At 40.6% G+C, this 60,948-nt stretch overlaps 4 protein-coding genes across 6 annotated transcripts; 3 read left to right on the top strand and 1 right to left on the bottom strand.

Annotated features, from left to right (window-relative positions):
* Positions 1-766: 766 nt before the first annotated feature.
* LOC134646182 (RNA polymerase II elongation factor ELL-like) lies at positions 767-10,655 on the top strand. The gene is made up of 12 exons (XM_063499957.1): positions 767-1,025; positions 3,395-3,439; positions 3,549-3,670; positions 4,155-4,315; positions 5,174-5,466; positions 5,698-5,822; positions 7,241-7,715; positions 7,803-7,890; positions 7,978-8,044; positions 8,160-8,331; positions 9,442-9,486; positions 9,582-10,655. Exons 1-12 carry the CDS (start codon positions 891-893, stop codon positions 9,708-9,710), a joined length of 1,857 nt encoding a protein of 618 aa, XP_063356027.1. The 5' UTR covers positions 767-890; the 3' UTR covers positions 9,711-10,655.
* A 511-nt stretch (positions 10,656-11,166) lies between these two features.
* d2hgdh (D-2-hydroxyglutarate dehydrogenase) lies at positions 11,167-14,842 on the top strand. Of its 2 annotated transcripts, XM_063496879.1 has the most exons (11): positions 11,167-11,331; positions 11,597-11,665; positions 11,843-12,209; positions 12,297-12,354; positions 12,433-12,572; positions 12,700-12,893; positions 12,966-13,134; positions 13,264-13,407; positions 13,502-13,644; positions 13,793-13,958; positions 14,047-14,842. In XM_063496879.1, the coding sequence occupies exons 3-11, from the start codon at positions 11,870-11,872 to the stop codon at positions 14,310-14,312; spliced, it is 1,620 nt and encodes a 539-aa protein (XP_063352949.1). In that variant the 5' UTR covers positions 11,167-11,331; positions 11,597-11,665; positions 11,843-11,869; the 3' UTR covers positions 14,313-14,842. The 2 variants fall into 2 exon arrangements, with proteins under 2 accessions (XP_063352949.1, XP_063352948.1); XM_063496878.1 differs by lacking the exon at positions 11,597-11,665 and having other exon boundaries at positions 11,168-11,331.
* A 116-nt stretch (positions 14,843-14,958) lies between these two features.
* Positions 14,959-24,702, bottom strand: acvr1l (activin A receptor, type 1 like). Of its 2 annotated transcripts, none has more exons than XM_063496881.1 (10): positions 24,544-24,702; positions 23,787-23,870; positions 22,859-23,113; positions 22,537-22,748; positions 21,412-21,511; positions 20,454-20,600; positions 19,634-19,909; positions 17,905-18,102; positions 17,544-17,674; positions 14,959-16,312 (listed from the first exon to the last, which is right to left on the bottom strand). In XM_063496881.1, exons 2-10 carry the CDS (start codon positions 23,857-23,859, stop codon positions 16,181-16,183), a joined length of 1,524 nt encoding a protein of 507 aa, XP_063352951.1. In that variant the 5' UTR covers positions 23,860-23,870; positions 24,544-24,702; the 3' UTR covers positions 14,959-16,180. The 2 variants fall into 2 exon arrangements, with proteins under 2 accessions (XP_063352951.1, XP_063352950.1); XM_063496880.1 differs by having other exon boundaries at positions 24,548-24,702.
* A 4,078-nt stretch (positions 24,703-28,780) lies between these two features.
* On the top strand, positions 28,781-34,200 carry otomp (otolith matrix protein). The gene is made up of 9 exons (XM_063499978.1): positions 28,781-28,871; positions 29,057-29,193; positions 29,431-29,533; positions 29,709-29,894; positions 30,824-30,998; positions 31,646-31,713; positions 33,288-33,472; positions 33,796-33,967; positions 34,142-34,200. Exons 1-9 carry the CDS (start codon positions 28,781-28,783, stop codon positions 34,150-34,152), a joined length of 1,128 nt encoding a protein of 375 aa, XP_063356048.1. The 3' UTR covers positions 34,153-34,200.
* Positions 34,201-60,948: the final 26,748 nt, after the last annotated feature.

The following is a 60,948-nucleotide window of genomic DNA, read 5'->3' as shown; positions in this document are numbered from 1 at the left end:
CAGGCAAAGCACACGTTTTGTTAATGGTCGCTATAAACACATGATATTTTTAATGTTGTAATATATTAGTAATATCATGTAATGGCTTGTGACCATTTTGCATCCCATTTTTGTTTAATCTAAGTTGAATGTTGTGATTAGATTTGTTTTAATATACTGGAACTTTAATGTGTAGTCCGCTTTTACAACAGAGTAGTTGTCAGTTAGTCAAATTGTACTCAAATTGTAATGTAGTTTAAAAGAAAAGGTGGTTAGAGAAAACCTACTTCCTCTCTATAGCTGTGCACAAACGTCCTAACCAGACTGGTATAACTTCTAGATCACAAATAATGTTGCATGCACATAACTTCCTCGTTTCTAAACCCACTGTTTATTCTGTATGCATACCAATCATTGCTTAAAATGTTAGGTTTGTCTTGCTCACACCCTTTTATTCTTGACATATAAAAAAAGTACCCAAAAAATCAGCGGAAATTAATAATACTAGTATCTCAGTATTTCGCTCAGACAAATCTCCATCCAGCCGTTTATAAATCGCTGAAAACGAATCGAAACGGAATCACCTGCGTCCTCGCACTCACTGTGCAAAGTACCCTCATCATGCCAAAGAAAGAGAATTAGCATAGTGAGAGGGGAAGTAGAAAAAAAGTAGAGGTGGTTACGTAAAGCCCTACGTAACGGTTTATTTATGTCGGTGGGCCAATAAAATGTGCTCTGACTTCAGCCGTCATGACGTAATGCGATCTACTCCAGAATAGCGCGCGGCGGAGGAGCATCCACACGGTGCCGTTCAGCTCTTTCTCTCTCCGGACCGTCTGGCCAATGTTTGTTTATTTATGTCGGATTCGTGCGGTCCGGAATAAGGCTGGCAGGGCGGGATTTGCGGCGGCATGTCGGCGTTAAAGGAGAACCAGTGTTACGGGCTGTCCAGCGGCAAACTGAGCCGCGGCGGTAACATCTCCGTTTTTCACGTAAAACTCACTGACAGCGCGGCAACAGCCATTAATACCTTCCAAAACGGCAAGGTGGGTCATTTTCTAAAGTATTTTCTCTTCAAATAATTACCCGTTAAGTACACTGGCATTTAAATTTAACGTACCACTTTGTCAAAGGAACAATTTTTGGGTTTTTTAACAAAGGAAAAGACGAAGTGATACTAAACGCGGGTTTGTTTTGTGTGTGTGCTTTAAATTTCGGCCGAAGTTCACCACTACCTTCCCCGGTTGTTGACTCCTACAAGCTCCCCCCTTTTCAAGCTATGAAATGGAAATACATGTTGCATAATACAACGCAGAAACGTTTCCCTGTGTGCTGATGTTTGTAACGAGCTGCTGGCCCACTGCTCACAAGCTGCTGGCAAAGTACTAGGAATGCTAATCAGTGCCGGGGTCGAGGAGAGGAGAAAGGAAAAAGGAGGACAGGCTGTGTGTGTGTAGGGGGGGAGGAAGGGAGGTTAGTTGTGGGAGGATATTCTGAATTGGATTTAAAGACATGGAGTACTTGTGTGATTTTTTTTTTTTCTTTTTTAATTTGCTGAATATCATAAAGATCAGAAGACAGATGGACGAACTCAGGCAAACATTTGACCCAGTTAATCATAAATGAATCAGACGCTGCAGGAAGTGTAAAGCAGAGAACAGTCATGTACACTTCCTCAATGCACTAATTCCTCCTAATACAGATAGGAAACTCCTCAGTGAAGAAATGACAGCTACAAGCTTTTCTGATGAAAGGTGGAAACCACGCTGCTCATGTCATGTCCTCGCTTTCAGCGTAATACAGCTGTGATGAGATTGAGGGGGAAAACACCTGATGAGGAGCAGGCTGTAATATGCATATATCAGTGTTTCTGAGCATGCGTTTAGGTTCTTTATTTAGCTTTAAGCATGTCTATTCAAATCCTACTTGGCTGGATCACAGATACCAAAAAAGAAAAACCCAAAAAACACCTCCACACGTTACTCTGTACTAGCAGCCACCTCACTTTCTCTGCACTCATCAAAGGTGGACTTATGCAAAGGTCAGAATCGAGTCATCACATACTTTCCATCCCTGCTGCAAACGTGTCACTTTGGCTAGTTCGCCCCTGTGAGAGATGATACTGTGTTTCATCATATTTTTATATGAGGAGCTGCTTATTGACCTTAGCCAGTGCAGGGGGATGGAGGAGCAGCAGGACCTGGAGCAGACAATGGTGCATGTACCCATCTGTTTAAATAGGAACTGAGCACTCAAATAATACCTGACATGCTTTGTTAATATCCTGAGTTTATTAATAGGACTGGGTTTGTTCTTGATATGAACGCAATGGGTGCAGGGTTTCTTTTTCTCTTTCGGATTCCTAAGTAGGAGGGGGAAGTAGCTTCTGGGTGGTGAAAGTGAAGCAAGTACAGTGCTTAACAGTGACTTAAACCTGCATTCATTTTAATGGCCAGCAGGAGGTGACTTTTCTAGTTTCAGGAAGAATTCCAGTTGTAGAAGTCTATTGGAAAATGACCCTGCTGCTCACTTGATCTGTACCCTTATTATATGGTTGTCTGATAACTTTATGGTTTCAATTACTAGTTTCACATCTTATTCAATACAGCACGATTCAGTACGTGTCCAGAGGGACAGTAAAGTGGCATATCTCCCTTGTTTTTCCATTATATCCCTCGCTGTTTGCATGCCGTTTCTAGACAGCAAGAGAGCGATGGCAGAAAAACCCTGAGGCTTTATTACTGGGCCTCACTAACCAATGGATGATGTCACAACAGCATTGTCTGTCTTTTATATACAGTTTGTGTGCACTATGCAGGTTAAGAGCTAATTAGGAAAGCTCACATCTTTCTAAATCGATAACCCTGTTCAAAAATAAATAAATAAATGAATACATAAATAATCCTCCAACTGTAGCACTTGAGACCTGTAATCAGACTCTTACTGGGCCGCTGCAAAAGAAGGGATACTACCTTCACTTGCAAGCTGGTGTGGGGTGGTGAGAAAAAAAGATGTTGGAAAATTCTCTGAAATGCTGTTCACAATTACGAAGAAGAACGGTACACAAAACAAAATGAAAATGGGCTACTAGCAGCCAGAAAACCACAGTGAAGGTGGAGCCAGAAGCATTCAGATGAATAGTGCAGACCACAAAACATCCTCTGCTGCCCTGCTCTATATGTATATGTGTGGGCTTGTTTTACTATACTTGTGGCATCTGCTAACCTTGTGCAAACTAATATAACTGGACTCCACAAGTTTAAGGTTAAGCATTTGTTTGACATTGTCAACGTTAGCAAATGAAGCACTCATACAAAGGGGTGTGTGAGAAAATGAGTCAGTATGTTAATGCTTGTGGGGTTTTAAAGATGCACACACATCTAATGTTTTCTCTCTCTTTTTTTCCCCACCACAGGGCTGGTCGGCCCAACCCACCATCTGTTTTAGTGGAAATGAAGGGGTAAGAAGGACGTCTTACTGCTGACACAAAGCGATCCTAACACATTTTAAAGCTGATAAATCTCAATCTTTGCTCTGCTCTTTTTCTTCTTTCCCTATTCATATTACAGAGAATCACCATCCCTTGTTCGGAAAATAGAGATGAAGTCAGGAATTTCACCTTTGGTGTGACTAATGTTGCCCGTGATAATCCCCACGGAAGCTTTGACTGCATCAAACAGCTCAGCACCAGGTAAAGACAGCAAAAAGCATCAGTTTCGATAAAGGAAGGGTTTTCAGATTAAAATAGAGTTGTAAGGCTTTAACTGTATTGTTTTATTTGAGGTGATTATATGATTATATGTTTACTTAGTATTATAGATGTAGAAATAACTGACTGCCTCAATGAGTATTAATCTTTTCAAATGTCTCTGCCCCCTGCTGCTGTGTGAAAGTTACCCTGCTGCTAACGTTTCTCTGCCTTTAAATGCCAGAGAAAACTCAGGGTTCCTGCATAAGCATAGAAATGCACTGAAGTGGATTTAAATGTCATGTATTGGCGAGGCAGACAAGTAGTCCAGCATACATCTAACTGAACACTACCTAAACATAAGCATGAGTCAAGCAACTGCGTCCTGAGAAACAATCTTTTATTTGACACGGATAACCTTTGCAAGGAGTCGTTAAAGCGCTGTCAGGTCGCTGTCTGTACACGCTGTCTTCCCTCCTCCTCTCAGTGCCGCCGAGGAGCTGTCATGTCTCGGGGTGATTCAGAAGAAGATGACAGTCAAAGCCACAGATGAGTCGTACGATAAAGCTCGTCAGAGCATGGCCCAAGCCGAGGAGGAGACGCGCAGCCGAGGGGCCATTGTCATCAAACACGGAGGCCGCTACCAGGGTATGAAGTATAGAAAACACTTGCACGTCCACAGAGCGTACTCGGTTATACAACAGATAACTCCAGCTAAGCGAGAAGATTGGCCTGAAGAAAAATTTGTTCTGTGCTTATAAGCACAGACAGCCATATTGCATTGGTTGCCTTGGCAACGTGTGTAGTAACCAGTGACATAGTAACGGCCTGTCTTGTTTTCTCCTGCATGTTTTGTCCTTTTGTGTAGCTACTTGTAAACTTTCTATATGTGATACAGTGGTTTTAAAGAATACACGGTCTCTATGCACATACAGAAACTGTGTTCTGCGCATGTTCCTCAAACATGAATGTGCATGATGAAACCAATGATTTAGCTTTTTTTTTTTTTTTTTCTTTACAAACCACCAAACCATTTCCGTATGAACTGATATATTATAGCCCGAGTCTCAACTGCTTTCACCGAAAGGGCACATAAATATAGATGTATATATGTAGACAGGTTTTGTTGATTCTGTCATTTCAGAGGAAGCCTTAAAAAGAAAAAAAAAAACTTCCTTACAGCAGGCTTGTGCAACCATGTGGTTACTTCTTAAATTAGACAGCAGGCTTTGCTCACTGAGATGCGTGTGCATGCAGCTTCGTAACCTAAATGTGGGTTTCTGAAAGGTGAAATGAGGTCTTGTCTTTGTGTTTATCCACATCTCTGCTTTTGGAGAAAGTTAAGGAAGAAAGTCCTTTTCCCCCTTAGTATCTGAGTTTGCTTCTCTGTCTGGAAATAGCAATACACGTTAGGAAATGTAGCACAAGGTTATTTTTGATGATTGAAATCTCAGAAAGTGCTTCCCTGATGTTGTTGATGTAAAAAATTTTCCTGTTTCTTTTAAGGCAAGAAGGTAACAGTGCGAGCCCCAGCCCCTGCTCTGGCCAGACTCACCAAGCCAAAACACTCGTCTCTTCTCAGCAACATTAAGAAGGGAGTCGGTGCGTCCAAGCCGAAGAAAGATGCCTGTGCATCAAACAGGAGAAGCAGTTGTGATTTGCAAGAGAAGCCCCTCAGGGAGAGAGTAATGCACCTGCTGGCTCTAAGGCCATACAGGAGGCCCGAGTTGATCCTGAGGCTGCAGAAAGACGGGCTGACAGCAGGAGACAAAAACATGCTGGACTCTGTACTAATGGAGGTATTTCTGTTCCGGTTTTATACAAACATAACATGCAAGCATTAGACTGTGTTAAAACTGCCTTTATGCATGTGATTCTTGGTTTCCTTAATATCAAGATTATGTTTTTGCAACCTTTGACAAGTCTGTAAAGAATATGAACACACATGGATCAGTTTGGGAATCAAACTCTTAAGTCAACTCCTCAAAAACAATTGTCTTAAGTCTTTTCTCCCCTGTTTTTGTGTTCAGGTCGCTCAGCTTAATAGTAGAGACAGCACATATGTTCTGAAGGACAGTCTGTATAAGGAGCTGCAGAAGGACTGGCCTGGCTACAGCTCTGGAGACCAGCAGCTCCTCAAGCGCATCCTTGTCAGGTATCTCAGATAAGGATGTACCTGCTGCTGTTTTCATACTTTATGACTACCGCAGAGCTCTCAGGCCCTACGTTTCTTCATTATAATATGTTAAGCTTAAGGAATGGAAATAACTGGCATTTAGTTCATTTTCATCACTTTGTAAATCACTAAAGTGGCAAAATTTTCAGAGTTCAGTCATTATGTCTAAGTGTTTTTGAGGGTTACAGGTTGCTTTTCTGCAGTGATGTAATTTCTCAAATTTGCGTTTCTGTAAATAGTCAGTTTAAAAAAAAAAAAAAAAAAAAATCTTTTTGCATGTTTATGTAAAACAACCGTTACACTGGCAGCAACAGTTCAGACCTGCATATGTAGGGTTTTTTTTTTTTTCTTTTTTTTAAGCTGCTGCCTACAGTACCAGGGAAAATTTGGACATGTCATAATTCGAGAGTATGAAATGACATATATGGACAGGAGATGCAGCAATTGTGAAATTCTGAACCAAAATGAAAGTTTACAGTAACAGTTTGGCTGATGATAATGATCGACATTTAAAAAAAATAATAAAAAATCAGTTCCCTTTTTTTGTGCCAAGCCATTCATGATCATCCTTGATGCCAGCTTCATATCGTCTTGGTTGAATTGTCCCGAGATGGTGTTAGTATTCAGCAAACATCCCTATCCAACTGTAGTAGTTACTCATAATACAGAAGGAAGCACTCAGGTAACATAAACCAGTCTTAGTTTGAAATTCTCTTCAAATGCAGTTGCACAGTGATCAAAGACTCTGATGAAACTTACTCTCACAGCGAGTGCTCTGGTGCTGCGGATAAATTCAGTTAGCAAGAAGCCACGTCTTAGTTTAATTATCTGATCGGTGTCACCGTCAGCCGTTCAGAGGAGACTGCATGAATTAGGCCTGTATGGTTGAAGCAGAAGGTGAACGGATGGTATTTGCATATGTGGGTCCCACTATGTAGCATGGAGGAGGAGGTGTGATGGTGTTGGCGACTTATTCAGGATTCAGTGCAACATTTAAACAACATATTCGGCAGCAACACGTCATCCCATCTGGTTTGTTTAGTGGGACAGTTATTTATTTAAATAACAGGACAATGAGCCACTGCACACCTCCAGGCTCTGTAAAGGCTATTTAACCAAGAAGGAGAGTCAGGGGAATTATGGGATATGTTTGATCACAGAGTGAAATAAAGGCAGCCTCTAAAAGCATAGCATTGTGGTGCTTTTAATTTAGACTTTTCTTTTTTAAACATTTAACACTTGCATCATTTTTTTTTTTTTTTACCATATTATTATGTGTTTATCTGAAGGGCTCTGCTGCCACTGGTGTTGCGTTGCACTGTACAGCACATGCAAGAGAGAAGAATGGATTCCAGAGAAATGCTAATTAAAGCTGATGCCCTGTGTTTTCTGTGCAGGCGACTGTTTCAACCGCAACAGAACCTCCTCGCTGTCCCTGAGGCCCAGGTCAGCCCACTGCGAGACACGCCCAACTCTTCGCCAGCACACCGTCCAAAGCATTCCCTGCCAGAGGAATACACTGACCCTTTGGCCTCCAAGAAGCCCAGGATATCCCATTTTTCCAGCAAAGCAGCCACTGACAAGTCAAAAACGAGGCCTTCTAAACAAGCTCACGAGGACGTCACAGCAGATGACAAGCAAAGAGTATCGCTTGATCCTCAGAGACTTATCGACTCCTTGTCAGCAGTCTGTCAGCAGGAGGAAAAGGTGGCTAAAAGGTTAGAACCACCTCACGCTCCCCCGAAAGAACCCGAAATTCCAGAAGATCACCCTCAGGATAACTCAGATCGCCCCCCGTCCCCTCTAACGGTGCCAGATCTTACCAAACATGCAATAAAAAAGAAGAAGAGCAAACACAAACACAGAGACCATGTGAGAAACTGCTTCTTATTTGTCTTTTAATAGTTATTCCATTTGACGTGACACATTGCTAATTTGGATTTGTATTCATTTGTCAAGGAGAAGGATAAGAAGAGAGACAGGATGGAGAAAAGAAAAAGACCCAGCTCAGAGCATCCAAACAGCAAAGCCTCTCTGGACTGCACAGGTGAGGCCTAATGGCTGCTGACTCATCAGCACATGTGCTGCTTGTTTAGTTTTTCACTTAGCTGACATGTTTCTGTTTTTCTTTCAGAGCCAGCTGACATTTTTTTTGACTCTAATGCACTTCGAGTGGACAGTGACACACCAGACTATTTATTGTAAGCATCATTCATTTGAACAAGTATTTGCAATGGTCAAAAAGGGTTGTTTACTTGTCTTAATGCACTTTATTTCATAATTTCCTCTTCGTCTTTTTTCCCACCCTCTTCACAGGAAGTACACTGTGATTTGTAGCCATGAGCAGAGACAAAGTTACAAACAGGACTTTAACAAGGAGTACAATGAGTATCGAGATTTACACGCTCGCATTGACAGCGTGACGCAGCAGTTCATGGATTTGGACACACAACTCAAGCAACTCCACCATGAATCACATAAATATAAGGTAGATGTACAGAAAGTCTTTTTTTCTTTATTTTTCTTTTCTTTTTTTTAAATGGAGGAAGTTTGCATAAACATCCTCTCATCTTTCTTTGCTGTCTGTAGTTACTCGTTAGACACATACTGTCCACTTTATTAGGTACACCTTACTTGTACTAGGTTGGACCCCCTTTGGTCTTAAGAACTGCCTTGATTCTTCATGGCATAGTTTCGTTCTTCAGAGATCTTGGTCCGTGTTGGATTGCATCACACAGTTACTGCAGATTTATCGGTTGCACATCCATGATGTTAATCTGCCGTTCCACCATATCCCAAAGGTGCTTCATTGGATTGAAATCTGGTGACCGGAAGCAGAATTAAGTGCAGTGACAACTGAAACCAGTTTGATAATGTTTGAGCTCTGTGACAGTGTGTTATTCTCCAGAAAGCAGCCATCAGAAGATGGTACACTGTGGCCATAAAGGGAGGGACATGGTTAGTAACAATACTCAAATAGGCTGTATTGTTTAAATGATGCTCAGTTGTTCCTAGGACGTCCAAAATGTATCAAGAAAATATCCCCCACACCATAATACGACCTGTTGCCTAAATTTGTTTAACTTACGCAAATTGTAGCCTCAGTTTCCTGTAGTGGCAACGAGTTAGGTCTTCTGCTTCTATAACCCATGTGCCTCAAGGCTGGACACGTGCATTCAGCAATGCTCTTCTTTATACTTGTTGGCCCGAAGCAATTGGGCCTGTTAAAGTCATTGCTTTGGGAATCCCCAAAGTAGCAACCTCTAACGTCAGTAAGACATTTTCACCTACAGAATTGCCACTATGGGTGAAGGATTTATTTTTGGCTTATTAGACTGAGCAGTGACGTGTATATGTGGCAAATTCAGTCATATTTTTCCTATATCAAACTTTCACACACAATGGGGCCCCTGTACCAGCATTTGGGGGGGGTGAAATTGTTAGGTCATGGTTCCTGAAGCCTAATAAACAAAACCATGAAGACAAACAGTGATGTATTATAGTTTTTCTGTGATCTTATAGTCGCATAAGGATTATATTGCAACTTTTCACAGACTTGATCTAAATTAATCTTTATTTCTGTATTTTTCCCTGGCAGACGGTTAGAAATCAAATTCTTCAAGAGTATCGGAAAATTAAAAAGGTAATGACTTTCTTAAAACTCCCCACTTTTTTTTTTTTCTTTTTTTTTTTAAACCACCGTTTTTAAATAATCAAGTTTTCCTTTCCTCACTACAGTCCAACCCAAACTACAATCAGGACAAGGCTCGCTGTGAATACTTGCACAACAAACTGGCCCACATCAAGAAGCTCATATCAGAGTACGACCAGCAGCAGCTCCGTGTGGAGCATGCCGCTCTGAACTGAAGAGCCTAACTCGGAATGACGAGTGAACTTCACGAATACGACAAAGATCCCCAGCCAAAGGGGATTCATGCTGCTGAGCTCAGTGCCATCATGCTTAGGTCTGTGGTCTTAATGGCTAAATATAGTATCATTAGATCTACTGCGAATGTTGGCGAGGTAAAGTCTTTTGTGAGGAGCTGGAGTGATCGGACGGCAAGATGAGGGATTTTCTTTGAAAGTGGTCAAAGTGATGCTACTGCAGCAGCACAGGAGTAACAGTAGTTTTGCTCTAAAAGCTAGAGCTAGGGTCTTACTCTTCAAAATGAAAACGTACGAGGAAATGAGGTGAAAAGCCTTAAAAACATTTGGAGATTCTCATCCCTATTACACCTTTTAGTTGTTTGTTTGGGTTTTTTGTGTGAATTTAATCAATTTGAGTATTTACTAACATGTTCTGTCAAACACATCAGTGTTGAGGTTTAAACTATAAACATGAAAAAATAATAAACTACACGCTGTACCCACCCAGACAGCTCATACGAATGGCAGGCGAAGGTTAATGTCTGATGGCAGCTGGGACGCAGATGTGTCCTGAGAAGAATCCGTCCTGTTCTTTGGGTTTGGTGAGATTACGAGTCTTGCCAGTTGGCTGTGACTGCGGAGTTTTGCCTTGCGCTCCAACTAGACTCGATTCATAGTATTCCACTGGTACTGTGCTTCAGGTGATTTTTCTGGATCACTGAAGACTGTTATGTTGAATGTCATGTGAACTTTAAGTTGTAATCAGGGAATGTGTGTTCCGCACGAGCTTCAGTAAAAGTGTAAATTTAAAATGGTTTTAATTGTCTGGAAGGAAGTTATTATACTGTTTCTGGGAAGGAATCGAAATATGAAAAGACGTAGTTGCATGCTGTGTACTTTACAGAATGCATGATGCATTACTCAAGATTTTGTCTGAGAATCAAATAAATCTGTTTGTACTCATTTTGTGTGATACTTTTCCTTATTTACTGTAATTTTACTCTAAATATTAAAAAAAAGAGTAAGTACTCTATGAACGATGTAAGATGAAAAGGACACTGTATTTGGTAATCATCGTTTTGATGCAGAAATACTACTATGTCTGTAAAATGTTGTCTTTGACATCTTTTCAGATCAACTAAAAAGGGGGGGAAACAAATGTGCTTTTGCCACAAGCTTGCAACAAAGATGTGTGGTTCAGCCCTTGAGTTATCTGTTTTTTATGCTCCAGAGTTTTATAGATTAGTTTTAGATTCATAAGTATATTAATTTGGTCCTGTTCTAAATTGATCAATATATGAAAAAGGTCTGTAATTTATTATTTTCTCTCTAAACCTCGATTCACAGCTTGATTATTCAGTCATCACTCTGTTTAATAATAAAGAAAGGCTCCCACCCATAGGCTAATATCCATTGCGTCAATCTGGAAACATGCTTCTGATTGGTCCGTTTTCCTCTCTGCTTTTTTTACCCTGTCAACCTCAGTGAGCAGCTTCATGCACTTGCTAGCAAGCTAAAAACACGGGATGTGCCATGTTTATGTAACTGAACTGCCCTTGAACTTTGTGACTGAGCCATGACGCGAAAAAAAGAGACACACATTGCTAAATGAACGCTTCTGGTGAGTAAATGAAGCCGTTATTCGGAAATGTCGGAATGGAGCGTGCTAAGCAAAGTAGCTAAGCTAACTGAAGTTTCAGCTGCTTCAGGTGGTGATATTTGCAAGAAGAAACATGCAAAGAGTGTAATAAGATGCATTACTGCTGGGACGTAAGCGTATTTGCTGCAAAACACATGTAAAAAGACAGCTTTAGTTAATGCACTTACTAAAGCCGTTCATATCTTAGGTCTCTTTTACCTCATATATCTTCTATCTCCTTCTATAGCTGTTTGTGTTTATCAATGGATGCAGAAAGAGATGCAACGAATTACCACCAATGTAGAGTTCTATCAAGGTTGGCTTTTTATTTCTGCGTCTTTGAAGCAAAGAAAATGCAGTTAACTTCTAGCTAACAATCCTAACATTGCAGATGACTAGAGAAAAAATAACTAGAAGCTTTCAACTCCACTACAAGATAAAAATGCTTTTAAAAATATCCAACTCTTCTTGTTGTCCCACCTGTTTTCTGCAGCTTGTGTTGCCGCCTGTCTCTACAGTCATGACAGGACTTTTCCAAAGAGTACTAAGGCTAAGGACAGCTCTGAGATGTCTGTACGACTACAACACGCTCTCACGATCTACAGCCACTCCTTCACCTGTTGACTTTCACAGTCCTTTTCTGACCTGCAGCTCAGAGCAGGTTTTGGCCTCCACTCGTAAGCTACATGCTGGGGCGGACGGGTCTAAAGTATCTCCTTCTGGAGCACCAGAGAGGTTGCCTTTCTGCAGAGTAACTGAGGAAGATCTGGCCTTTTTCAGGAAGATCCTACCAGGCAGAACCATTGTTGACCCTGATCTGGTGGAGCCTAGTAATGTGGATTGGCTAAAGTCTGTGAGAGGTGAAGGCTACAATTGAATCCTTAATATAGTTCATAATAATAATCTACTGCTGTTGATGGCTCATTTTTCTGTTATATGTCCTGCAGGTTCTAGTGAAGTGTTGCTTAGACCTCAGACAACAGAGGAAGTATCACAAATTCTAAGGTAGATGGTAACCAAATAAACAGAAAGGTGTTTATCTAGTCATCAGACTTTTTCACATGTTTTGTTTTCCTCCTATAGCTACTGTAACAGTCATAATCTGGCAGTGAACCCTCAAGGAGGAAACACTGGGCTGGTTGGTGGCAGTGTGCCAGTTTATGATGAGATAATTCTCTCCACCTCTCTAATGAACAAAGTCCTTAACTTTGACAGTATCTCTGGTAAGTTTAAAAGTTGAATTCAAAAGAAGTGCTTCGCCATAGGCTGACAAATACCCGACAAATGAGTTTTTGATTTATGGTTACTTGTGCTGTAAATTCTCAAAGATCACTTTTTTTCCCCTCTCAGGTGTTCTGACCTGTCAGGCAGGTTGTGTCTTGGAGAACTTGTCTTTCTACCTCGAGGAGAGAGACTATATAATGCCACTGGATCTTGGGGCAAAAGGCAGTTGCCAAATTGGCGGCAATGTAGCAACCAATGCAGGTGGTCTCCGGCTGCTGCGGTATGGGTCCCTACACGGGACTGTGTTGGGTCTGGAATTGGTGAGTGCTGGACTTTTGATACTCCCCCCCCCAAAAAAATAAAGCTTATTTTCAAATCTGTAACACATGCAGGTATTGGCAGACGGGCAGGTGATGGACTGCTTATCCACCCTGAGGAAAGATAATACAGGATATGACCTCAAACAGCTCTTCATAGGGTCAGAAGGCACTTTAGGAGTCATTACTGCAGTGTCCATCCTTTGTCCACGGAAACCCAAATCTGTTAATGTTGTTTTCCTGGGTAGGATTTTCTATTTGCTTCTCAGATATACTTTTGTAAAAGATGATAGAGAAAGTTTTGTAAACCATTAAATGCGTTGCTTTTCTTGGAGATTAGCAACAAAACTCATGTGTCTATCTCTGCTGTTAGGTTGTGAGACCTTTGAGCAGCTGCTGAAAACATTTCAGCTCTGCAAAGGCATGCTGGGAGAAATTCTGTCCGCCTTCGAGTTCCTGGACAGTGAATGTATGAGGCTGCTGAATACGCATCTCAAACTACCCAATCCTATATCTGGTATAAGCACACTCTCTCACACACACACATATCTGTAACGATCCTATAAAACGAGTGAGCACACGCAGACCTGCCCTTTCCCTTTGCTGTGCAGACTGTCCATTTTACATCGTCATTGAAACTTCGGGATCTGACCCGACCCACGATGCGCAGAAACTCCACAACTTTCTTGAGGAGGCAATGACATCATCGCTGGTCAGTGATGGAACGGTAGCAACTGAGGAAGCAAAAATAAAGGTCGGTGGACATGATTGGAAAAAATATGCTTCTGTTGCACACAGTGAAGAAACTTAAGTATTCCAAGATTGATCCAAGATCATTTTATGTAATTGCAGGTAAATATAATGCCAAATTATAAAAACATTTTCTGCTTCCGTTTTCTCAGGCTCTGTGGTCACTGCGTGAACGTGTCACTGAGGCACTGACTCACGATGGCTTCACCTACAAGTATGACATCTCCCTTCCAGTGGAACGGATCTACCAGCTGGTGACAGACATGAGGAAGCATCTGGGAAACCGGGCCAAAAGTGTGGTGGGATACGGACACGTAGGTAAGACGACTTGATAAAATGATATGCACATACTCTATACACATACTACTATCAGCTATCATCCAATACTCTCTTACTTATCCTGTAGGTGATGGTAACCTCCACCTGAACGTCACTTCTCCGTCTAAAGACCCTGCTCTCCTGGCTGCCATTGAGCCATTTGTTTATGAATGGACAGCCAGCTGTCGTGGGAGCATTAGTGCAGAGCATGGACTGGGCCTGAAAAAGAGGAACTACATTTACTACAGTAAACAAAGCCAGGCTGTGGCACTGATGGGTAACATCAAGGCCATGCTGGACCCCAAAGGCATCCTCAACCCGTACAAGACTTTACCAGACAACCTGAAGCAGTGATGTACGCAGAGGTCATGCTCGAGTTAAACTTTAGTTACAACCTCACCGCTATATGGCATGTGTGGCAGTTAGGGTGCTTTTCACACATTTGGTGCAGAGCTGACAGTTCACTCAAGAAACACTATTTGTCACACAAGCCACAAAATCCAGTCTTGCAAAAAAGAAAAGACAAAGTAGTTTCATTTTCTACAAAGCATTACTTTCAGACATATCTACTTTAGCAAGCTGCTTAAGTGAAGTTCCAGTTTAAATATTTTAACTACCCCTGTTACTTGCACTGATATAGTAGCCTTAGTCTGATGCACTCCATATTCCACTTTCTCAGAGGAAACAAATGAACAATGACTGTCCTTCATATGGTGTCTGAGTGCCACTAGAGGGCAGGTGGGTATAACAGTGTGGGTGAAATGATGTCTGGATAAACTGATGTTTGATACATTTATGCAGTGAATGCCACAGCTTGTAATTGGTGGCCAGCTGTTTTCCTGTCAGAATCCAGATGTTCTGGATTTGGATGTAGCCATTGTAGGTGTCGGCAGCTGACTGTGTACATGTACTGAATGTATAATCATGCAGTAGCAGATTAAAGCTTTCCAATTTTGTTTGTAGAAATCCGACCACATACTGCCCATTCATTAGACAAGAGTGAAGTAAATGTTTTATTACATATAAAAAGGCAAAACAACTTTTTTTCCCCCAAAAAACAAAGCCAGCATTTGAAAAGAAAATCCTTCATACACCTGCTACTTTAAATTTAAAGTCTTCAATAAACATTTCCAAATGAAGATGGAGTGTTTGTTTTTCCATTATTCAGGCAACTTGTACATAACTAGATTTCACCTCCAGTCTCTTAAAATAAAATGCTCATTAGAACACAAATAAACCTTTTGTGATTCCTCCTTGCCTGAGCAGAAGACTTTTTCAGAATCAGCCACAGTGAGTTTATAAAGTATGCCACACAGAGAGGATCAGGTCATTTCCTATCCCTATCACAAGTTACACACTACTTCCTATTGGCAGGTACTTGCTGCTTCTCTAGTCCACAAACCACCAGAATAAACATGTTTGTAGTGTTTTGATCTTCTTCCCTACCTACCCTTGTCCACTATTTCTCAAAAACTCATTTCCTGTCCAAATAATGATGACGTGTAGAGGAAGTCCAGTAGAGTAAATGCCTATATATGTATGCAGTCAGTTTCACACACCCATCGCACATCAATCTGTATCTTCAGTAGTGTGGTAGCAATGGAAATTCAATACATAAATAACATACTAGTGTTTTTTTTTTCTTTAAGAAAAAGGTTTAAAAACAATTTTGATTCGATTGGCTCTTTCTTCCTTTTATAAGTGAACATTGTGTTTCTGTGGTGATGGCTGATAGTAATAAATGGGTGACAGATTTCTGATTGTCTCTGAGCAGAATGCCAAAAGGCTGGAGATCAGAAATTTGAGTAGACACTCAGTCTTGTAGTGTTTGTACTGGAAGGCAAAACCCAGTGTAGTCCCGCATGGGCATTAAAGCATTGGGATGGGATTACTATAATATACCAGCCAGTCACACTCAGTAACAGTCCATAGTTCAAGTTGGTGGAAACACACTGGCAACTGGTTTGCCTCATATCAAAGGCTGGCTTATTCAGAAACGACAGGTCCAAATGTCTGTGTGGGCTTCAAGTCAAACATGTTGGTGGAAGGCATCCGCAGAGAAAGTGAGAGAAGGATGAGGCTGAATGACTCTTGGAACACCTCTTTCCTCTAGTCCTCTTTCCATCTGCCTAATATCCCTCTCTCTTTTTAACAAAACACTGGGAGTCTTGTTGAAGCCAATCCCTGACACCAGGCAGCTGCCTCTGAAACATGGCACCCTCTCACGACTCCTTGCCCTTTTCCAGAGAACTGTGAATCTTGTCTAGGGTCTTCTTGATGCGCAGTGCTGTAAGCCTGGCAGAGGGGTTCTGGTACCAACATTCCTTCATTAGTTTCACCAGAGCAGAGAGAGTCTGAGGGAGACAGAATGAATAAAAATATCATACACTGATGAATCCATTCTGAAAAGAATCAGTGTGACTGCAAGCACTTTCAGATGTTGGCCCATCACCAGATAATGATCACATATGTAGGCACTCATGAGTCATGGTTCAAATAAGAGCAAGAGTAGTTGGTTCGTCATCATATACAGGTGCTATTAAGCAATTGCAGAAAAACAACACACAACAATAAACTAGATGGACTGTTTCACAGCTGTATGCCTCTAGTTAACTATTAGACCCATAATACATAATGAAGACTGAAGAAATTTAGTATAAGCAAAGTATAATTGTCTGTCTAGTAAAGCTGAGAGTAGACAAAATGTCAGATATTTTGTACAACTGCTTGTTAATGCAATCTGCCAATCTAATCTGCCAATCATGTGACAGGCACTGAGTGCATTACATGCAGACATGTTCAAGATTTCCCACTGAAGGTCAAACTGAGCGTCAGAATTAGAAGAAAGGTGACTTAGGAGACTCTGAACATGATTACTGGTACCAAATGCACTGGTAACAACAACTTGAGAATGACCTAAAAAGATCAAATATCCAGTTATTGCCAGTTTCCTGAGTGAACATGCCAAGGGTCCAGAGGCAACAAGCCAGACTGGTTTGATCTGATAGGAAAGCAACAGTCACTCAAATAACTGGCTGTTAAAACCAAGGTATATAAAAGAGCACGTCAGAACACATCAACATTTGCAGCAGATGGGCTACAACAGCAGAAGACCACACCATACGGCACTAAAAGAACAGGCTCACCAAAATTGAAAAACAAAAGACTCGAAAAAGGTTGCCTGGTCTGACAAGTCTCAATTTCTGCAGTTCTACCCGTTTCACTGTGCTCAAATGGCCTCCACAGACACCAGATCTCAATCCAACTGAGCACATATGGTGTGTGGCGCTATCATTTCAACATGGACCAAAATCTCTGGGCCATTAATCTGTGCTACAAAGATCTCAGGGAATTCTGTTCAAAGGGGTCCAATTCGATATAAATGGACAGTAAGTGTAGATGTTACTGCAAATAAAGTGTCTCATGTCAGTATTTGTCATAAACATTGCAGAAGGTCTATATAATTACCACATGGCCAAAATCTGCCTTTTTGAACGCCTTCATCCTATTGACAAATATTTTGACATTTAGCACCCGTCACATCAGTTGTGTCACTATTGACTTGACAAAAAGATTCTTACTCACAGGATCAGAGAACCATCGATTAGGAATGAAAGGCCTCTGCTGTTCCACACACACCACTTTCCTCATATCCTCAAAGCTGGGATCGTTTGGCACCTGATCGTAAAACGGAGGTTTGTACTCTTCAACAATGCCTGGAAAGTGGAATTTGAATGAGAAAAATTTGTGAAAATTTAAGGACAAGTTAAACAACAAGGAATGAAGAGACAACCAGAGGGCCTGGCACGGATCACCACACTGCATCATACTATTTGACTGTATTACAAGCAGCAGGAATTTTATGTATGAAGCAGTGCATCGTGATCACATTAGCGTGCCACTCTCTGTAACGTCCACAGCAGTGCACTATGTGCATGACACTCACCATTGCTGTACGTGCGTCTCGCTATCTCCCACAGCACCAGTCCAAAGGCCCATATGTCCACTCGCTTGTAAGCATCGAAGCAGTCTGTCTGAATGGTTTCTTCCAACACTTCAGGTGCCATGTAGCGCTTGGTGCCAACCTTTGGATTGTTGCCCACATCCAGCAGATTGTCTGCCTGGGAGTGGGTCACGGCCAGCCCTGTAACATGCAGTTACACACAGTGTTATAACAGGACCTGAAATTGATGTCTCCTGAAGTGAGCGTATGATTTTGGAAAAAAGGTTTGACAGGTGCGGAGACACCAAGTAATACAACAATACAACCCTGCAATCCATTGTAGATAATGCAAGATTCAAAGCATTGAATTTCACATTACGTATTCATTAAGGATACATAGCATAGCTGTGTGAGAGGGCTGCAGCTATTGATTATTTTAGTAATCGAATAATCTATTGATTATTCCATTGATTAATCGAGTAATCGGATAAGAAATATTTTTGTCTGATTAATCAGCATTAATAAATATTCAAAAGAGAAAAAACAGGTCTTTCAGAATGAAGTGCTCATTGTTTTGGTTTTAGAAATTGCAATGTTTTAAAGTTTAACTGCATACAACATCTGTCAAAAAACCTCAACTAAACCCTTTTAAATTTAATGTATAGAAAACATTATATTAAATGCAAAAATATATAAATAGTCTCAAGTACAGTCAAAGATTAAAGTATATTAAAATAATATAAATGCAATCTAAGCTAAGGCATAAAAAATATCTTTATTCTGTCTTCTTGGAAGGCTTTCTGACATAACAGGAGGCAAGTTTTTGTGCTGCTGAAAACAAGTTATGATGGTGTGCCTTCAGCAAGCTGTATAATTTAAACATCGTATCCGACTAAGTTAACAGTTAATCTGCAGATTTTCATACAACTTCTGGAGGTTTACTGCAGATTTTCCGCTGTGTAAAACAAACAGCTGTGGATGGAGCAGTGACAAAGTTTGTTTTTCTTCCCGTCGGAGTTCGTTGATCAGGTGCTTTGATGAAGGACTCAATGCCTTTTTGGGATGCTAGAAACACGTTCTTTTGTTTTTTGTTTTTTTCAATTTAACCTCACCATCCTGGTAAAGGCTCCGCCTCTTTGGTCATCCTGGTGTGTGTGTTAACAGAACAGCTCCACGTTAAACTGTGCTAGCGTCACCATTACTGCGATTCTTGTGTTATCAGTGTTTTTGTTTAAAACTGGGGGCTGTGTGGGCTTAATGTTGTCAAAAGTTTTATTCATACGCTGCTCCTAAATACATTTCTATTGCAGGTCTGAAATGCTCACAATTACATTGTTTAAAACAGCAGCGAGCTACAGAGCCGTGCATTAAACAAGGGATCGAAGCAAATTATTCAGTGAATCGCTGCAGACCTAAATCCCACAGTATACCAACAAAAATGTATAGTTATTTAATAATTTTTTCCTGGAAATAATTAACCTCAAGAATATTTATTACTAAGCAAAACATTGGATAATGCTGATAATACTATTATTACTTATTTTTTAAAAAACAAGCCAACTGTAAATATGCTTTCTGGACTTAATAAAGCTTTTAATATCTAATTAAGTTATGTTTACTGTTTTGAGCAGGTAGCACTGGTGAATCACATGGCTACAGTTTATCTGAATCCCTGAAATAGGTGAAAATCCCAACAGTTCAGAGGAGACAAAAAAGCAGAAAAGTGACTGACCAAGGTCTGCGATGCAGCACCGCAGCTCCTTGGTCACCAAGATATTTTTACTCTTCAGGTCCCGGTGTGCGATGGCCGGTTTCCCCTCTGTGCCAAAGATCTCCGTGTGCAGGTGCACCAGGCCGCACGCTATCGATGCAGCCATTGCCAGACCTTCTGATGTCTCCACTGCGACTCGCTGCAAGTAGTCATAAAGCGAACCATTTTCATGGTAATGGGTGATGAGCCACAGTTGAGTGCTGGAGTTTCGAGAAGTCATATCCGATGCCATGAACCCTGAGGGACAGAAAGGTGAAAGGTAATATCATGAAATTGTGTATTATTGATTCAGACGTAAGTCAAGTTCCTCTGGTGTCAATCACACTTATTACTGTTGCATTTTGCTGAATCCTTTTGTATTATTTTTCACAGATCATCTTGTACTTCCTGGTCCCTTTATGGGGTCACCACAGCGACTCCTCTGCCTCCATCTCACTCTGTCCCTAGGATCCTTTTCTGTCATACCAACCCTCTGCATGTCCTCCTCTTCTGCATTCATGAATCTTTGTGGTCTTACACTTTTCCTCAAGCCTGGCAGCTCCATATTCAAGATCCCTTTGTTTAATATGTCCACTATCCCAGTAGCTCTAACCTGAGCCGTCCCTCTGACATCATGATTTCCATGACTTAGTGCTTTAAAATAAACTGAGAGAGTCTCCAGTTCAGGGAAGCTGAGGTTAAAATTCAGAGCTGCCATTACTATGCAAGGAAATACACATGTTAGCCTAACCAAATTTGGGGACAGTCAGCAAGACCAAAACATTAAGCGTAATAGACTCACCCAGTATGTTTTCATGCCTTAGCAGCACTGTATTGTAGATCTCTGTCTCTCTGAACCAAGACTTCTCATCTCTCGAGGAAAAGATTTTCACAGCCACATTCTCGCCCTGCCACTGTCCTCGCCACACCTCTCCATATCGTCCTTTGCCTGGCGGAAAAAATATATATGTATAATAAAGAGAACACAAGAGGAGAGGAGACAAGAAACAGGAAGTCAGAAAAGAAAAAAATACAGATGCATGCATTTTAAAAAGACAATCACTGTCTACTTTTTAAAATTTGAGGAGTGAATTTTCACTCTATTCCATTGCTACAGCAGTGAGATTCTTTTGGCACAGATTTGATGTTTCCACATCAAAAGCTCAACTGTGCACAAAGCACACAGTGCACAAAGCCACAAACTAGAAAACCAAGCTCTTACAAGCTGTAGTTCATGATACTGTGATATATAAAAAGGACCCCAAGACAAGTAACCTACATACTTTTATTTGAAAGATACATCAAAATCTGTCAGATTCTATAGTGCTTTTTACAGTGACATTATCTTTATCTTTAACTTCTGACAGGTGACAGTTTTGAACATGGTCAACAACTCACACGAATAAAAAAGGAACTGATAAGGTGTTTTGACAGTTTCTTGAAATAAGTCACAGATGATTTGATCTCCCGTCTCTTTGACATCACTCAGATTCCACGGATATGTACAGTCATGACTGTAGTCAGGATCGCATGCGGGGTTACTTATAAGCATGCTCACTTCTGGGAAACTAACTAATGTGTGAATATATCCCTTTCCTCCTGATTAATGATGAGAATTTGTTATTTTCGTGATGAATAACTTATGTGTCATGACTTTGGATTTTTTTCATGTCATCTGAACAATTTGCTTTTCAGTAGAACTCTTATCAGATCTGCCAGTCAAACAGATATGAATCTGAAATGTTACGTGTTATACCTACCTACGCACTCCATCAGACTAATCTGCCGTGCCACAGTTCTCTGAACAAGGAAGGGAAGACCTGAACCACTGCCTGACGTACATGAATGATCCAACAGGTCCTGCAGATAGACAGATTTGATTTTAGCTTTGTTTGCAAAGATTTTTTTAAAAAAAGAACATAAATCTTTACATGTCAAATGTAACTAGCATGTAGAGTCATATACAGGTGTATGCTTAATATGCTTGCTGAAAGGTACAGTTGTGATCAGAAGTTTACATACATTCATCAGTGTATGTAAATCATGAACTTTATGGCAATTTTGGAATTTTAATGACTTTTTCAAGAATTGGGTTCACAAGTTTCAATTTAATTGGATTTTCTAAAATCCGCATGGGGTGAAAAGTATATCTGTGAAGGTTCTCATTCATCCAGGTCATCGTAGTCTAAGGAGCTTGGAAAGAAAAGCGTTTGGACTTTTTTAAGTTGCTTGAAGATGTTTCACCTCTCATCCGAGAAGCTTCTTCAGTTCTAGGGTCAAATGGTGGAGAGTCCCCGATTTAAGCCCCAAGTTACATCTAGACCAGAACCTTTTGGTAGTCATTTACAAACTTCTGGCAAGATATCTCACCACTTTTTCTGCAGAATTGGCACAGTTGGCAGGTAGTCATTGTCCTCCATTATTCCATCCACTTTGTGCAATGTACCAATACTATAGGCAACAAGACAGCTCCAGGGTATGATACTACCACTGCCATGCTGGGCAGTTGTCACAGTGCTTTTAGGTTTGAAAGGCTCACTTTTATTACGCTTCACTACACTTTTTTACTTTTGACTGTGTAGTTTAGAGAAACTCCCAAAATAAGTTCAGGCTTGTGCACCTAGTTCTTATTCTTTAAAGTCATTAAATGCCTATGCTGTACAATTATTCCACCCTGGAGAAAGAACAGTTCCAAGGAATCATTAAAAGCCAAGATTACCATAAAGTTAATACCCATAGGTGTATGTACACTTCTGACAATAACTGTAAATTGAAGGTGAAAAATATCCCAATACTCAGAGGCTGGAAGAGAACACAAAGCGTGAGATGGGCCTTCTTCGTGCTTTGGCCAAATCCCTTTTCATGGTTATCTCTGTTACTCTTACCGCTAAAGTGCTGTCTCCGACATTGGAAGTGATGAGACCGTCTATGGCTCCCTGCTCAGCGTCAAACTCCTGCAGTCTCTGCAGACGTCCATGATGGAGCCTTCTGCAAGCCAGCACAGATACTACAGACAGCAGAGCCAGAACGACCACTGGGCCAAGTACGAAGAGAGCTAATGTCTCCACACGATATCGGACTGGCTCACCTTCTGGGGCTGTGGGTAAATGTAAAAAAGAGATACGTATAGTTTGAAATTGGGGAAAAAAATTTATAGTAAGGAAAAGAGCTACAGGACAGTCCAATTTCCTTGTAGACATAAAGCACCTGATGGTAGCAGAGACATCAGATATTCCCTGGTGGTATTGCTGTTGCACCTGTCCTGGGAGCAGCACTGAATAGCCTGGTGGTAGGACGTAGCTGTGAAGCACTGGAGAAGGATTTGGTCCGGCTCGTCCAAACAGCCACGCTCAAAAAAAACTCCACTCTTACTAACTTTGACCGAAGAGAAGCACTGGGTACCTTGGCACCGGGTGGGGTGGAGGCATTTAGGACCTTCACATGCACACTGCAGCTGTCCATCTGTAAATAACAGGATGCAAGTTCACAATATTAACTTTGAATTAAAGGTAAAAGGTTCTAATAAAGCAAAACACATAATAAAAGACAGGTAATGGACTCTCAGTGTGTTCAAGATAGTAGGTGGGCATCACCAGACACCCCGTGATACAATATTTTCACAATACTTTAAACCCACAATATATTATTGGGTTTTTAAACATTTTGCTGAGTGTTACAGTGATATATATTGCAACTTCTCAAATGTTTTTAACTGCTAATTATGTCATCAAATTTAAACTTTGTCATATCTGTTTTATCCAATAAGATAAAAATGATCTCACGTCACTTATTTTCTTGCTACAAAATGTGTACAACATTGCCACTTAAACGTGCCTTAAGTAAATGTTGCCTTAAGAGAGTGAGTCTGCTATCAGTCTGTGACAGTTAGCTCCAGCCACACATCAGCTTACATCTTAATTTCTTTGATTTTTTTTTCCAAATCCAGAGTATACCACTTGTAAAATAATTTTTTTTTGTTGTATATCACACATAAAATTAAAGACCATCCCTGTTCCGGGTATTATTTTTCTACTACAAATAAACAATCTCCAGCCATTTAATCTTCAGGCTTGAGCACAAAGCAGCGAGAAGCAGTCTCACAAACAATAAATGAAAAAGAACATGAGTACAATACCTGGACCCTCAGCTGATATCGACAGAGTCTGCAGCGAGAGCAGCAGCAGGACATGGACACTGCAACGACCCATGTTTCAGTGCACTAAGAGTGGGGAGAAGAGGCAAGATGAGCCAGAGAGTTCAGAGGAGTACACTCATAATTACATTTAGCCTCTTTATGTTATCTGACGAGCCTCATAAGGCTCCAGACAGAAATGAAACAACAAATTATAAAGGCTGAATGAGTTCAGTTTGTCTTAGAAAGCATTACTTAGTATACATTAGTGCAATGGATTAAACAGAAGCCTTTTAAAAAGACAGTCACCATGAATTACTTCCAAATGTATAAATGTCTTCACCTAAACATAATATAATCGTGTGGTTCGTTCTTAAGTGGTTGACTAATAGACTAATTGCTTTATATATAAGACTTGATGTACTATAACTGTTCCTCCGCAGGCTAGCATGCACAATAACAAGCATACACTAAAGTCAGCCTCTGGTTTTGACCTAACATTCAGAAACAACCAAAGCTATCAGCAAATCCTTCTTTAAAAGGAAAAAAAAGATAGGGGACCTAGTTGTTTGCTGTGGCCATTAACAGGCGACCTCATTGGCCGCTAACAGGCGCCCCGGAGGCGCCAGGATGCCTGGTGCTGCTGCCCTGTAAACTAAGCTAAGCTAAGCTAAGCTAAATTAAGCTAGCCACACAGCACAAAGCGCAGACTGACAGCCGGACGAGGACAGCCACAACAGAGCATTAAAACAACACCCACCTACCTGGCGCACACGCAGCGCAGTTTCTAACTCATGCTGTTAAGCCTGCACATTCGTACACGAGTATTAAATAATCGTATTTTCGATGTAAAACCACTAAAAGAAGGGACCACAGCCCAGCCCAGCCCACCCACTGGCTGTTTTCGCTTCCAGCTACACTTGACGTCACCAAAACATTAACATCAAGTTGCATTGTGGGGCAGAGAAGTCCGCCAACTTAAAATCAGTGTAACGCCAGTGATATTAATGTGTATTTGAAGTGTTAATAACGTCAGCCATTATTATATGATAATTAAATGAGAAGAGACTATTGTGTGTTAACCTCTGTGGTTAGTAAATGCTGCTCAATGGGTCCTAAGCTGCAATCATTACACGTCTGTGTAAGCACTTATTGAATTTAAGTGCATTTTTTAGCATTATGCTGGTTTCTAATAGTGAAAGATTCGCTTTTTTACTTCACAACATACCCTTGTTAATTCTCAGATCAATGTTTAAAATAATATATATGTATTGTTATAGATTAAATGACACAAAGATGCATTGAGCTATTAAAGTTTGCCCCACGGTGACCAGCTACAGTATTAAACCTGCTTAAATCCTCTTACATTGATAAAAAATAAATAAATATAAAATCCAGCAGTGATAATTTTACACTGAAAGAGTGTGCATTGTATTAAATCACTTATTTACGTAAGCTGAATTTCAATAAATACATTTTTAAAAGGTCACAAATGCATCCATATCAAATCTGGATCAAATCTGGATACCAGACAGCTGATCCTGAACACATCTAAAACTATTGTTGACTTTATAAAGAAGGCATTTCAACATCTCTTTCTCTATCAACGGGCTGGTTGTTGAGAGGCTACATGTGCCTATACAAGTCTTCATCATGGGACTTAAACACTGTTTCACATTGTTAGTAAAGCGCACCTCCAACAGCTAAGGAAATACAGGGTTAGTTGGGAAAGTATAATTCATTTGTATAGAACTGTTATGGATTAATTTCTCCATCCTGACTTGGTATAGTAACACAACCAATCAGGGCAAACAATAGCTTGAAAAAGTAGTAAGTAGAGCCTCCAAGGTCATTGGTTGAGGTCTATCTTCCATAGCTTCACACTATGGCACCAGAATCACCAGGAAGGCTGGAATCATCATCACTGACCCCTCCAACCCTGCACATCACCTATTCAATCTTCTCACATCAGGAAAAAGATACATGAGCAGAGCATCACATATTAGGGATAGCACCAACCTCTAAACTATTGAAATAAGCACTGAACCTCCTGTTACCTATATCAGGTTGTAATCAAAGAATCTGAAACCATCAAAACCTATATTTATGTATCATGTCATCATATTCAAGTTAAAGACACTGGCAAATATCTGTTTTTGTCTCACTTGAGTAGACTAAATTTAGACTTAGTAGAGGACTAGTGTCAGAGCACAGGCTTTCCAAATACAAACTATGACTCACAGCAACAACCCAGAGGAGAAGTTATGAACTCACCTTCAATTTTAGCTCAAAAAAATCTTACAGTTTGCTTATACTTTGGTCTGTGTGGGGGAGACTTTCTTGCTATTATTACAGCTGCACAGACATTTAGAAACAAGACTAAAAATAACCAGTGACTTCCATTAGGAGCAGTATTCAGACATGATGCAATCTTTGTTTCCCAGTTAAGAAATTTGTGTAAAAACTGCTGATTATTTTATTTGATAAAAGTTGGTGAACTTCACATTACAACCAAAGACACTGTTATTTTCTGGGAAAAAGTTGGCAATGACTACATTTAGATGAGTTTGATTCTCTTTAATTATGAACCAGTTATCGAATGATTTGCTGCCTAATTATTCCGAGTGATACACTGCAATAAGGTCCGGTCTAACTTCTTGCTGTGACACACTTTTTATGCATGTCAGGGTTTTTGTTTCCGTACCTCTTTAAAACTGATGAAGAAATGTTTCTTAATTAAGATTCAGTAGTGATCCATCCAGGTGGGTCACATTTCTAAAAATCATTAGAGTTTATTTCAATTTTAAGACATCTGTCTACTGCAACTCCTGCATATAGTACAGAGCAGGTCACATTCCTCCTGAATGTGCTGAGCAAGATATTGACCTCAAAATTGCTATTGTTCTCAATTGCAATGCAAATATCATTCCATCTCTAGTAATTATTTTGGCAATGCAGCTTTGATGTGGAAAGGCAAAAGCGGGACGAGGAGCAGCAAGACTCCCACTCGGAACAGCAGAGACAACAAACATTAAATTAATTATGAATGGAGCAGCTGGTGTGGAGGTGGGTTGCAAAACGACTTGCAGATTGCAGAGGTCCATCTAAACAGGTTCTCAGGCTTTATGCAGGCAGAAGCAACATAAATAACATGTCCTGTATAAGATTTGCCACAGGCATCGGCTGAGCCTTCAGCAGGTGTTAAAGTCACCTGATCTGCCAGGTTTCTGTTGGCTGAACTTGACTCAGTAGAGCCATTGCTACGCTAGCATTAGCCTTACAGAGCATATTGAATTGATCTGTCTTTTTGCCTAGGTTTTCATGCTGTCTCCATCCTCCAAGGAATAAAACATTTACAGTGATGGTGGTCAATGGTAGTTTTAAAACGCGTCTTAAAACCCATTTTTACTCCTTGGCATATGTCTGTGAAGGTTCTTAGTCATCAAGGTCATCGTAGTCTAAGGAGCTTGGAGAGAAACGCGTCTGGACTTCTTTGAGTTGCTTGAAGACGTTTCACCTCTCATCCGAGAAAACTGAAGAAGCATCTCGGATGAGAGGTGAAACGTCTTCAAGCAATTTAAAGAAGTCCAGATGCGTTTCTTTCCAAGCTCCTTAGACTCCTTGGCATATGACACTGTATGACCCTGATTTTATTGATTTTATTGTTTTTAATCTATTGTGCTCATTTTATTGTTTTTAATTCTAATTATCATTTTATACTTTTTTATTTTGTGCTATTTGTGCTTATTTTATTATTTTAAGTTTTTATTTATTTTATTTATTTATTTTGGGTAAATTATTATTTTTTTTTTTTAACTTATTCATGTATCATTTTTGGCATGCCAAGTGTACAGCACTTTGTGTTCAGCTGTGTTGTTCCGAAAGTGCTATATAAATACATTGCTTGCTTGCAAGGCAAATAAATTAATAGAAAAAAGGAAAAATAGCACAGTTATTGATATGAACCAAATGATTAAAGATAAAGATCTGAATGTTTCAGAAGCTCATCTAAACAGGTTCTTTTGGGAAAACCCTATTTTCTCTCACTAATTTCTCAAAACTCCACATTGAATCACCGGTATTATGTGAGTGCTAGACTTCAAAAGTCCTTCTGTGCTCCCTGTCCCTTCACTGAAGTGTGCAGAAGATCAGATCTCCCAACTTTCCTCTTCCTGAAAAGTTTCATGAAAACCAATAGGACTCTTTGTGCCCTGAGCTCTCATGCAGATCTATTATTACATAATACTGCACCTAAAATATGGACTTAATGATATATTAATTTCACTTTTCACCTCTGAAGACTCCTTCAATTATTGATTGGCATAGTAGATGTTAAGAAAAATGGCAGTGAGTTTGTGTGTGCGTGTGTGTGTGTCTACGCGTGTGGATGTGTTATTATGTGTATGCAGAGCAGAGAGCAAAAAGGAGAATTATATCAAGTATCCAATACGTTTTCCCTCCACAGGGTCCGTTGACCATGAACAATGGCCAGCGCTGTTTGTTCCTGCTTACCTGAGGCTTAGGTCTCCAGTGAGTCAGAGCAAGACCCAGCCAGTATCTTTTCTCCAGGAACAGAGCTCCAGCACAGAGACACATTATCCGCAGCTTTCTTTAATTAAAGACCCCCGGTCGACACTCTGTGCCAGGTGACCTGAACTGCTCCGAGCCTGCATGTTTCTACCACTATCCTCTCCACTAGGGATAAGTCTCAGTGGATAATTAGAGATTGAAATGCTATACTGCTGTCATGAGATGGAGGAAGGATTATCTACTAGGACTTTCAACTTAAGAGGCGGGGAAAGAGGAATAATGTGATGGTTTCTTCTACAGTCAGCCTACCTATCTCTTTCTCTTACCTTTCACCCTCTCTCTGCCTAAGACCAAATAATAAGCGAGGGAAGGGACACACAAGTGACTTTTCTTAATGTATTCCACCTATTCCTCATCTCAGCTGTGTTAGCGAGTTAGTCCCAAGCAGGTTTCCATCCAGAGCTGACATGGAGTATCCAGGGAGAAGACTGCTTTCAGCGTTCCTGCTTTTCCTGCCTCTTCTGTATGTCAGATGTCTCTCCAATCAAAAAACTACAGGTATCAATTTAATACTGTTGGATAGTCAGATTAATGCTAAACACATCAGTGATCAAATCCTGCTTGTTTGCATATTTAAAGGGAGGCTTTAGTGGCAGAACTGCATGAGTTGTGGAATTTGAGGTCTAACTGTTAAAAGTTTGCACATATGTAATTTGCAACTTGTCCCTACTGTGTTTGAAAAGTCTCCTGGTGTGTGCTGTCTGATGATGAGGAGCAGAAGTGTCTGGATTTGGCCGGAAACGCTACAGCCCGAAATGTAAAAGGAACACTGCAGTGTGTCCGTGGCTTAAACACCAGGGACTGTATGGAAAAAATCAAGGTACACAAAGAACAACTGATGGGGAAAGTAGATTCTTACCAAAAAATTGTCTTACATTTCATTTCATTTATTTTATTTAATTAATTTTTATATCAGCTCTGTCAGATGCATGGCAGTTGAAATTTCTTAACATTAATAGGAACTGTTATATCTAAAAAGTGACTACAAAAGAAAATAAAAAGTATCTGTGAGACATAAAATATGAAATATAAAAATATGAATATATATTTTGCTCAGAATGGGACTGCAGATGCAGCCTCCATGTTTGGAGATGACATCTATGCTGCTGGTTTCTGCCATGGCCTGGAGCTTGCTGCAGGAGAGTCCTACAATGGTGTAGGTAAGTCACATGTTTGAGCTCTGCAGCAGGTGACACAGGAAGGCACTGAAGTCTCTGCAGCTTATGTCAAAATGCGGATACTGTGCACACAAACTACTTTCTTGTACCCACTGCTTAATCCGACTTTGAAAATTGATTCCTTTTATTTATTTTTCATTTTTGGTCTCTTCTGTAGATGGTATCAGCTACTATGTGGTGGCAATGGCACGCCGCTCCTCCTCAGACCTGTCCCTGCTTGAGATGCATGAGCGCAGCTCTTGTCACCCCGGCATTCGAACCACAGTGGGGTGGACTGTTCCCATTGGCTATTTGGTCAACACATCCCAAATCAGTGTAGGAGAGCAGTGCAACTTCCCAAGAGGTGAGTCAGAGGGGACAGGGGTGATATAAGTGTAGGTGTGCTTTGGTGGAAGGTGTATGAAATGTTCAATGCGAGGAGGGGAAATCGGGAAAGCAGTGAAGGGGAACAAAGAAGTGAAGAAATGAGGCAGACTGGAGATGCAAGGAGAGGAGACAGTCACACAACAGTGCTCCTTTCTGTAAATGTGAGGTGGATAAAGGGATAAAAGGGGGAACACAATAAAAAATCAGAAGGAAAGATAAACAGGAAAAATGCTGTCTCTTAAAGTTTATTATTATGGTGCTCTGGACACATGGTTCCCAACCATCAAGAATTTAGTGTGGTCTTTTTTTTGTATAAAAATCCAGCATCCAAATCTTGTAGAGACTGGTCTTAAAATAAATTTTTGTCTGAGCATAACTTGCACATGAGGTCCCAAACAGTGAAGAGCTCATACTTATTTAATTTTAAATCAGTAGGTAAATTTAAACTGCACAAAAAAAGATAAATCTGACTTTTAAAGTCTTGTGATATTGATAGCAAACTATAAAATTCAACAGTGGGAAGATGAAAAAGAAAGACAAGTGGACCTGAGTTATTTACTTTGACAGGGACCCTTTATGGTCATTTCCAGTACTATATTTTTATTCTTGGACTCTCTTAACTCTTGGAATTGAGTAGTTTGGCATGACTCACAGTTCATCCTGTCTGAGATTTCTTCTGTGATCACAGTAGTGTGAGCTTAAGATGACCACAATAAGGATATCCCCTCTCAACTACATCATATTAACCCAACAATAGCAGAAGGAACTGAGTTTAGAGCGTTCTGAAGCCTTGTACAGTCCATATGCTGACCATGCAATAGTTTATAAACAGGACAAAAACCTTAAGCATGAAAGTGCAGAAGACTTTTCAAGTATTCTTTGGTGTCTCTGTCTTTTTATTGTTAGTGGTGGGGAACTTCTTCGGTTATAGCTGCGTGCCGGGCATTAAGGATCCCCAGCACGATCCCAGAGGCAACAATCCAAAGAACCTCTGCGAGGCCTGTATAGGAGACGAGAACGACAGACACATCTGCGCCAACAACCACAGAGAGCGGCATTATGGAGAATCGGGAGCTCTGAGGTACACTGACATTAGTAACATGGGAAATAATACAACAACAGCACCCAGAGGTGAAGTAGATGTTATGACTGCTGCCTTTGTGTCTGCCCTCAATTTATATCCATTCCAGCATGCTGCCTCCATAAAGAAAATAATAGTGGAACTCTAGTGTATGCCTTATCTGAAGGTATGCAGTAGAGATAATAACAATACAGTGACAAATTACTGTGTGTGTGTATATATATATATATATATATATATATATATATATATATATATATATATATATAGTGAACAGATGGAATACACAACCAGATTTAAATAAGAGAACAGAAAAGAATAAATCTAACAGTTCCTGTGATTGTGTTGCATAATTTGTTTAAAAAATCTTGTATGTATTAAAATATAAATATATAATACTGTTTGTGCTGTGCAGTATTGCCGTCTGTGTAGAACAGTCTTTGGCACAGTACTGAATGTACTTCAGAGGGGAACAAAAGAACTACAGGGGGTGATTTCTTAAAGTGCCACAGTAAGTGGCAGAGGGAGTTTACTTATGGTCTCCAGAGTCTGTTAACAGTAGCACACTGGCAACTGTGCTGACTTCATTCATATTTCAATCTATTTATAGACTGAATGTGTCTTGCTGTTTGTGTGTTTTCGTTCAGGTGCGTGGCTGAGAACCTCGGCGACGTGGCTTTTGTCAAACACACAACAGTCTTTGACAATTTGGATGGTCAGTGTGCAAAATATTGTTTATTTTAGAGACTATGATAGTCGTAGTTGTGTGATATAATTTTTATAATGTCTCAATTTGTGATTACATTGCTTGGAATATGCAGAGGGTGCAACTCCCTGTCAAGACATAGGATGTCAGTGTTTCATAACGCATTTGTGCTTTTTCCAGAATGTGGAATACAGTGATCGGATTGCACTGTAATTATGATGTCATATGATAATATGTGGGAATGTGAGGCGGAGAGAAAAGTAAGCAATCTGAAAACAAGAGAAGATAAGAGTGAGAATGAAAAAGAAACAGATATTACACACAAACGCACACACAGGACAGCCACAGAGTTGCAGACATTTTGTCCAGCAGTGAAGTGCCCTAATTCTCTGTTTGCTGCATCTGCTCCTCTGCTTTGGGCAACATCCAAAATTAATGGCGATCATTATCGCCGTCACGCTACACAGGCTCTGCTGGTATAGCTGAGAAGGAGCAGTTTGATGCCAGCTCCACAAAATGCTGTCGCTGCTTAACGAAGCATGCTTTATCATATGGTTCAGAAATGTCCAGAGTCAGAACGATTAACAGAGGTCAGGAAAACACAGAAGGTCTGGGCTGTTGTCTGGGAACGCTGTAGGCTTCAAGGTGGTTTACCCTTTTTTCTCACAGTTGTTTGTTTTGTTAAACGGGGTTTTGTTTCCCTTTTTAAAATTCTCAGGGGACCGACCAAATCTGACAAAAATACAAATACCTGCATATAAAATCTTCATCGTTAAGGTGGACATGGTAAATTAGTCATAAATCAGGATTGCACTGTTTGATAAATGTGTCATCATAAACAAATTAATGAATGCACAAAAGAAAATAAAAAACTAAAGTAGTTCTTAGTTAATGTAAATAGCTTATTCAGTGTATGAGGAATAATTACATACTAAACATTACAACTTTCAAACGGTTTTAGATAAGGAGGTCAATGCATATGATGTTACTTTCCTTAGACTTAACTCAGAGGGAGACCGTGTAATTATATGGACAACTATGTCTTGGTATACTTAATGTAAACTTTTTTCAAATATTATTTTTGTGGCATTTTATCCTTTATTGGACAGAGACAGTGTAGACAGACAGGAAAGGGAGAGAGGGAAAGACTTGCAGCAAAGGGCTGCAGGTCAGACTCGAACTCAGGCCGCTACTTTCTTTCACATGGTCGCCTGCTCACCCACTGAGCTAAACTGGCAACCCACAACTTACTGTAATCTTATCATCATGATGAGGACCCAGGATAGCTCTACAGCTGGCCAAGAAATACACTAGTTTCTCTAAACCACAGTAAAACCATGTTAAAGAAAGTGCATATTCATTACTGGCTTTTAGAGGAGTTGGCATGTGGACTTTGCTCTCTGATAGTCAGAGATACCTAATCCCTTAATAGTCAGGCTAACTGTTTGTAGTCTTAATGTAGCTGAGCTTTACCTTCAACAGACAGATTGGTTTCATTTGTCTTTTGTAACGCTGTGAAAGAAATCAAATGTGCATTTCCCAAAATCCTAATCTCCTGTTTATATATCTCCTCTCTTGCCCAGGTAAGAACCAAGAGTCCTGGGCCCTGGATCTGGAGGTGGAGGACCTGAAGCTGCTGTGTCCTGATGGAACGGATGCCGGTCTGGAGGAGTATGAACGATGCCACATTGCCGCAGTCCCTGCCAACGCTGTGGTGGTGCGTATGGAGGACAAGTGCCGTGTCTGGAAGTATCTGGAACGCTTACAGGTGGGTGTGGACATAAGCTGCATGTGCTTTGCTTGTGTGTGTGTTTGTGTGTGTATGCACGTTTTTCCACAGAGCTGTGTGTGGATCTCTGGAGCCTGTGTTATTTATCTGCAAATCTTAGTACGCAGGTACCTGCTAAACTGTCACCCTTCCTCCGTACTCAGTGTGTGGGAGACTCCAGGATGATTGATACGTCCTGTGCTGATCCGCCCAGCCTGCACTTACACACAATCTGAAAGACACTCATGTACACAGAACGCCAACGCACATCCATGCATGCCCTCATGCATTAAGCGCAGTCACACACTTCCTCTCTCCTGCAGAATGTGTTTGGCAATGCCACGGAGGGCTTCAGCCTGTTCAGCTCAGCAGGCTATGGCCAATCCGATCTGCTGTTCAGTGATGCCACCCACCACCTGCAGAGAGTTCTGGGTAGCTACACCTCTTGGCTGGGGCCCACTTATACCACTGTGCTGCAAGCCTTCGAGTGTGAGGGTAAGAGTGATGACGTGTGCCTATTTGCCTGTGTGTAAAAATGTGTTTATGTGGAATTGCTGATGAAGAGTGGGTGGCTAAGTGGCTGGAGGAGTGTTTTTTGCTTTGTGTGTGTGTGTATCTGTGAGCGCATCCACTGCAGCTGTTCTCATTATTGCACTCTTCCACCACCAGGCTTCTGCTGATGGAAGAGGAGGAAGATATCCAGCACATCATCTTCCACCCCATCCCGCTTTCTCCATCCTCCCTCCCTGCCATCTGTGTCCCCCGTCTCACCATATTTTCTTCTTTTTGCTTTGCTTTATTAATGTTTTTTCCCCCCCTGCATTTCACCACCCAATCTTTAATATTATATCCTTGCCCTCCTCCAAACTTTTATGTCTTTTAATATGCTTGCTGGCAGGTTATGACAAGGTTAAAGAGTGGCTAGTTGGCTGTTAAAACATAACTAAAATTGAACATATTTTTAAAAGGACGCTGGGGGGGGGGGGGGAAGTGTAGAAAAGAAAGGGATAGGACAAAAAAAGTTAATGATTGTTGTGGTTTTTCTTTTGTGTTTGATTAACACATACCAAAAAAAGTCCTCTTAACATTTGCTGCCCTGTATATTTGTTGGGAAACTGCAGCCTTCTTGGCTTGTTTCATTAGACTAAGCTTCGGTACCACCCTTCCACCTCACTCCCACAGGGTCTGTCTCTGGCACTGAACAACTGGGTGCTATTAACTTTTTGCTTAGAAGTCTCAGTTACTGTATGTGTGTGTGTGAGAGAGAGAGAGAGAGAGGGAGAGAGAGAGAAAGAGAGTATACACTTTTGTTTCCCACAGCCATTAATGCCCTAATTGGTGCTCTGGCATACTATACTGTTTGTGCGTGTGTGTGAGTGCATATGTGCGTGTGTGTGTATGTTTATGTGTGTTAGTGTTGATAGGATTCCTGCTTTCCCATGCCTTGTATAGCTTACTCCTTTGGATCACTGCTTTCTCACGTCCGGTATGGTGATCCAGGCTGTGCCAGCTCACAGTGTATTTTAACACCTTACGATTAGAAAAGGGGGAGGACTTAGAGTTGAGTTGCCTTCAATGACCCTTGAGGGAGTCTTAAAAAATGATAATTTTCTCATCTGTGGCAACATTTGCGTCACCCAGATTCCTCAAAATTTGCAGCCTCTCCCACACTCCTGTCTTTATACACATGTGGGTTTTTTTTCCTATAATATGTCATTTATAATTTAACATTACCACCAGTAGTGAGATGATGATAATGATAATGTGTAAGAGTTACTAACAGCAGGATGTTTAATTAGTCAGTTTTGAATTTAATCTTATTAAAAAACTGTCCTGGGGAATTACTAAAGAAATTGTCTGCAAAGAATTTGTAACTGCAATTGACAAAAAGAAAAACAAAACAGCATCTATAAGCATTTATAAGGCACTATAATTAAAGAGACGCAACCAGTTTGACCTTACTTGACCTGCTGAATCGTGTACTGTAATTGTGGGCTTTTCACCTCATGTCCACCTCATGTTATTCCACATAGCGCATCACTGAGCTTGGCAATCAACTGATAAGCCGGATGAAGTTCTCCTCATCAAACTGTGGTCTTTAGACCTCGTCATGCATGAAGAATCCACAGCTGGTACAACAGATAATTTGCAGAAATTTGGTGGCGGATTTTTTTGTGTGTGCATTTCTGTTGTATTTCTTCAACTCTGGTTTTGGTGCTGTTTGTTGCTACTTTTGTCCAACAGGCTTAAAAGAGGCTTGATGTAAATACTCGTCTCTTCGTGAATGTGTAGTGCTGCAAACCTTCTTTATTTTCAACCAATTAAACGAATGATGATAAAGAGAATAATCCTCTCTTCTTTTCATGCTGGCTTCTAATTGTCCCGAAACAGCTATATATCTGTGTGGAAATGAATTAGATTTGATATCATCTCTTTTGCTTCATCACCCACTCTCTGGCTGCCTCTTGCACACACATTTACTCAAAAATAGTCACTTTGCTCCCTCTCAGTCATTTGGAAAGGGACATAAGAGGATGAAAAGAAGCAGAAAAGCACAAAGGCTCAGGTGTTCACTCGGTTAGCAAGAAGCACCTCCCAGGTGGACAGGTGAATCAGAGACACACTATCTTCATAGGTGGTCCACATGTGCAAACTGAGCTCCATTCAGGGTAGGCTAAATGTGCCTGCTGGCAAAGCTACCAGATTTACAACGCCAGTGGCTTAGAGAAAGCCCATGTTTTTGATGGAGTAGTATCATTTAGAAGTGAGCAGATACTGTAGATTGAACTGCATTGCAGCAGAGTACTGCAATCATTCTCAATCCTCAGCTCTCTTGCTGCCCATTTTGCTGCGATGCACAAATAAAAACAACTAATTCAATTCAGTCCTCTGAAACTTGAGCGTATAGTATAAAAGAGAAGGGAGCGTGTCAGTGCAAGTGTTGGAAAGTGATAATTAGTCATTTAGAAATGGAGTTTTTTTGCACTTATACCAAAGCATACTATAGCTGTTTGCATCTATATTCGTGCACTGGTGTGTCTGCATTGCTTTGCCAACATAGGAGAAACTTTTGCTGGATTAATTGTCTTGCTTTGGCTTTGTGTATGTCTTTGATTACAAAGAGAGAGGGATTATGGGAATTCTACCTACACAGAGGCTTTGTGCACATCTAGAAAGGCCATTACACCTCCAATAATATTATTGGACTATCTAACAAGAAGCCTTATGTATAACCAGAGGTCCAGATAGCAGGAGATCTTAAGCATTTAGATGTTATTTTGTGCAGTAGTCCAAAAAGGTCAACAGCAGTTGTGCATGGGCTGAGTGATGCATGTGTATAAAAAGATGCTTGAACAGGAAAAGGAGCAAAGAACGAAACAAAAGTTCACACACAAAAGAACACATAGCAAGCACAAACATTGGCTCCAGTGTGCAGATGTCATTGTTTTTAACACTTTACTACAAAGACATGTATTATGTAGTTTGTCTATTATGACTGGATTGAGGGTTTGCAGACACGTAAACACTTACCATGTGGCATTCACGTGTCCAACACTTTGAATCTGTGATAATTAATCCTGATAATAAAGTATCAAGAAAACAAGGCACCAGACACACATGCTTACAGGCCAATCCATAACCATCTGGCAATGACCAGCTGAGGTATTCCCCGTTTGGCAAGCGATTGCTGAAAGTTGACAGCGGTCACCAGAAAATCAGTTGCTAAAGCCCCAGTCATACTGGCCTAGAGACCAATATGTGACACCCTGGCAACCACGAGTCACAAGTGGAAAATGTGTATTCCCTGCCAGTCTGGCAAAAAAAACTCCTTGATTTGATTGCCAGCAGATTATATGTGATCACCTGTAGTTTGCATGGAACATGAAGACTTGTCAACAAGCTACTTCAGAGAATTACTAAAACTGGGAAATGTGCAGGACAAACTCAGAAAGTCAGAGAAGACCCACCAAACCCCAAATTCATGATCCAAGATAGCAGAAGTGCACACAAACAGTAGTAAAACTGTAAAGTTTTTAATGTGTGTGCACTGCTGCGTATTTCTAAGTCGCTAAATAAGTGATATGCAGCACACTGACAAGCTCCTATCCATGAACATGCTGCAGAGGCAAAATGAGTAAACAGCACATTTAACATAGGAAAAATCCTGGCTATTGCATTAACATTGTGAAGAAGCTAGATAAAATGAAAGCTTGATAAATTTAATTTCGGTTACTATACATTCATCAAACTACTGTGTTTACACCTCAAAGTACTAGCAAAGTTGTGGTCTGTCGCTGCAAGTGGTACACCTTCACCTTCACACCACCACAGAAATCTTAAGATTTCTGTGAAGGTGTATGTCAGGCCACAGGCTGTAGCTGTAACACAACTCTAAATCAGCCTGAACACTTTGGAGCAATTTATAAAAAAAACACTTCAGTTGCTAATGTTATTTTGCTAGCCTTAGCTAGCAATACTCACAGTTTACTTTTAACGTAAATGAAACCTCTGGATGTTTTTCCTATTGTTTTTAATACAATAATACCTACAACAGTTGTGTTTCGTGTCATCTTGCGTGTTTGTGGGTATCTTCATCTGCGCTGACACGGGTGATGGCGCGAATGGTTTGACCGGAGGTTGCCAGGCAAGAGCGCCAAAGATGAAGGGGATGACAGTGATGGAGGGGGAGAGGGGAGAGGAGTGACAGGTAATCCATCAGAGGCGTTACTGTCATTATTCAATTACCACCCATCCTTAGCACTCTTGATAACCCTAAAACACACACACAGGCTACAAGTGTGTGCATGCAGTTGGAAGCTGCAATGGGTTAGCAGATCCTCTTACACACAGTGGGTTTGTGCTGTGTGGGTGGTGAGGTGAGTCGGGACACAGAACTTGGCACTAGTTCTTTATATGCTTTTAGTGCAGTAGACCCTTAAATCTCCACCTCTTCCTCTCTAATGTCCTCTATTCCCTTCTCACAGCTCTCATCGCTCGCGTTTTTCTCCCCTCACCTCTCTTTATCGACCTCACCCTCAACCTAACCCTCTTGCTCCTCACTTCTCCCTCTCCATTCCATAGTTCCCACCATACCCCCCGCCTCCTCCTCCTCTTCCACCTATCTCTCTCCTCTGTTCCGTCTCCTGAGCCCGGAGCCGATAAGGAACACGGAGTATGATTAGACGCCAGTGACACCAGGCTTATCGTTCTGCTTCCACAATGCTCCCTAGATCACTTGCCCAATAACAGCCAAGCATTGCAAGCACATAAACACACATGCACACACACACACAGTTTGTTCCATGTTGCATCCATAATACGACCCAAGCTGGGTGAAAAATGACCACAAGCAGCAGATTGTTTAAATGTGAAGTGGTGGGGAGGAGGACGTTTATGCACCGTAGTGTGCATAGGTGTAAGGAGCGTGACAGAAGATGCACGCTCAGGGTTATAAATATAAAACACTAGATGGCACTGTCCACTCAGCAGTGCTTCATGTATTCATCAATGCTTTTTCCAATAAAACCATTATAATGCCAGAGGGCATACACATTACTGACGCTCCTCAAGGTGTTTCAGCATCCTCTCTTTTCCAGTTTTCCTCTCACTTTCCTCTCACCTCTCCTCTTCTCATTTCATTTTCATTTTCTCCCTTCTTTCCCATTTACACTTCTCTTTTTTTGCTCTCTTCTGTCCTTGTGTCTACCTTTCTGCTCGCCCTTTTCTTCCCTGTGTCCAATCCCTTTCTCTTTTCTCCTCTCTGATGTTCTACTCATCAGTTTTTGTTTTCGTGTCTTGTGTCCTCTATTTCTTGCCATCTTTCCTCTCTCCCCTTCTTCTAAATCTTCCCTGCACCCCCAAATTTCCTTCCCACGCTTACCTCTGCTCCACCTTTGTCTCTTTTCTCTCATCTCTTTTCTCCTTCACCCTTCCTTTTCTGTCATGTTTTTTCACTTCCCCCCTCTGTTTCTAATTTACCCTTTTCTTTAATTGTTTCACCTCCTTCCTTTTTCCCTTTTCTTCTTCTCCTCCTCTTCTTTCATATATTCTTCTTTTCTGGCACTTCCTGTTCTCTGCCCTTTTTTCTCTTCTTCTCCACTCACACACTTTTTCACTCTCCTCTCTCTTCCATGGGGCAGTAGCTCTGTAATGTTGTTAGGACATGCTCTCATTAATAACCTACACTTTGAGAGTCTTTGCTAGTGGAGCGTGAATCTCTCGTTCGTTTGGGGACGAATAGAGGGTGTTTCACTGTGTGTGCGTGTGTGTGTTAGCATAAAAGAGAGAGAGAAGACAGACAACGAGAGAAAAGCCAATGGGTGAGTGTAATGCACAAAAAGCATGTTGTTTCCTCACATTGTTTAATGGTGCTCGATCAGCTTGCAGTCTGCTGGTCCAGTATGTTTTATGTGTGTGTGCGTATTGTAGGTGGGCGTGTGGAACCGTGCCAGACGTCCTTGAGTCTGACCCTGTTAAGGAACCTTGCCTTTGGGCATCCCATGGCTCAGTGCTCATTACTGCCATAGTCGCACGCATGCACATACACCTTTTCGAGCTCAACCACATGCCAAGTGATCGACTCGGGAGCCAACACCCACCTCCAATTACAGGTAAATTTACAGGTCTGTTCTTCAAAGTGTGCGTGTGTGTGTGCATGCGCACTACAGTATATTCACTACCTTATAAATTCTAGGTAAAAGACTAATTTGTGACCAGCCCTTTCTCAAACCTCATTACGAAAAGTGTTTTTTAAGTGTCACCGTTAAGCGTGAAAGTTAAGGTAATGGCGGCACTCAGGCAATTAGCGGTGACAGGAGAAGTTAAAGGAAGTTAGAGAGTGAGTTTGAGTCAAACACAAGTATAACAAGGATGTGTGAAGGTGTGTTTGCGTGCCGTACGTGCGAGTGTGTGTTAGATTTATGTTCCGCATGCCTGTTCCTGTTCCTGCGCTCCATAACGAGCCGACAGGTGTACGAGCCAGCAGGCTGGACACTGACTGATGCAGCGCTAATGCTCACAAACTCCTCCCTCCCGCCCCTCACCACCTCTCCCACCACACACACACACACACACACACACACACACACACACACACACACACACACGAGTAACATACTGTACAATAGGTGTTGTCTTACCTCAGCAGTACACTGAGCTTTGGCAGAGAGGCAAAAACAGAGAGGAGCAGGCGGGGGATGAGAGAGAGGGTGATTAAATAGTCTAGTTAGTCCACAGAGTGGTTGAGAACATTAAGAGCTTGGCCATTCATCAGTATAACACACACACAAAACACTATGTATACACGCACCCACTCATATTGATTGTACAAGTTAAAAATGTCTCTGCTTGGTGAGCCAGTGAATTCTCATAGGAAAACAGCACTCAGACACAGAGGCACACACACAAAATCCCCCCCAAAACTCCCATATGCACATCCGCACACACACCCTTACTTCCTGTCTCTCTAAAACAGATTAATTTTCCATCACTTACCCCTCCTGTCATAAGTGTGAGCACCGACTCATTAAAACTCTTGAAACTCCCTCCCACACCTCCCCACCAGTCTCTCTCTCATAAATGGACAGGGCTCCTTTACTGCTATGGAGGTGGGGATATAGAGCGAGAAAGAGAAATACACAGACACACACACACATACAATGAGAGTCTGGGAGGATGAGGAGGAAAAGCAGGTGGGCTGTCAGACAAGAGAAGATGAGGAAAGAGAAGAAGGGGGAAAAAAACAGGTGGATTGTCAGAGAATAAGCAGGCAAAATGAGGAAGGAGGAGGGAGGATTTCTACAAATAGGATGAAGAATGAGCAGACGGGGGAAAGGACAAACAGTCCGGAAAAGGGAGGATAAGCTGTTGGGATGTTAAATAAGAAGGACACAGAAATAGAAGGACTGAAGAGGAGGAATTAGGAGGGTTAACGAGGAAAGCAAAAAAAAATTAAGGACAAAATAGGGAGAAAAACTGTGTGGCATCTCTGCTAAAAGGCTGGGATAAGAAGAATGTGGAGGAAAAAGGAGGAGCATTCGCAAAGAAAGCTCAAGATGGTGAATATGGAGAAGAAGAGATAAAGAAATGATGTGAAGCAAACAAAATGAAGCATTTACTTGGTGATTAGTAAACGGGATGAAAGGTAAAGGAGAAGAGGCAAGGACATCATGAGAGAGAGGGAGCAGAGAGGGAGCAGCAGAGCAGCAATTTCTCCTCCTGCTCTCCCAAATATGAAGTCCCTTGTTATCACTGTTAAGTTTTAATCTTCAGCCTAACAGTCGTTTTCATTATCAGGATAATGCCAGTTATTACCTCTTCATTGCCAGGAATATTATGATGGATGTTTTCCAATCAGCCCCAGCATTAATACGATCAGCGCAGACATTAGCACAATCAGTCAGCACGCTGCTGATAATAACTCATGATTGTTGTGATTTAGTCCCAATGCCACGACAGCTGGAGCTGCGTTTAAGCACCATTAATTACAGAGAGATGGGGTGAGTGAAGGAAATAGAAAGGAACAAAAAAGGGGTGGAAAAGGATGTGACAGAAGATTCAAGGAGCAAGGAAGGAAGGAAAAAAATGAGGGTGAATGCAAAACAAAGACAACAGCAGGCAGAAAACATATTTTCCCTGCATTCGCAAGCATGTTTGGATTCACCACGTAAAATGTTTGTTGCTTTAAAGTGATTCATTCAGGTGACAATAATGAGCACCAAACTCAGGCGGTACCAAACAACTGCAATGAGATGAGATGCAGGTGTAGGTTGTTGTCCACGAGGAAGAGCACCTCTTTGTTTCGGGTGAGAAAAATAATCAAATTTGACTGTTGAACCGTGCCCGTGTGCTTGTGTGCAGCTCCACTTCTGACTGATATGAGGACTCCAGTGTCTTCTGCTGGTCTACTACTTTGTAATTTTTCCTCTTCATCTCGGAACCTTTATAAAGTAGATTCCCAAAGCCCCGGACTGAGTGCGCACTTTAAAAGTTAAAACCTTTAGACTTTGAACAGAACAAAATCACCACATTGGTTAATACAACCCATTAGAAATCCTCGGCCTTGTGCTGCTTTTGTAGACAGTGGCGCCACACTGTGAGAAATTTCCCTTTTGTATAGCAGAAAACTCCTGGCAGCTAAACTTCCCACCATTAAACTATTACTTTACATTGTGTAATTGATTGTACATTGTATATTTATAAATCTTAAAACTTATCTCCACTACTTGAATGTTGGAAACCACACACACAACATAACTGAACTAACTAATCCCAGCACTCCTATATGAACATTATACATTAAACAGCCTTATAGATATTTTTGCTCCCATTTTAGTCCATAGGTCATTATAGCAGCTGACTAAAAACAATTGTTGCGAAAATGATTGTCTTCAGGTTCAGGGGTCTAGATCTGACCTCCATACGTCGTTGTTGCTGAGATTCGGCCCATTTAAAAACCGACCTCTCACTGGTAGCAAGTACTCTTCTGAAACACCCACTGGTCCTCCTCACCTGTTATTAAAAGAAGTCATTCCTCTCACCTGTACTCACCTGCCTGCCCACTCTCCATTGCTCTTGGACTCTCTATACTCTTTGACAGTTTTCCTTCCAAAGAAAACCTAGAACTCTCCTGTAGTGTAATCCCGTCACGCTCCTGAAAAATTTCATTAATTCATTCAATTTCCAGGCAAAACAAACAGTATTTTTCAAAAACAAGGAAACAAGTGTGTAGGCAGAAGCAACAGCTTATACGCGCCTACCTCATAAATAATACAATGTTTAGCTAAACACAAACTGAGGCTGCAACAGAAGACAGTATTTCATAATTACAATAATTTCAAAGAAATCAAACATCTATATATTTATTAATTTATGTTTCTTTGACAAAAGTGCCATGTAACTTCAATACATCACTGGCATTCATTTACTCCAGTCAAAGAAAAACTGTTTTTTTTTTTCCTTAACATTAGTTTGTATCTCAGGTTTTTGAAAAAGAAATATTCCTCTTAATTCATAATTGGTTGTTCTCAGCTGGAACAAATCCTGGACACCTGGAGATAACTGGTGGTTTTTTATTTTGTACATAATCTGCATAATGTTGAAACCTCTTAATTCATGAATTTTTAATGTATTCAACAGAATGAGCAGTGGGATAGTGGAATTGTAATAATTTGCTCTGCACACTATTCATATTACTTCCGTTTGTGATAGAAATATACATGAGTTGGTGATATGTATTTGTATGTATTTTCCCATCCTTCCACCTCCATCAGTCAAATATGAAGCTATGAGGGAGCTATGAGGGAGCAGTACAGCATGTAGAGAGAATCTGGATTTACAAGTTCTTTGGCTTTGTGTAGTAATGCAATTGTCTTAGAATTTTTTGTTGTGTTGTTTAATGTGAGGTTTAGAAACTGAATTTACAATTAAGAATACGCCTAAGCAATACATCTCCTCTGCTCTTACAGCTACACTATGCCTCTAGAGTTTTTCGAAATCACCCACAGGCATTCAGGTGGATTTGTGGCTGTGAAGGCTACTGCATGTGATTGTAATTTGCAAAATCTAATTTGCAAAATCATTAAACTAAACTCTTTTCTTTTTCTTCCTTATTTGTTGGAGACCATGTACAACAAACATTAGGCTCTAAGAAAAAAAAAGATGCATTGCTCCTGATTTGGCTCTAGCTAATTTCCATCTGCAGTGCAGATCTGGGCAAGACAAACCACAAATAGAAATACATAAAACCCACACTGTCAATAAAAAATTTAATAGGCCAAACATCCCAGTTGAATCTATCAACATGTATCATATCTTAAGTGATTTAAGTAAGTTAAGTTAAGTAAGTTATGATTTATTACAACTACATTAGATAGTCACCATTTAAATGCACTTGCGCAGTCTTTGATTTGTGTAGCATAACTACAAAAATCAGTGACATATTGCTGTGCATATTCAGCTGTTTCTTCATGTGAACTTGACTGGTATGAACACCTGAAAATGTCAATTATAACAACTTTACTTCACTAAAACTTTATTTTGACCCTTCTGCATCGCTTAAATCTCCAAACCTGCAGGATGGCAGATTAGCAAAGCAGGTCAATAAAGCTCTACTCTATGTCACTCCTGTTTACAAGCCCAGTTTCACTTGTAATTGGGCAGTGTGAACATAAAGGGACCAATTAAAAAAATGCAACAAAGCAAACTTTTTTAGACTATGTCTTAAAAAAGTGAACCTTTGCCCTCAGATAACCGCTGCTAAAGTGGGCTTTATTTTTGGTGCCAGGCCAATCTATCAGCAGAAAGTTGTGTTTGCGAGAACAAGAAAGTAGCTCCGCAGGAACAGAGCCCAAAAGAAGCACACCCCCAAAAAGCGTTTGCTCTCCCCTATAGCATTACAGCACCCCGTGGTGGGTTTCCACACTAAACGAGCTCCTATCAAACTTATGTGTTGTAACGTGGGAACTGGTTGTATGTGAGAAATGGAGCAGAATGAACAACAGGGTAGATCCTATCTCACACAACTGCCATTAATATTATATTAGACCACATCACCAAAGGACCAGATCAGTGTTGCTCACGCTCACGCTCGCCAACGTCTATCGCAGAGTAAGTGGAGCACTCCTTATGAATATTACACACCTCTCTGTGTTAAAAGCTTTCTATCTGCGTGACATCGCTGGCAAGCTGCTCCACAGCTGTCAAACCGGTGTTGGGGAGTGATAGAGAAGGTGTGGAGGAACAGAGCGTAAGCGTGAATGAGTGCGTAAGGCCTGTGTGTATGTGTGTGTGTGTTTGATGGAGTGGCTGGTTTCTGGATGCATTTTGTCAACATCACACAGCTGTGAGGGACTGTTTGTATGTGTGTGTGTGTGTGTGTGTGTGTGTGTGTGTGTGTGTGTGTGTGTGTGTGTGTGTGTGTGTAAAAGAAAAGCAGAAGGGATCTTAACATGTTTATGAATATCTTAAATACTTTCCATTAAAAAAACGTGTGATTATTAAGTCATTGCTTTGTCCCATATAGTTGACTGCAGTTGTATGTTGGGTGATAATGGGAGATGTGCATTTCTCTGCCCTGTCTCCCAGAAAAAAATATGTTTACACACCAAAAATGTTTTCTCCTAATTGCATTTTGAAACTAATTTTCAACTCAGAGTTGATTGTGTTTCCAGGCAACATTTTGTGTGAAAGCAAGTCATGGGAGATGGTTGGGGTGAATGGTTGGCATGGAAAGCAAAGCACCTACAGGAATAGTTCAGGGTTTTGGCAGCTATGCTTTTTTGCCTTCTTGCCGAGAGTTATAATGAAACTAAAGCTACCACCAGCAGCCAGCTCACTGGATTACTACAACGACCGGAAGCAGGAAAACGAGCTAGCCTGTCTCCAAAGCATACTAAACCCACCATTACCTCTTAAGGTCACTAGTTAATGCATTAACATGTTCAAGCCGTAAGGAAACCAGTAAAAAAAGTAAAGGCTCTTAGCCAACTCATAGCTGAGCCCATAATAAGCCATAAAACTGGGAGATGTCTTTTTTAACAATTTAGTTTTTGTACAATAAAGCAATGCATGCACAAGCTATACAGACATGTGGGAGTTTTTGTTACAGCTGCAATTCCAAAAACATCAGGACACTATGTAAAAAAAAAAAAAAAAAAAAAAAAAATATATATATATATATATATATATATATATATATATATATATATATATATATACACACACACATATATACCCTGCTTAGCTCATTTTTAAATCAACGGTAGCAACCTGTCTCAAAAAAGTTGAGATCACAAGGCTGGAAAACTAAGTGGTACTAAAAAGAAACAGCTGGAGGAACATTTTGCAACTAATGAGGTTAACTGGGAACAGATCAGTAATATGGCTGGGTATAAAAAGAACATCTTCAGGAGACAACTCTGCAGGAGACAAAAGCCAGGAAGGCATCTGGTCCAGATGGTGTGTCACCCTCTTGCCTCAAATTCTGCACTGATCACCTGGCACCCCATCTTCACGCTGATCTTCTACAGATATCTGGAGGTGTGTGTAGACTCCTCCTGTTTCAAGAATGCCACAATCATACCAGTCTCCAAGAAATGCTCTGTCACCATGTTAAATGACTACAGACCTGTCTCACTGATATTTGTGGTGTTGACGTATCTGCAGGAACATCACAGCCCCACTACTAGACCCCCTACACTTGCTTACTTGTCTATCGGTATAAATATACATACACTACAACACCTTGGCTGCCCCGCAACATATGCAGGGTCCTGTTTGTGGACTTGAGTTTGGCATTGAACACCATAATTCCCTATACTCCCTATGCCATTATCCATCCTTTGAGTGAATCACAAACTTTCTGACAAGCAGGAATCACGCTGTCCAATAATAACCATCCCGACCTTTCATGAAAGCGGTAAAAGGGAAAACATCAAGTCTTTCTATAAATCAGTTTAAATTCCTTTCTTCTGTTTTTTTTTATTTCAAGTCTTTATGAATTAATATTCATTTTGGATCAGCTGGTTTAGGATTCACTGCAGAAATTTTACCACAGACCATTTTTTAGCTATCAGTTTTCAAGGTTTTACTGTTTTTTTATATACATACAATTTATAAGTAGACATTACATTATTTAGCCACTTACAGGAACAGGTTACTCCTCTATGGTCCAAAAACAACCACAGTTGTACAGTGCTCAGCATTTCAAGCGAATATCCTTTTATTACCTTGGTAGCACTATGTTGCATAAAACCTCCTTTGGAATTTCAGTGAATTTAATGCATTTACCCTAGCATGAATACAACACAAACAGCTTATCCATTTCAGGGGAGCCTATATGTATTTGGCAAACGACAGATTAGATCCTGGACAGGATAACACACATATTGATACCCATGGCATTAGAATATAAGAGTAACCAGTTAAGCTAAATTAACCTGATAAGTATGTCTCGGGACAGGTTTTTGTCTTTTTGTTTTTTTCCCCCAAGAAGCAACTATACTGACTTTAACACTGTAAAGTAAATTGACACTGAACCCCGAGCTGAACCGGTGTCCAGTCTCTTAATCTTCTGTAATAACAAATAAGTGGGTTGTTCCATCCACTCAGTTTAACATCTCTCTGTGTTCTACCTTCACTTTTCTCTGTCACCAAGCACTCCAAGCTCTTTAAACCACATTAACCCATTCACACAAACATTCATTATTTACTACCGTGCATCACAGATGCATCAGAGGTTTTTTAGAGTTCAGCATCTGCCCAAGCATACTTCAACATATGGACCAGAGGAAGCAGCAACCTTCTGATTAGCATATGAGCCATTCTGAAAGCTGAGAAATTGGTGAGAGAGTGCCAGGAGTCCATGCAGGAGATGTGGCTAATACGACTAATAAAGCACCTATGTCTCTCTATATGGTCTATGGGAAGTCTATGGGTCTATGGGTTGGCGTACACACACATACAAACACACACAACAGCAGTCTTGGATATAGTCCCACCCAGTTATAACATTTTACCCTTAACATCAGCTTTTCATTAATGAGGTCTTGATCATAGTCCTCACAGGTGACTATTCATCCAAATATTCATCCACACACACACACACTGCTCCTCACCTCTCCTTGGCACCTCTCCTCTGAGGCCTCTCTAAAGGCAGCTGGCTGTGGGAGCAGGTCTCTGCTCTATTAAAATCAGACCTCATCTCATCTGCCATCTATTCCACTGTAAATACACTCTCCATGTTCACACTGTGCTCTGCTCTCCTTGAGTGCTTCGACCCTCCGTCCACTTTGCACTGGCAGCAAAGCATACATTACATTCTTTAAGGCTGAGTGTCCTTGGACCATTATAAAGTGCCTTTTTAGTGCCTCCTGTGCGTATATCCAATGGCTTAGGCCACTGAATGAAAATGTGGATATAAAAGACTTTTGGCTCTTTATTAACCCAAGGGTACTCTTTAAAGGAACCAAAAGAAAAAAAATCTAATTTAGTGTTGAATTGAGTCTCACAATAAAATAGGGGCTAAATCTAATTGCAAAATTAAAAGACACAAAAACACATGCCAGAATAATATTTTCCACCTTCAACAGACAGCCTATTTGTCTTTTCGTAGATCCTTAAACTCCATTAGCCTTTTTAGAGTTAATAAAATCATATTTCATTACAAGATTATACACGAGGAAGCCATCTCCACAATAATGCCTGCAACAGTGTTAAATCATACCATGTTACACCACATAAATCCATTTAGCACAATGTAAACCAACAAAAGGATGTGTCATTTTTATTGTGGAGGGCTATGTAATTAAAGTTCAATTGTGCCCGCTGCATAAAGGGAATTTTATGGCAGAGCAGCGTGAGCAGTTCTCAAGAAAATTGCAACCCACATTCTGACCATTCTGCAAAACCACATTTTAAACAGGCACACACACTTGTTGCCTGCGTGTGATGTGTTTCAGGGACTTCTGTGAATCAGTTCCCTGCACTGGTAAATGAATTGAGAATAAATGTTCATGTCTTGCAAAAAAATATGATAAAAATACATCAACATATAACACATAATAAGTTGATCATGTTATATTTTGTCCAGTGAGAACTCTAAAGCACACACAGGCTGGAAGGAAACTTACTTAGGGTACTACAAAGGATGAAAAATTTAGGATGTTAAAAACAAATGAAGTGTAAAGAAAAGAGGAAAGGACACACAAGGATTCATTCACAAATATGAACAAAACATCTATAAACTCTTAACTTGAACCCAAGAAATCATGGAATTAAAAGCATCACATAAACGCTGAGAAGTGGCTCATTTCAGAAAATTATAATTAAGAAAATAAAATACTCAGAGACCATTTACCTCCATTAAATTCTGCATCTGGGTCTGTGCCATGCTCATTGGTCATGCATGAGAAAGAAAATAATTTGCATTTTGTACCTGTTCTTTCGCATAACTGTCAGAATTTAAATTTCCTCTGGGGAACAGAGGAAAGGATTTAAGAACTATTTATGGATGGATCTATATATTTATATTTATTATAGGCTTAAAATTAGACAGATTTAGGAACATGTATCCTACTAATATTGAATTATTTTAACAAAAGAATTATTTTTTCTGTACATATTTCTGTCTTACTCTGAGGCAATAGTACTAACGACTGTCACCTTGAAATAAACAATGAAATAGACGCACAGCTACTTTGACAACTAGATCTTTTTTGCAGAAAGCAAAAAATATTTCAAACTAAAAGCTCCAGTACTTCAGAATAAGATAAGAAAAACAAATGACAGACTGTCTTTGATAAGTAGTTTGCCCAAGATAAGAATTAGCGCCTACTGCAAGAGACATTACTAAGGATAATGTGATAAGTGTTTTTATATACGCTTCAGTTTTGAAAAAACAAAATCACACAGACACGCTGCACTGAATTTGTCAGCAACAGCGAGACGCATAAGCAGCGTTTCCAAACATCTGCTAAGTGCTGCTACTTGCTAATAAGTGGTTTGCAGTTGCTTTAGGGACTCATTTAACAAACAGGTGTTCAGAGGAGGAAGAGGAGCTGGATGTATTTTTAAGAATGTTATATTAACTGAGAGAAATGAAATAAAAGGAGATCCTTTGTTCAGTATCTACATATATCTGCCAGTGCACTGGCTCAAGTCCACATTAAATGAAAAACACATTTTGTCCACAGCAGGACGATTGGTATAAATTTCAATTTAAACTGTTGTACTAGACAGTTTCTCCTTATTCTTTTCTGCCACCTTTACAAATTACAGCATCATTTTGAACGGATGGGGAGAGTGCTTGAGTTAGGTTGAGACTAATCTTATTTTACTAGGGGACATAAATCCCTGAGGTCTGCGGATGTTCCTGGACTCATTCCCTGCAGTCTTAAAGGTTAAGAGCCGCCTATAAATAAGCAGGGCACCACATTAAGTTTCTGATCAAGATGAGGATACATAAGGCCCTTGAGCGCTGTTAGAATGTGTCATGTTGCATAAATTCCCTGCCTAAATTGACAGCGATTACTCCCTAATTAGTCTGCGGAGACAAAAGAGGTGTGATGAGGGTGAACCATTTCTGTCAGTTATAACGCAGCAGTGTCGTTGTGATGCTGCGAGGTGCAACCCAGTTTTGTCAAAGAGCGAACCATTTGTTTTGGTGCTAATGCATGCAAACCCAAAACAGGTAACAATTACAGTGTTTTAATTCATTAAAACCACTTTGCAGAGGCTTTTTGTGTGATTTTGGCATCTTTTAAATGATCCTGTTTGCGCTTGCAGAAGAATTAATCTGGGGGAAAATTAGAGCATTCATCTCATTGTCCTCTAGTCTGATTTGTGGGTGTGGGAAGAGAGGGTGTTGTGGCGCCACGCTTTTTTCTGTACAGAACGACTTTTAAGGAAAACTCTCCCTGAGTCTGGGTGTTATTTTTTATGTCTCTGTATAAGATTTTTCAATCTTATATAAAGATTGAATGATTAGTTTTATTCGTGGGAGAAATTCACCAACTTTAACAGAGTGGTTTCAGGGCCAGACATGTGTCACTGAGTGTGGTCTTATTGTGTTCATTATTTCCATTGCAGCTGCAGAATGTCTTTGTGGTTCAACATAATTTGAATTGCCAGCGTTTTTCTATACAGCCAACTTTTTGGTGCACTCACTTTCTGTTTCACCTCCAATTACGAGGCTTTGAAAGTGTGACTCAGCTGCGATTTTATTTCCAGCCTCTGTGATCATTTGAGTGCTTTTGTCGACCTGCTGGACACCGCTGCATGCCCACATTTCAGCAAATTACTTTAGTGACTAAAATGTTTTCATAAGAAAAGGACAGGACTTAAAACTGCAAAGTAAGACCCATGTTTTAAACTCAGCACTCCATGTAATGGTAAATATGTTCACCATTAGCTAGTTTCTTATTAGAATTCACATTGGCTGTTTATTAGTCATGATAAAGTACTTATTAGGGCATTACATTTTTACACTGAAGACACACAGGTTCTTTCTCCATTCAGGATTAGAAGGTTAAAGTTAGCACAACAAGTATTAGCTTCTTCTTCTTTTTCTTTTTAAAAAAAGAATATTTCATCCATTAATACATTTTCTTCTGATTATCCATTTCAGGAGAGAGACAGCCTTTCCCACTCGCATTCATGCTATTTAACCTAACCCCAGTAACTGCATGTCTTTGGACTGTGAGAGTAAGCTGGAGTACTCACACAGACACAGAAAAGCTCTTACTTTGAAAGGTTTCCACTCAAGGACCTTCTTACTGTGAGGCAACAGTAAGAAGGTCACGTGCTATAAAAGAAGATTTTCAAACATATTTTTTGCACGTTACTTCAAACCCCAAATACAAATTCACTGCTCAGACTTGCTGTATAATTTTTAGTTGACAGAGCTGTTTTTTGTGTAAGGATCAGGCAGATTTTAAACTACATCTCTGTGTATTTATGATTCTATATCTGTGTGGGCTATTAAGTGTCAGACTACTTATTAATCAGTTATAGGCAAAACTGGACTCACAAAGAGGAAAATACTCTGGTTTTTTTGTGTTTTGTTGCATAGAAAAATACCACTGTCACCTTCCAAAGCCTGTACTGAGCAAAAGATACTAAAATCATGATTCATGTACAGCTTCAAGGCTTATTATCAAAAAAAAGTAATTATGAGGTTACCGAGGGAAAAGTCAATAATGGCCAAGCAGTAGCAGTTGAAGTAAAATATAGTCATACAGAAAGAGGCATTAATAAGTGCTATATATTTAACTAATAAAGAACTGATATGCTATCAATATCAAAGACGTTATAGGAGCTTAGCATTAGAAAGTTTAGCACTGCCGCCTCACAACAAGAAAGCTCTGGGTTTAAATCCAAGCTGGATTTTTTTGTGCGGAGTTCACTTATGCGAGCCGAGTAGTCCAGCTTCATGTCACAGTACAAAGACATGCATGGGTTAGATTAAGGGGTGATTTACCTAAGGTGTGAATTTCAATGTGAGCTTTTGTCAGTCTCCAGCCATGCAGCAGAATGGTGACCTGTCCAGAGTGTAGTTTTGCTCTCACTCAGCTAGGATAGGCTCAAGCCATCCCACGATCCTCATGAGTGATTGGATAGATGGGCTTACATCTTTCTAGACTTACAGCGTGAAAACTGGCAATGCACCAGTTCAGTGCTCTGGTGGTGTGTTGATCATGCCGGGACTCTAGATCGAGCTGTAAATGAATGAACGCAGTAATGTTGTGAAACGTCATGCATGAGTAGTAGAAGTATGAGACCACAGAAATTAAAGCTATAGCTCTCTTCACATTCATTTAGATAAATGCCCAGTCTTATTAAATGAAAATAAGTACCCAGTCGCTGGCTAGACTTGCTAGAAGGACTTTGATGTTATGCATACTAATAAACAACTAGGTGGTGGTGAATGTGTGTAGCTTAGAGAAACTTCTACTGATGGCTTTCTTTTAGTTTGGAAGAAATGTGCAACACTCTTCCAAGAAAATTAAATTAAAGCACAAAAGCAAGTTTTTACGGTCTTCTAACATTCATTAGATTATCTCTGATAATGTTCCCACTGAGACGGCATTGAAATGTCTGTGTACTTTCTTTCTTTTCCTTTTTTTATTACCTGTTGTTTTCCTATTTAATAATCTGCCTGGCACTTTTCCAGATATTGCTTTGAGCAGCGTCTTAATTCAGATACCTGCTTTGAAACCAAATGTTATAGATTAATTGAGTTCTAATTTGAAACTCGATTCATTTATTAAGATGAATGTGCACGCACCCAGACACACACTGAAAGGGAAAACCCACACAAACTCCCTCTGTATTTCATTCACCACACTTACACACACACACATACACACACACACTTTGAGCTTGCACTCTCCAATGTTTCCTTCATCTCCCCTGTGGCACTATCAGAGGGGTGAATCTGTATCGTTTCCCTGCAGCATTACATGAGCTCCATCCCCTCGCATTCATTGACTGACATAAAACTTACAACACACACTGAAGCTTTTACACTCACTCTGTTAGACAGTTAGTCTTGGTCAGACGGAAAATCTATATGAAGAAGTGAAAAAATGGGAGATTTCTTTAAAAAAAAAAAAAAAGCCTTTAAATGCACTGTGGGCCATTTGTTTCGCACACATCAACCAGCAAGGAATCCAGACTGACACTCAGAGGGATAATGATTATTATTACTCCTCTCCTTGTGGAGGTTTGGGATAACCTTCTTTGTCCGTCCCCCAGTGTGGTGGTGCTGCTGGGGCTACTGGGCTGGAGTAGCTAGAGGGCAACCAGGGTCCACTGAGGCCCCATGATGGATGGACCATGCTTATTTATGGGGGAAAAACTCTGCGGTGTGGTGTGTTTGGGGTTTTTTGTGCGTCTGATATGTATGAGTGTGTGTGTTGGACTAAGAAACAAGTTGAAAAAAAAAGTGTGCAAGATGAAGTGGGCCAGTGATTTTGAAGTGTGCTCTAACCTTGACCTTGCTTCTGGGCAGAATAAGGCCAAACTCTGTGTGTGTGTGTGTGTGTGTGTGTGTGTGTGTGTGTGTGTGTGTGTGTGTGTGTGTGTGTGTGTGTGTGTGTGTGTGTGTGTGTGTGTGTGTGTGTGTGTGTGTGAGTGAGACCAAGAGAGAGAGAGCGAGAGAGGCTGCATAGCTGACAGGTTTTTAAAGGCCAGAGGATAGTCTAACCTTGGCAGAGAATAGGTTGGACACCAGCCAGCCTCATCTTCACCTTAATCCCCGAGCCTCATATATCCTTCACCAGACCCCGTAGAGACGATGGCATATTTCACTTTATGACCTGATCATATTTCTGATAAATCTTCACCATTTACACCCCAAAAGAGCTCCCTGACTATCACCCCGTTGAATTTTCAGAGCTGTTTAGTGATCGGCAATGCCCCCCTCTATCTGTTGATGGCACTATTGAGCTTCTGTATTCTGGCCTGTAATCTCAAGTCATCAACAGTCAGATGCAAGCATTAACAACCACCAAACCACCGTGCAGCCCCCTCATACCAGGTTCCAGAATCCCCCCAGCTTGCTGCCTCCACCCGCCCACCCCTGGAGCTGTGATAGATGAGCATGCCTGCAAAACTACTTATGAAACACTTAACAATAATAATGTTGTTATTTCTCATTCACTATTCCACAGAGCTTCCATTTAGTCTCTCCAGCTGAAGCAGAAGGTAAATGACAAAAACCCACACTTGTCACAAAATGTCATATAACTAATACAAATGGGGAAAACATGCAAAACAATGGTTGCATCCATATTCTAATGGCAGTAGTGGGTGCCATTGGTGCAATGTAAATACAAGCACTGTTGACTGATTGTGTACATGGAGAAAAACTGCACTGAAGACTGGGTGAGAAGCAGAGGCATAAACAGAAAAGAGCTGAAGGGCAAAACAGAGCCCACAATATGCAATTTGTCTTTCTTCTTCTTCTTCTTTCTTTTTCAGGCCATACATGTACATATGCCTATCAATATACTTCTGTGCATTAATCAGAGGGCACAATTTTAAATATCAGCAGTCCTCTGGGTTTCAATAAAAAAACAGCCAACTTCAGCTCTTCAGTAACCTGTGCATGTTTCCATCATAGTCACGTATTTTGATCTTTAACTTATTCAAAAATTATGCTGCATTAGTAAGTATCAGAAGAATGTTTTGTCTGGTGCAATTATATAGATCCGCCCTGGCAGTGGGAACATAGTGCATTATTAATATCTTCATATTACAGTACATTTTGCGGGGGTAACTAGCAAAGATCTGCTTTAGAGAAGAAATCAGAACTGACAAATATCTTGTTTGTCACTGAAGCAAGTTTTCAGCACTGACTAATAAAGGATGGAGGCAGAGCCAGAGAGGCAGGCTTTCTTTCCAAACAGGCAATTTTCCTTTTGCCTTAACCCTTACCCTGACCCTACCTCTAACCTCCACCCTGTCCAATACCATGGACAAAGAGCACATATTTCATGTGTTCAATCATTGTTGCTGACATTATGGCCATTGGCTGTCCTGTCAGGCGTGACTATATACCGGCTAACCCTCAGGTCCCTGCAAACACAGCGACAGCAGCCTCCCACAGTGATAGCTGCCTGGGAAATAGAAGTACAGCCACCCTGTGATCATTCCAGGAGCCATCCTGCCTAACAGCTCTGGGCTTTATGGCTCTGCTGCTTCTGGTGATTCACACTCTGTCATATAGTGCAAGCACAGCTACACGGACAGACAGATTCATGGGCACGCACACACATGTGCACCTATGCACACATACCGGCAAGGGTGCATCGACAGACGAGGCACATTCCTGCACACACACATAGGGAAACACATGTTCATAAACAATACATATGCAGACAAACCTGAGAAATAAAACATATGTTCAAAGCACATATTGCACATGGGCACATTGGAGCAAAATTGGTGTTTATCAGTTTTTAAAAATATTTTATTATTATTAAAAAAAATAGATAAACACACATATTTCTTTCTTTGAAACAGCTCTGCACTTCCTAATCTTAAACTGGAAGGATTAATGCCATCTTTTTGCAACTTGGGTCTTGTTTAGATGTTTTGGATGTCAAACCAACCTCTGAGTTAAGTCAGCTAACTGAATGAATGAAAACAACAAAAGCAGAAGAGTAAATTTTTGAATATCAGTGCTGAGGTTGAAAATTCCCTCCATACTATGCATGAATTAAGTTCCTGCATCTACAGGAACACCTGCCTTTTGTTTAGTTTGAGATATTTTCATGACAATATGTCCCAATTTCTTTTTTGTTATATCTATCTGTCAAGGCATGATGTGGAATGTCCATTTTTGCTCTATCAATGGTAAAAAAAAAAAAAAAAGAAGAAGAAGAAGAAGAAATTAAATCTCCAAAATGTAATCATTTCTAATGTAGGAAAAAAGAAATAAATAAAATCATGCAAGGTGCAGACAGACTGAGCCTTGGCAGAAGTAATTATAGAGACTGTCAGTTGTAATTTACACACTCACTTCCTGCTTACTTACTAACTGTTCTCGCACACAAGTTGTCTGCAAAATCAGGAGCCATTAAAGACCACGGTCAAATACACTAGCTTGTGTAATCTGTCTATCTTTGTGATTCTCTGCTCATATTTTGAGCATATTTTGAACTCCTTTCAGTGTTGGCTGCACAATACAGAGCCCCCTTTCTGATGTCTTTCTCTTTCTTTTTTGCACATTTGTCAAGTTTTTTCCGGCAGACAAAGATAACCCATGTAAATACAAAATTAATCTTTTTAAATTATGATTTTTTTTTAAGGGAAAAGGATAAAGTTTTGAAAGTCATTTTAAGATGAGAGCTTAGTTTTTAGATTTTCTGGAGGTTTTAATCAATAAAATAAATATTAACATTTTCTTTGAGTCCGCAGTCATTTTTGCTGTACAGTTTGTTTTGGTCAATCACAAATTCATTCGTCTTCTCAGTTTATATGTGAATAATGCAAATAGTGGCTCAAACTAGGAGAAAAAAGCCCATATATAAGTAATAAAATTCGCAATACACTTTGAGAAATATGCCCTTTATGCTGAAAATTAAACCATTTTTTAAATAATACAACATCCTAACATGTCCTCAATTCCTGCTCTGCCTGGTCACACCAGAATGTGGCACAGCAAAATGTATTTGCACATCCATGTTAGATAGGTGGTGCAGAAAGCTTGGTGATGTACTTGTGGGTGATGCAATGCATGTATAAATTTTTTTCAGCTCTGTTCCTCTCAGTTGCCTCAAAGTTCAGCACTATGAAGCCAGTTGGTCAACAGTGCAAATTCGTGTATCCGAGCTCAGAAAAGTGTAACTGCACAAATCTTGTTCCACTTCCATGACTGAATTCGCTGCGTAATGTCGTAAAGGGCAGCGAGACGGAGTTCTGAGCGATAAAATCTCACAAAGAACAAAGAAGGAAAGAACGCACACAATACTCGTGATATCTTCACAACATAAGGGTTTACTAAGGTGTTGTACACACTTTCCACACCAATGAATACTCAAATTCAGTAGCAGACACACAAACAAAAATCAGACCTGCATGGATCTGCACAGCATGGGTGAGTCTTCTGTCTCTTCCCCAGCACAAATAACAATGTCCTACAACCAGTCCCAACATCATTTTTAGTTACCTAGGTAACCTCACGTAAAACTTTAGGATCCCTATTAAAATCAGTCAGGATGGAATAAAACGCACACACACACACACACACACACACACACACACACACACACACACACACACACACACACACACACACACACACACACACACACACCTAACAAAATCCCTCTTAACCTTTACCAGCCTCCCTCTCTCACTCTCTCCCATTCCCTGTCCAGGCAGACTACTATTCAAATCCACCTGTACCTCTTCACCTTCAACAACCCGCACATTTTTCTCGACATCTCCTCTGTTCTGACAGAACATTATACCCCTCCCCTCATTTCTCCTGCCTCCCTAATCCCCCGGCTTTCCCCCTTTCTCTCCTCCGTTCATGTTACTCCCTTCGCTCACATTCTCTCTAATACAGTCCCCCTTCTACCTCACGGCTATCTCTCTGCTCCTTTTTCATCCCCTCCCTTTCCCTTCATCTCTATCCCTCCATATACTCAGAGATGGAGTGGATGGACCTTCCCCGTCTATCAACCCCAGCTACGACATTTTATCCCTCTTATCCTCTCTGTATCATCATCCCTTTCTCCCTCTCTACCTCTCCCCATCTCTCTCCCTCTCCCAGCAGCCTCCCCTTGGCCATTTCCCTTTGAATGCAGATGTGAGCTACTGCATAAATAGCACTCTGTATATTTTCACTGAAGCTTCACTGATTGAAGTCCAGCCATGACCAGTGCATCGCTTATCCCTTGCATCCCTTATCGCATCCTCGCGGCTGTAGATGAACAGTATCCTTCACTTTTGTGTCTCACTGTGGATGTGAATGAATGATGCATTGTGATCTGCAACATCAAAGTTGTGTTGTTTAATTCATACATCTACATTATCTGGCTGCCCTTGGCGGGTGTCAGCAGAGAGTGCAGTTTAGAGTCTGGGAGCGGGCTGACACCCTCCTGCCCCGGCCAGTGTCACACTGATGTATGGCTGCAAATTACTGCGATAAAAGCCTGATGCTGCTACTGTTACCAGCCACTTGAATGCACTTAATGCGGAGCGGGAGGGAGAGAGGAAGAGGAAGCCAGTGTGTATGTGATGCATCGCGCACTTGCTTGTGTTTGTTATTTTGAGTTACGAACTGTTCAGTTGTCGCCGTCCCTTCGGGAGGCCACTACAAGGTAAATTGGATGTATCTACAACTGTCATAGTGTGGGTAGCAATTGTGTGTGTGTCTGGTGGGATAATAGGATGGCTGCTTGAGTGAACTTTTCCTATCTCTCCATGTGTTACTACCGACAATGTCAGTGAACAGCGTTTTGTCAGATGTTACAGCTTTGAGCGATGCGTAATTCTCAGTGCAGTGACAGCAAAGACTGAGATGACTTTGAAGAGATGGAGGAGAGGCGGGAGAAGACGGAAGGGGAAGACAGAGTTATGAAGATATGAGCAGAGAGCAGGAGAGATGACAGGAAGGCAGGGAGATGGGGGGAAAATTGAGGACAGGTAAAGATAGGGTCGAGGGAGACAAGGGAAAGAAGAGGAAGAGATAATGCCAGAAAAAAAGCAAAGCAAAGCAGAGAAACCCAAGGAGGAGGGAGGAAGGAAAGAATGGGAACTTGGAAAAAGGTTTTGTAGGAGGAAGGGGGCTTTCTCAAGGACACAAAGCTTAAGAAATTTCCACAGCAAACAACTCCCATCAAATTGTGTTGTTTTGTGAGATTATGGGAGTTCGGTATGTATAGAGTTAAACTAGTTGTTACTACTTCCAGTTTTTATGTCAAGGAGCTTAGAAGAACAACAAGCTGGGTCATCCTGTCACAGACATTATCAATTTATTCTCTAGACTTTGCCTGAATGAGGCTACCTTCCATTTATGTCTTTTTAGTTGTAGCAACCTCTGAGGATGAAAGGTTTGTGGCTCCATACTGTAGAGGTTTACATATTGCCCAACAAGCAAAAATCTCTGGTTTGATTCTGGCAGGAGACATGAAACCCCTGGGAATTGCACCAGGATGGACATTTGATGTAAAAATCTGCCAAATTAAACATGTGGCACTATCTGCTGTGGCGATTCCTTGTGAATAAGGGATCAGACAAAAGTAGTTCCTTAAATGGCCATTTGAGCCTGGCTCCATAAACAAGTCAATCTCCACATACTCTGATATTTGAATCCCCAACTTGAAAGCAGAAATAAACAGCAAAAATAACAGTTTTGGTCTAAAGTTATTGCAAAATGAGGAAGGTTGATCTGACTAAGCCACCACACTAATCCTAACCCTAACCCTAGAGGCAATCAGTATGTAATTTTTGTTTTTATTAAATTGTTCTCCCATGTCTTTGCAATTATAGAACAATGAGAATATTTACTCTTACTATCTAACTATCATTTCTGCATACACCAAACAAAAACTTGTTTTTTTTTCTCCAAAAAGTCTGTTTTTGCCTTTCTCCAAACAAAATATGGGGGTAGAGTTAGGATAATCGTTGTCACCTGTGCTTATTTAAACCTCAGAGGTTTCTGTGTTCTGGCGTGAGGTTAGATCTGTTTTTCTGTTGTGATTTCATTCATGTTTGGTATTTATTGTGACCGAGCCAAAGTCCAGACCTCGACCCAGTAGACTCTCTGTGGCAGGATCTTAAGAGAATGCCTGCAAACATCGATGAACTCGTGTCCTCTTGAATCTTCTTTTTGTCTCTGTGCGCTCTGTGCTTTGTTTCTCCTACATGCAATCTCTTGAGCCCTTTACTTCCCATTAGTCTGTTTACCCTTCCTCATGTGTTACTGCCTGGCTAAGAAAATGTTTGAGTTATTTTACCTTTTCACCTTACATACCTTGTATTTTGGGCTACTTACTCAATACCATTAAAGGGGTGTTTTGACTTTACCTTGTCTGTTTTTTGGGGTGGTTTGTTTTTGAGTCCTTGCTTTCACGTCTTTGATCTGCCAAACCATGACAGAAAGTATCTCTCGATGATGTTCGTGCTGTTAACTTAGCCCTCTACCCTCTTGTCCAAATATACTTACCACTGGCTCAAAAACAAAACAAAAAAAGCAACATGAGGATAGCACAGTACTAAACATAAAGGTTTCAAAACAGGACTTCACAAACCAGAGGGCAACTTTGTGGTTGTCTCTCCATCGTTTAAATACAGTATTATCTTCCCCACTGCAAAGTTTACCTCTAGAGAAGTGTGTGTTCTTGGATTGCTGTGCTTGTGTTTCAGTGCGTGTGTGTGTAGTTTTTGCTTACCACAGCCTTGACCAGCCAATTGATTTTTCCTGGCAGTCTGTAGGGATCTCATTTGAGTTTCCAAAACGTTCA

This window comes from Pelmatolapia mariae, linkage group LG16_19 (assembly GCF_036321145.2).
Source record: "Pelmatolapia mariae isolate MD_Pm_ZW linkage group LG16_19, Pm_UMD_F_2, whole genome shotgun sequence".
NCBI lineage: Eukaryota > Metazoa > Chordata > Actinopteri > Cichliformes > Cichlidae > Pelmatolapia > Pelmatolapia mariae.
The sequence above is the reverse complement of the archived record's forward strand: the minus strand, read 5'-3'. Positions and strand labels throughout refer to the sequence as shown.

Excerpts from the sequence above, each read along its gene's own strand:
- LOC134646182 (XM_063499957.1), top strand. The coding sequence starts at position 891 with ATGTCGGCGTTAAAGGAGAACCAGTGTTACGGGCTGTCCAGCGGCAAA. Across the intron at positions 7,716-7,802 it reads AACACAAACACAGAGACCAT|GAGAAGGATAAGAAGAGAGA; the intron begins GTGAGAAACTGC and ends TCATTTGTCAAG. Across the intron at positions 7,891-7,977 it reads AGCCTCTCTGGACTGCACAG|AGCCAGCTGACATTTTTTTT; the intron begins GTGAGGCCTAAT and ends TTTTTCTTTCAG.
- d2hgdh (XM_063496879.1), top strand. The coding sequence starts at position 11,870 with ATGACAGGACTTTTCCAAAGAGTACTAAGGCTAAGGACAGCTCTGAGA. Across the intron at positions 12,355-12,432 it reads GAAGTATCACAAATTCTAAG|CTACTGTAACAGTCATAATC; the intron begins GTAGATGGTAAC and ends TTCCTCCTATAG. Across the intron at positions 12,894-12,965 it reads CTGTGTTGGGTCTGGAATTG|GTATTGGCAGACGGGCAGGT; the intron begins GTGAGTGCTGGA and ends TAACACATGCAG.
- acvr1l (XM_063496881.1), bottom strand. The coding sequence starts at position 23,859 with ATGGGTCGTTGCAGTGTCCATGTCCTGCTGCTGCTCTCGCTGCAGACT. Across the intron at positions 22,749-22,858 it reads GATGTCTCTGCTACCATCAG|CCCCAGAAGGTGAGCCAGTC; the intron begins GTGCTTTATGTC and ends ATTTACCCACAG. Across the intron at positions 20,601-21,411 it reads TAGTCTGATGGAGTGCGTAG|GCAAAGGACGATATGGAGAG; the intron begins GTAGGTATAACA and ends TTTTTCCGCCAG.
- otomp (XM_063499978.1), top strand. The coding sequence starts at position 28,781 with ATGGAGTATCCAGGGAGAAGACTGCTTTCAGCGTTCCTGCTTTTCCTG. Across the intron at positions 29,194-29,430 it reads ACTGTATGGAAAAAATCAAG|AATGGGACTGCAGATGCAGC; the intron begins GTACACAAAGAA and ends TATTTTGCTCAG. Across the intron at positions 30,999-31,645 it reads GGAGAATCGGGAGCTCTGAG|GTGCGTGGCTGAGAACCTCG; the intron begins GTACACTGACAT and ends GTTTTCGTTCAG.